This window comes from Vigna unguiculata, chromosome 7, assembly GCF_004118075.2.
Source record: "Vigna unguiculata cultivar IT97K-499-35 chromosome 7, ASM411807v1, whole genome shotgun sequence".
NCBI lineage: Eukaryota > Viridiplantae > Streptophyta > Magnoliopsida > Fabales > Fabaceae > Vigna > Vigna unguiculata.
Genome location: NC_040285.1, coordinates 34,610,875 through 34,681,613, shown reverse-complemented (window position 1 = coordinate 34,681,613; position 70,739 = coordinate 34,610,875). Strand labels below are relative to the sequence as shown.

At 30.4% G+C, this 70,739-nt stretch overlaps 8 protein-coding genes across 12 annotated transcripts in view; 6 read left to right on the top strand and 2 right to left on the bottom strand.

The window, feature by feature from the left end:
- The window catches only part of LOC114192204 (signal peptide peptidase-like 1), a 4,085-nt gene extending 3,220 nt beyond the window's left edge, over positions 1 to 865 (top strand). The window contains exon 4 of the mRNA XM_028081847.1: positions 640 to 865. Within this exon, the coding sequence (XP_027937648.1) occupies positions 640 to 756 (117 nt within the window). The 3' untranslated portion in view covers positions 757 to 865. The remainder of the gene's footprint in view (positions 1 to 639) is intronic.
- Positions 866 to 23,331: 22,466 nt separating this feature from the next.
- Positions 23,332 to 27,790, top strand: LOC114190990 (protein NLP6-like). Of its 2 annotated transcripts, none has more exons than XM_028080098.1 (5): positions 23,332 to 23,756; positions 24,478 to 25,049; positions 25,152 to 25,199; positions 25,307 to 26,243; positions 26,458 to 27,790. In XM_028080098.1, the coding sequence occupies exons 1-5, from the start codon at positions 23,495 to 23,497 to the stop codon at positions 27,564 to 27,566; spliced, it is 2,928 nt and encodes a 975-aa protein (XP_027935899.1). In that variant the 5' UTR covers positions 23,332 to 23,494; the 3' UTR covers positions 27,567 to 27,790. The 2 variants fall into 2 exon arrangements, with proteins under 2 accessions (XP_027935899.1, XP_027935900.1); XM_028080099.1 differs by having other exon boundaries at positions 23,652 to 23,756; positions 24,440 to 25,049.
- Positions 27,791 to 28,523: 733 nt separating this feature from the next.
- LOC114189501 lies at positions 28,524 to 33,623 on the top strand. Of its 2 annotated transcripts, none has more exons than XM_028078079.1 (10): positions 28,524 to 28,976; positions 29,946 to 30,032; positions 30,151 to 31,163; positions 31,361 to 31,449; positions 31,564 to 31,667; positions 31,769 to 31,868; positions 32,063 to 32,138; positions 32,246 to 32,360; positions 32,486 to 33,017; positions 33,099 to 33,623. In XM_028078079.1, the coding sequence occupies exons 1-10, from the start codon at positions 28,742 to 28,744 to the stop codon at positions 33,562 to 33,564; spliced, it is 2,817 nt and encodes a 938-aa protein (XP_027933880.1). In that variant the 5' UTR covers positions 28,524 to 28,741; the 3' UTR covers positions 33,565 to 33,623. The 2 variants fall into 2 exon arrangements, with proteins under 2 accessions (XP_027933880.1, XP_027933881.1); XM_028078080.1 differs by having other exon boundaries at positions 28,862 to 28,976; positions 29,935 to 30,032.
- A 973-nt stretch (positions 33,624 to 34,596) lies between these two features.
- On the bottom strand, positions 34,597 to 36,293 carry LOC114189863 (60S ribosomal protein L36-3-like). The gene is made up of 4 exons (XM_028078580.1): positions 36,166 to 36,293; positions 35,930 to 36,035; positions 34,985 to 35,184; positions 34,597 to 34,860 (listed from the first exon to the last, which is right to left on the bottom strand). Exons 1-4 carry the CDS (start codon positions 36,255 to 36,257, stop codon positions 34,830 to 34,832), a joined length of 429 nt encoding a protein of 142 aa, XP_027934381.1. The 5' UTR covers positions 36,258 to 36,293; the 3' UTR covers positions 34,597 to 34,829.
- A 1,161-nt stretch (positions 36,294 to 37,454) lies between these two features.
- On the bottom strand, positions 37,455 to 39,747 carry LOC114190610 (uncharacterized protein At3g49055). Its single transcript, XM_028079563.1, has 5 exons — positions 39,020 to 39,747; positions 38,596 to 38,672; positions 38,170 to 38,281; positions 37,960 to 38,076; positions 37,455 to 37,869 (listed from the first exon to the last, which is right to left on the bottom strand). Exons 1-5 carry the CDS (start codon positions 39,623 to 39,625, stop codon positions 37,528 to 37,530), a joined length of 1,254 nt encoding a protein of 417 aa, XP_027935364.1. The 5' UTR covers positions 39,626 to 39,747; the 3' UTR covers positions 37,455 to 37,527.
- A 10,029-nt stretch (positions 39,748 to 49,776) lies between these two features.
- Positions 49,777 to 58,128, top strand: LOC114190731 (U-box domain-containing protein 32). Of its 2 annotated transcripts, none has more exons than XM_028079723.1 (9): positions 49,777 to 50,329; positions 51,797 to 51,915; positions 52,518 to 52,639; positions 53,140 to 53,244; positions 54,067 to 54,179; positions 54,310 to 54,425; positions 55,346 to 55,873; positions 56,464 to 57,210; positions 57,578 to 58,128. In XM_028079723.1, exons 1-9 carry the CDS (start codon positions 50,164 to 50,166, stop codon positions 57,755 to 57,757), a joined length of 2,196 nt encoding a protein of 731 aa, XP_027935524.1. In that variant the 5' UTR covers positions 49,777 to 50,163; the 3' UTR covers positions 57,758 to 58,128. The 2 variants fall into 2 exon arrangements, with proteins under 2 accessions (XP_027935524.1, XP_027935523.1); XM_028079722.1 differs by having other exon boundaries at positions 49,778 to 50,329; positions 51,785 to 51,915.
- Positions 58,129 to 60,505: 2,377 nt separating this feature from the next.
- On the top strand, positions 60,506 to 66,802 carry LOC114191605. Of its 2 annotated transcripts, none has more exons than XM_028080887.1 (10): positions 60,506 to 60,708; positions 61,297 to 61,477; positions 61,777 to 61,913; positions 62,069 to 62,113; positions 62,196 to 62,249; positions 62,848 to 62,949; positions 63,055 to 63,258; positions 64,128 to 64,213; positions 65,084 to 66,060; positions 66,281 to 66,802. In XM_028080887.1, the coding sequence occupies exons 2-10, from the start codon at positions 61,297 to 61,299 to the stop codon at positions 66,487 to 66,489; spliced, it is 1,995 nt and encodes a 664-aa protein (XP_027936688.1). In that variant the 5' UTR covers positions 60,506 to 60,708; the 3' UTR covers positions 66,490 to 66,802. The 2 variants fall into 2 exon arrangements, with proteins under 2 accessions (XP_027936688.1, XP_027936686.1); XM_028080885.1 differs by having other exon boundaries at positions 61,246 to 61,477.
- A 1,646-nt stretch (positions 66,803 to 68,448) lies between these two features.
- LOC114190189 lies at positions 68,449 to 69,541 on the top strand. The gene has a single exon (XM_028078987.1). It carries the CDS (start codon positions 68,600 to 68,602, stop codon positions 69,329 to 69,331), a length of 732 nt encoding a protein of 243 aa, XP_027934788.1. The 5' UTR covers positions 68,449 to 68,599; the 3' UTR covers positions 69,332 to 69,541.
- The last annotated feature ends 1,198 nt before the right edge of the window (positions 69,542 to 70,739 follow it).

Below are 70,739 nucleotides of genomic sequence, written 5' to 3'. Positions count from 1 at the left end.
ACGGTTGCTAGATTTGTGCCGCAGTTGTTTGTAAACTGAAATTGTTGAGCATTTTTTCACAACGTATATATTTGGTTTGTAAATTGCAATGTTAGTAACGGGCTGTTTGTTTGTCATTTTGTCATCTGTTTTCTAGGATCAAAGTCTAAGTGCATAATGACTACTTCCCATTGGCCCAGTGCATAAGTTGCACTGTACATCCGATCATTGTTTATTATTTTTCGAAATTAATTTGCTTGGTAGAATTTCAAACAATGCGATACCTGATCCATAGTTCTTATTCTCATGATTGTCAATGGTGCTCCATTCTTAAGAGCATACAAACTCGTATCTGTTGGAATCATCCTAAATGAATAATAATATTTAAACAGGAACCTGTCTCATTTTCATTCTTGTTTCCTGTGATCATAAATGGAATAAACATTAGTATCTTTTCACCATAATATAGAAGGAGATCCTTAGGTCTGGTACATGCCGAAAATGAAAAGTAAGCTTAACCTAAGATAATCTTGAGCTTTTACATATTAATGTTAAATTTTACAATAATTGCGTTAACCTTGGTGCAGCTGATTTCATGTTTTGGTGATTTTATGATGTGTTTGGTTTCGCTTCTAATGTTCCTTTTGTTGGTTTTTGTAGGTGCCTTCTACTTTGGGACCTGTGATTGTGATCTCTTGGATGAAAAGAGAATTACTTGAGCTGTGGGAAGGAAACATACCGAATCTCAATGATAAGGATCGCGAAATAGAAGTTTAGTCTAGTAACCCCGCTGGATTATAATAGCTAAACACAAAGTTGTAAATTTACTGAGAACCTTTAATCGTCAGACTCCTCAACAAAATTTATAATCTTCATCTTGCTTTGTCTTGATGTTTCTATTGATACACCATACATAAATTGAGCCAAACAAGTTTATAAGAACTCCTCTGTGCTAAACAAGAAAGCATAAGACTTGCCTTAAATCTCTAGTAGTCAGGGATAATGATAATACCAAAAGATACATTTTCTAATAATAAAAGTACAACAATAATGTTAATGATTTTATTATTAACAAAAATAAAAAACTATCTGCAATGTTTTTATTATCGTGCAAAAACATTGCTTCCGAGATCATATAACTGCCCTGGAAGGATGAATTTTGGCTCTCATTATTACTACTGATGAATCTATTGAGATAAATTGAATGTCCAACTCTTCCAGCAATGACGAAGCAGTTCTCCCGACAGAAGGTTATGTGACATGTCGAAAAAGCTAAGATCATTCTCTTCAACATTTGTATGCCATTAGGTGGCATCAAGGATCTGGATAAACATAATAAGAAACAGGACAATGTCATGTGTTGAAAAAACAAAGCAAAGCAATCATATCTTGACCCATAACTCTTTTTATAGGACCCATCGATGAAAAAATTCCAACTAAGAGATTTGAGATTGTTTGTAAAAAATTTATTGTGCTCCATGTAGCGTCACTGTTTAAGACATTGTGGGTTGTTTGGTCTGTCTTAGCTAGAGAAAGGTGCATATATTGGTAACTGATATAACTGCTGGAATTTTCTTGCAATAATTTCAAATTGTTGTAACTTTCTTTCCAATCACTCTCCAAAGGAGGGATATAATTGTCTCTTCCATTTTAGGAAGATGAGCAGTGGTCATCATCAATGAAAAACATTCTCCATATTTCTATCATCTTGTATTTTATATTCCTTTCCAGTACATATATTATAAATTAAGCGCATATATATATATATATATATATATATATATATATATATAAAGAATAATTAAAATCAGTAGGCTAAGAATAATTTTTTAATGAAGAGGAAACACATACTTTTATTTTCTTCCAACCAAATAATTGATGTGATGAATAAAAAATTGAGTTAAAAGCGAGATTGTAGGAGAAACTGTACTTACGACCCTATTGCTTTTTGTCCCTTCTGCATCTCACATATATTTTGGAAGCCTCTTCTGGGGAGAAAAAATTCCTATGCTAGATTTGTTCTAGGGTTTATACGACCTTTTCTTAACTTTCCACAATTATAAGCATCTCAAATGTCTAACAGCTAGTTGATTCTATAAATCAAAATATAATCACAATTGGTATAAAACTATTAGTATGAAAGGGAAACAAGGATCGCATGTATAAACACTTTTCACTCAACAAGTTGTACACGTAATTATAAAAAAAGGGTTTTATCTCCTGAACCAATTACATTGCTTTGCCATGATAGATGAGCACTTCAATGAGAATAAAGTAATTTTAAGAAAGTATAATGAAGTAATGCTATGCTAATTGAGAATGGTGAATGAATCGTATACATCTCATTCACGAATCACGATCTCGTTGCGCTGAATTTCGCATATTAATATTTGTAATGATTAAGTACCTTTCACACCATATTAATAAAACAAAGCAAAATCTTGATTTAGTCAACATTGTAATGACAAATAATGCAGGTCCGTTCTGGAATGTACAGCTGGAAGCATATCCACTCTACTACAAGATATATCCGGTGCAGGTACTATCACTCACTTTTTCTTTATCTTAAAAAGTAAGTGGATAAATATATTTTTAATTTTCTAAATTTTAATATAATTCTCTATCAAAAGTTTAACTTAACTTTAAGATTGAATTGATACAATTCTCTTAATCAACTTCGATTAAATTTTTTTAAGGTGTCAAATGTGTTTTAGGACGATGTTTGAGTTGTTTACACCATCTTGACACGATTTAGTTTAAATATTAGTCTAAAACATCATTTAATAAACAAAAAAAAAATATACATTGTTATATTAAAATAATTATATTCATTCATTTATAAAGTTTGGAAATCAAAATATATCAAGTTTATAATTTTTAGATAAGGACGAATTTCAATTTCATATCCAAGTATATAAACTAAAAATATATTTAATCATAAACTAAATATAGTATTGGGTTAAATATATTTTTACATTCTAAACTTTGATGCGAAATTGAAATTAAAATTAAAACTAGACTTTATCCTAACTTTTATATAATTAGTTTTAATTTTAAAAATGAATAGACATAATCCTTCTAACTAAAATATATTAAATTTTTTTGACATCTCAAATAAATTTTTAAGTTTTCGTTTGAACTGTATACAATGTTTAACACGTTCTTGATGTTAAACACATAAATATTAATATTGAAACATAAATTATAATCTCATGTTCAATTTTAGGCGTTCTAAACATGTTTAACTCTATATTATTTTGATAAATATGACTAAAATCAATAAAAAAAATTATAATAACATTTAACGTTACATTTGTTTTAAATACAGTTTGACATGATTCCATTTTAGGTTGAATGTTATTCTTTCCTTTCCAACATCTTTGTTGGTGGTCAAAGAGTATGGACGAAGGATTATATACTTAACTAATAAACATACATAAATGTAACAAAACATATAATAATTAAATACAGTCGTAGAGGGAATAGAATACGGAACAATTTTGACCCACCTCAACTTAGAAATTTTCTTTTGCTTCACTTCAGATTCCAATTACTATTCTTAATTGAAAATATATTAAAATAATAAAATTATTTTGGACATCGATAACTTTCATGTTATCATCGATGCCAATTAAAAGATTGTGGTCAATACTACTATTATGTAAATGATAAATAAAAATTATTTAAGTAAATTAAAGTAATAAAAATTATTATTTATCGTTTTACATTAATTATAATATCATTTTATATTAATCACAAAAATCATACATCTAATACATTTAATATATGGACACAAGTAAATAAACAAGATAACATAAGGTAACAAACGTATAACCTGATTAAAAATAAATATGGAAATTTGAATATTGAATAAATAATTTTTTAATAAAAAATTTAATTAAAAATTATCGAATTTGTCCTTTACATACGTACATACGTATATATATATATATATATATATATATATATATATATATATATATATATATATATATATATATATATATATATATATATATATATATATAAATGAAGGAAATTGTCTCGAACTTTCTTAAAGTGAAACTTATGTCATGTTTGCATTCATCCACAGAAATATACAAGTGTGCAATACAACGAAGTGTTTAAAATTAAAAAAACACAAAGTGACATGCATATATAACTTCATACACGTTCTAATAAAACACCATTCCCCAATCCACCTTCCCCACTCAAAAGACATTGAGTTGAACACACTAATTTTTTTTTTTTTTATTTCATTCCACCAAGATATCATAAAATATAAAAATAATTTAGATTATATATTTGTTTCATTTGTTTTTGGAAAAATTTACAATTTATGATGCATCAATACTTCAATTTGGATCATGTATCCGTGTCTGACACGTACTTGTATTTGATACTTTATGATATTTTATCGACACTTAACAATGAACTATATAATTTATAAAGCAGTAATATTTTTATAATGACAATAATTTATAATTTTTTATGTTAAGAATTTTAATATTTTAATTTAGATTCGCACAATAACAATCATATATTTACTATATTTTTATGAATTATTATATATTTTTTAATATACATATATCACATATTATATTTTATTATTTTCAAAATTAATATATCAAATATTTGTCGTATTCGTAATCATGCGTCATAGTTTACACTAAACAAGTGGAAGTTTGATCTCATAGGTTAAGTTTATGAAATTTGAGTTAAATCTGAAATTATATTTTAAGATAACTTAGACATTAGAAGACACTGAGGTAGTTAAAACAATGCTGCTGCGTAAGAAATTGTGCATGTCTTCTTTTTGTGGTGTTACGTCATTCTTAAAATTAAGTTCTGTGGTTTAATATGTATATACATACAAGTTCCTAAGGTCACCTTTTGTTTTGACTTCATTCATTCGTGACTCTTTTTGTAGTTTCTCTACCTACCACTACTTTCTTTCCCACCTTTTCCTACACTGTGCTTACATCATTCTTTGTTTCTTTCAGCCCTCTTTTTACACAGCTTCATAAATCATTATCTTTTCATTTCAAATAAAACATCTTTTTATTTATGTAAAAGTTATTATTGGATAAATAGTTCTTTAGGTATCTAACTCTATAAACATCTCACAATTTAGTTTGCTTATAGTCTTTAAATTTTGGTGATCCCAAATCTTTATTAGAAAAAAGTAACAAATGAAATTAAGAAAAACAAAATACTCTAATGAAAAGTGAAGAATACACGAGAGATATACCAAAAAAATGTTGTATAACCACTTTGGAATTTCTTTAAAAGATTAAAAAAAAAATTCATCGTGTGACTGCGTTCATAAAAGTTTATTTATTAAAATCAAAGCATATTACAATTATTTATTTATTTATCCTTTGATGCCATTATTCACTACCTAAGTGGGATCCGTCGTGCATTCTATAAGAAATAATAAATATTCGAATCTATGACCTTCATTCTAAGTTTGCTTTAATAAAGATGAAAATCTAATTAAAATAATAATGAAACGTGTAAAAGCAGAATTGGCCGGTGGAAAATAAGACACTACCATGTTTTTCTAAGTGTTGCCTTTATAATCAATTTACTCAATGTTAATATAATATGATATTTCGTAAAATTTATCTATAATGTGACACATTATTTTAAGATAAATATGTTAAAGTGAAGTATGAGTTTTAATTTAAATGTGACCATCATCACTAATGTTGGGCACTATTAAGAAGACTAATGAATTTGTATTGTATAACTAATACATCTCAGAAAAATTAACGAATTGAAATAAAAAATACAAAAACTGAAAAATTAAGAGTTAAGAAAAATCACACACATTTCTATACTAGTTTGAGTATACTTGAATTTATAACGCGAAAACCTCAAAAACCAAAGTCATTGAAAACTTAAGAAAAAAGAATACCATCTTTGGTGACGGTACTATAAATAAAATAAAATAATATAGGTTAAAATATATACGTAGATAGTCCTCGATAAATTTAAAATTTTTTCAGGTAGATCCCTGATAAACTTAAAAGTTTTGCAGGCAAGACCTTATTCAGCTAGGTCTCTAATAAATTAAAAAAAAACGAATAGGTCTATGATAAATTTAAAAAGTTTGTGGACAAGTCCTTGGTATAAAACCTTGTAAGTATGTCCCTGATGAGATTAAAAACTTTGTAAGTTGGTGCCTTATAAATTTTAAAACTTTAGAGTTAAGTTCCTCATATGATAAATCTAAAAGTTTTGCATTTAGATCTATAATAAATTTAGAAACTTTGCAGGTACAACCCTCATAAATTTTAAAACATTGTATGTGCGTTCTTGATAAATTTAAAATTTTTGCAATAAGGTCCTTGATAAACTTAAAAACTTTACATGTAAGTCTTTGATAAATTTACAAATTTTGCAGATAGGTTCCTGATGAATTTAAAAACTTTACAAGTAGGTTCCTAATAAATTTTGAAACTTTGCAGGTAGGTCCCTGATAAATTTTAAAATTTTGCAGGTACATTCTTATAAATTTAAAAAATTTGCAGGAAGGTCCCTAATACACTCAAAAACTTTGCATGTAAGTCCATGAAAAATTTACAAACTTTGCAGGTAGGTCCTTGATGAATTTAAAAACTTTGCAAGTAGGTCCTTAATAAATTTAGAAACTTTGCAGGTAGGTCCCTAGTAAATTTAAAAACTTTGCAGGTAGGTCCCTGAGAAATTTAAAAGTTTTGCAGGTAGGTCCCTGATAAATTTACAAACTTTGCAGGTAGGTCCCTCATAAATTTTAAAATTTTGCAGTTTTACCCAGATAAATTTAAAAAATTTGTAGGTAGATCCTTGATAAATTTAAAAGCTATGTATGTAAGTCTTTGATAAATTTAAAAATTTTGGAAGTAGGTCCTGATAAGTTTAAAAACTTTGTAGGTTGGTCCTTGAAAATTTTAAAAACTTTGGAGTTACGTTCTTGATATGATAACTTTAAACAAGAAGTGCATTTAGGTCTATACTAAATTTAGAAACTTTGCAGATAGGTCCCTGATAAATTTAAAAACTTTGCAGGTACGTCTTGATAAATTTCAAAATTTTGCAAGTAGGTCCCTGAAAATTTAAAAACTTTGCATGTAAGTTCTTGATAAATTTAAAAATCTTTCAGGTACATCCCTGATATTTTAAAAACTTTGCAGGTAGGTCCCTAAAAAATTTGAAAACTTTATTGTTAGGTCCTTGATAAGTTAAAAAACTTTGTAGGTAGGTCACTGATAAATTTAAAAACTTTGTAGGTACGTCCTAAATAAATTTAAAAACTTTTCAGATACTTGATAAACTTAAAAGCTTTGCAGGAGAGACCTTGACAAATTTAACAACTTTTCAGCTAGGTCCCTAATAAATTTAAAACAAAAAAAAACTGAATAGGTCCATGATAAATTTAAAAAGTTTGTGGACAGGTCCCTGATAAATTTAAAAACCTTGCAGATATGTCCCTGATAAATTTAAAAACTTCGTAAATTGGTGCCTTATAAATTTAAAACTTTTGGAGTTATTTTCCTGTTATGATAAATCTAAAAGTTTTGCATTTAGATTCCTGATAAATTTAGAAACTTTGCAGGTAGACCCCTCATAAATTTTAAAACATTGTATGTGCGTCCTTGATAATTTTAAAATTTTTGCGGGTAGGTCCTTGATAAACTTAAAAACTTTACATGTAAGTCCTTGATAAATTTACAAACTTTGCAGGTAGGTCCTTAATGAATTTAAAAACTTTGCAAGTAGGTCCCTAATAAGTTTTGAAACTTTGACGATAGGTCCCTGATAAATTTAAAAACTTTGTTTGTAGGTCCCTGAGATATTTAGAAATTTTGCAGGTAGGTCCCTGAGAAATTGTAAAACTTTGCAGGTACGTCCTTATATATTTAAAAATTTTGCAGGAAGGTCCCTAATACACTCAAAAACTTTGCATGGAAGTCCATGATAAATTTACAAACTTTGCATGTAGGTCCCTGATGAATTTAAAAACTTTGCAGGTAGGTCCCTAATAAATTTAGAAACTTTGCAGGTACGTCCCTGAGAAATTTAAAAGTTTTGCAGGTAGGTCCTTGATAAATTTACAAACTTTGCAGGTAGGTCTCTCATAAATTTTAAACTTTTGCAGTTTGTCCCGGATAAATTTAAAAATTTTACAGGTAGATCCCTGATAAATTTAAAAGCTATGTATGTAAGTCTTTGATAAATTTAAAATCTTTGCAGGTTGGTCCCTAATAAGTTTAAAAACTTTGTAGGTTGGTCCTTCATAATTTAAAAAAATTTGCACTTACGTTCCTTATATGATAACTTTAAAAAAGCTCTACATTTAGGTCTCTAATAAATTTAGAAACTTTGCAGGTAGGTCCCTGATAAATTTAAAATTTTTTGCAGGTACGTCTTGATAAATTTTAAGATTTTCCAAGTAGGTCCCTACAAACTTAAAAACTTTGCATCAAGTTCTTGATAAATTTAAAATTTTTTCAGGTAAATCCTTGATATTTTAAAAACTTTACAGGTAGGTCCCTGCAAAATTTAAAAACTTTGTTGTTACGTACCTGATAAGTTAAAAAACTTTGTAGGTAGGTCACTGATAAATTTAAAAACTTTGTATGTACGTCTTGATAAATTTTAAAACTCTTTAGGTAGGTCCCTGATAAATTTAAAAGCTTTGCAGGTATGTCCATGATAAATTTAAAAAACTTAGTAAATTGGGGCCTTATAGATTTAAAACCTTTGGAGTTAATTTTCTTGATATGATAAATTTAAAAGCTTTGCATTTAGATCCCTGATAAATTTAGAAATTTGTAGGAAGACCCCTCATAAATTTTAGAACATTGTATGTGTGTTCTTGATAAATTTACAATTTTTACAGGAAGGTCCTTGATAAACTTAAAAACTATACATGTAAGTCCTTGATAAATTTACAAACTTTGTCGGTAGGTTCCTGATGAATTTAAAAACTTTGCAAGTAGGTCCCTAATAAATTTAGAAACTTTGCAGGTATGTCCCTGGTAAATTTAAAAATTTTGCAGGTAGGTCCCTGAGAAATTTAAAAGTTTTGTAGGTAGGTCCCTGATAAATTTTAAAACTTTGCAGGTACGTCCTTATAAATTTGAAAATTTTGCAGGAATATCCCTAATACACTCAAAAACTTTGCATGTAAGTCCATGATAAATTTAAAAACTTTGGAGGTAGATCCCTGGTAAAGTTAAGATTTTTTCAGGTAGGTCCCTCATAAATTTAAAAACTTTGAAGATAGTTCCATGATAAATTTAAAATTTTTAATTAGTTCATGATAAATTTAAAAAATTTCAATTAGGTCTTGTTCTTGTCGACACCGATTAGCAAGTTTTTGCTCTTGCTAGACACCTAATCAGTTTGAAATCGAACCGACGTTGGCAAGAACAGGCCCCAAAGAAATTTAGAAACTTTGTAGTTATGTCCCTAATAAATTTATAAATTTTGCACTTAGATCCCTGATGAATTTAAAAACTTTACGAGTATGTCCTTGATAAATTTAAAAGCTTTATTTATATCCTTGATAAATTTAAAAACTTTGTAGTTAGGTCCCTCATAAATTTTAAAATTTTGCAGTTTGTCTCGGATAAATTTAAAAATTTTGCAAGTAGATCCCCAATAAATTTAAAAGCTATGTATGTAAGTCTTTGATAAATTTAAAAACTTTGCAGGTATGTCTCTGATAAGTTTAAAAACTTCATAGGTTGGTCCTTGATAATCTTAAAAACTTTGCAGGTAGGTCCCTCATAAGTTTAAAAACTTCGTAGGTTGGTCCTTGATAATCTTAAAAACTTTGTAGTTACGCTCTTGATATGATAACTTTAAAAAAGCTATGCATTTAGGTCTCTAATAAATTTAGAAACTTTGCAGATAGGTCTCTGTTAAATTTAAAAACTTTGCAGGTACGTCCCTCTGATAAATTTTAAAATTTTCCCATTAGGTCCCTGAAAACTTAAAAACTTTGCATGTAAGTCTTTGATAAATTTAAAAAAATTTCAGGTAGATCCCTGATATTTTAAAAACTTTGCAAGTAGGTCCCTTAAAAATTTAAAATTTTTTTTGGTTAGATCCCTGATACATTGAAAAACTTTGTAGGTTGGTCCTGGGTAACTTTAAAAGTTCTGCATTTAGGTCACTACTAAATTTAGAAACTTTTTAAGTAAGTCCCTGATAAATTTAAAAACTTTACAGGTACGTCCGTGATAAATTTTAAAATTTTGCAGGTAGGTCCTTGAAAACTTAAAAACTTTGCATGTAAGTCCTTTATAAATTTAAAAATTTGTAGATAGGTCCCTTATAAATTTAAAAACTTTGCAAGTAGGTCCTTGAAAGATTTAAAAACTTTACAAGTAGGTCCTTGATAAATTTAAAAATTTTCAATTAGTAAATGATAATTTTAAGAATTGTCAACTAGGTTCCTGATAAATTTAGAAACTTTGTAATTAGGTCCCTAATAAATTTAGAAACGTTTCAGTTGGGTCCTTGATATCTTTCAAAACTTTGTAGTTAGGTTCATAATAAATATAAAAAACTTTCTAGTAGGTCCATAATAAATTTAAAATTTTGCACGTAGGTTCCTGATAAATTTAAAAACTTTATATGTAAGTCCATGATACATTTTCAATTAGATCCTTGCTAAATTTTGAAACACTGTATTGAGGACTCTTATAAATTTAAAAACTTTGCACTTAGGTCCTTCATAAATTAAAAAAAATTATAGAGTCAGGTCCTGATCAATTTAAAAACATTTCAAGTAGGTCCTTGAAAAATTTAAAATCTTTGTTTATATACTTCATAAATTTAAAAATTTGGCCGGTAGATCCTGATAAATTTTAAAATTTTACGGGTACGTCCCTGATAAATTTAAAAAACTTTGCAGTTAGGTCCTGAAAACTTAAAAACTTTATAGGTAGGTCCTGATAAATTTAAAAACTTTACCGCAAGACCCTAATAGATTTAAAAGCTTTGTAGATAGATCACAGATAAATTTAAAAACTTTGCAGGGGTAAATGCCTTATAAATTTTAAAACTTTGTAAGTATGTGATTGATAAATTTAAAATCTTTGCAGGTAGGTCCTTGAAAAATTTAAAATCTTTGTTTATATACTTCATAAATTTAAAAATTTGGCCGGTAGATCCTGATAAATTTTAAAATTTTACGGGTACGTCCCTGATAAATTTAAAAAACTTTGCAGTTAGGTCCTGAAAACTTAAAAACTTTATAGGTAGGTCCTGATAAATTTAAAAACTTTACCGCAAGACCCTAATAGATTTAAAAGCTTTGTAGATAGATCACAGATAAATTTAAAAACTTTGCAGGGGTAAATGCCTTATAAATTTTAAAACTTTGTAAGTATGTGATTGATAAATTTAAAATCTTTGCAGGTAGGTCCTTCATAAATTTAAAGACTTTACATGTATGTCCCTCATAAATTAAAAACTTTGCAGGTAGGTCCCTGATAAATTTCAAAATTTTTAATTAGTTCGTGATAAATTTAAAAATTTTTAATTAGGTCCTTGTTAAGTTTAGAAACTTTATAGTTAGGTTATTGATAAATTTAGAAACTTTCCAGTTAGATCCTTGATAAATTTAAACACTTTGAAGGTAAGTCCCTAATAAACTTAAAAACTTTCTTTATATCCTTGATAAATTTAAAAACTTTGCAGGTAGGTCCCTACTAAATGTAAAATTTAGTAGTTAGGTTCGTGATAAATTTAAAAACTTTGCAGGTTGGTCTCTGATAAATTTAACAGCTTTGCAGGTAAGACCATGCTAAATTTAACAACTTTGCATTTAGGTTCTAGATAACTTTAAAAACTTTTTCGGGTAGGTCCTTGATAAATTTAAAAAGTTTGTTGGTAGGTCCTTGCTATTGCAAGTAGGTCCTTAATAAGTTTAAAATTTTGTAGGTTGGTCCCTGATAAATTAAAAAACTTTTGCAGTTAGGTTCCTAATATGATAAATTAAAAAACTTTTCAATTAGGTGTCTGATAAATTTAAAAACTTTGTAGGTAGATCCCTGATAAATTTTAAAACTTTGCAGATGTGTCCTTGATAAATTTAAAATTGTCCAGGTCCTTGATAAACTTAAAAATCTTGCATGTAGGTCCTTGATAAATTTATAAATTTTGCATATGCGTTCCTGATAAATTTTAAAAGTTTGCAGGTAGGTCCTTGATAAATTTAACAACTTTACAGATTTAACAACTCTGCATGAAAGACCATGATAAATTTAACAACTTTACAATTAGGTCCCTAATAAATTTCAAAAAATTCCGGGTAGGTCCTTGATAAATTTAAAAAGTTTTCGGGTAGGTCCATGATAAATTTAAAAACCTTGCAAGTATGTTCCTGATAAGTTTAAAAACTTTGTAAGTTAGTCTCTGATAAATTAAAAAACTTTGCATGTTCTTGATATGATCAATTTAAAAATTTTACAGGTAGGTCCTAATAAATTTAAAAACTTTGTAGGATGTACCCTGATAAATTTAGAAAACTGTGCATGTAAGTCTCTAATAAATTTATAAAATTTCAATTAGATCCATGATAAATTTTGAAACTTTGTAATGAGCTTTGCACTTAGATCCTCGATAAATTCAAAAACTTTGTTGTTAGGTCCTTGCAAAATTTAAAATTGTTGTAGCTAGGTCCTTAATAAATTTAAAAACTTTACAGGTAGGTCCCTAATAAATTTAAAAACTTTGTAGGTAGGTCATTGAGAAATTTAAAATCTTTGTAGGTAGGTCCCTGATAAATTTAAAAGATTTCAATTAGATCCTTATAAATTTAGAAACTTTATAGAGAGGTTCCTTATTAATTTAAAAACTTTACATATAGGTCTCCGATAAATTTAAAAACTTTGCGGTTAGGTCCCTAATATTTGTACAAACTTTGCAGTTACGTCCATTTATAAACTTTGCATGTAGGTCGAAGTTTGATAAATTTAAAAACTTTGTTTGTAAATCCATGATAAATTAAAAAAAATTCAATTAAATCATTGATAAATTTAGAAACTTTGTTATGAAGTCCCTTATAAATTTATAAACTTTGCACTTAGGTCCCTGATACATTTACAAATTTTGCAATTAGATCATGATGAATTTAAAAACTTTGTAGCTTGGTCCTTAATAAATTTAAAAACTTTGCAGGTAGGTCCCTAATAAATTTAAAAATTTTGCACGTAAGTTTGTGAGAAATTTAAAAACTTTGCAAGTAGGTTCCTGATAAATTTAAAAACTTTGCAGGTATGTCCGTGATAAATTTCAAAACTTTGTAGGTAGGTCCCTCATAAATTTAAAGACTTTGCAAGTAAGTCCCTCATAAAATGAAAAACTTCACATGTAGGTCCCTGCTAAATTTACAAACTTCACATGTAGGTCCTTTGATAAATTTAAGAACTTTGTCGGGTAGGTCCCTGATAAATTTAAAAGCCTTGCAAGTCCTTGATAAGTTTAAAACTTTGTAGGTTGGTCCCTGGTAAATGTAAAAATTTTGCAATTAGGTTCCTTATGTGATAAATTTAAAAGCTTTGCATTTAGGTTCATGATCAATTTAGAAACTTTGCAAGCAAGTCCGTGATAAATTTTCTTCGTGATTTTCTAATTTTTTTAAATTTTGTTTCTTTTTTTTAATGTCCACGTGTCAACCCAACAGCGTGTCATGTGTTAGAGTCAATGTTTCATATTCAATTTGGTCCCTATATTCGTTATTTTTGTTCAATCTAGTTTCAGTTTTTGTTAACATGAACCAATTTTGTCTCTCTCCAAATTGAGACCAAATTTAATTTTTATATTAAAATTCACATTTTATTATTAAATATAGTAAAATTCACATTATTATAACATTTATATAAAATTTAAATTTGGTCTCATCTTCGAGAGGGACAAAATTGTTCCATTTTAAACCAAATTGAGACTAAATTGAACAAAAATAACAAATATAAAGACTAAATTGAATATAAAATATTGACTCTAACATTTATCTATAAATTATAGATATATAAATATTTAAAACAAAATTTCAATAAATTTCAATGCAAAATATACATTTAAATAAACTTAATGATGTTAAAAATATCAATTATAATAAAAATATCATTGTAAAATTTATATAAAAGTTAAATTTGGTATACAGATTAAATTGATCCAGTTCTTTAAAAAATGAGATCAAATTGAAAAAAAATAACAAATATCGGGACTACATTGAGACTTTTCACATCCAATAATGACACATGGCAATGTCACTGCCACATCACACTGTCTCTGCCACGTGGTACAACGTCAGCTTGACACGTGACAATTTTTATATTTATCTTTAAAAAAGTTATCAAAAGTAAAAATTTTTAAAAATCACATGTTGACACGTGGCACATAGTTAACACCGTTAATATATTACTAACGCAAAGGACCTAATTGCAACGAATTTTCCAAAATAGAAACCTAATTTAGACACAAAAAAATAAGGAGACCTACTTGAGATTTCCCCGTATCGATGAAATGATTTAACCTTTATTTTTTTTATTTTTTTAGTACATCATTTTGTAATTATTAGCTAAAATGAGTTGTTTACTAACAAAATAATTACTAACAAAATAAGATAAACTAAAGCATGATAAGTCAAATTTATATGGAAATGTTATGTATTATTTTAGAGTTATTAGGTTCAATCTGGTTCTTCTCGTTAAGTAAATGTTAACGTCGTGATCATACATGCCTTGTGTCATTTTGTGAAATTTTTAATTTTTTAATTGTTTTTACTTTTTTTTTGTAGAAAAAAAAAACATAAACTGCCACGTGTCAGACTGTGGTCTCGTCACATGTCAATTCATGAATTTTTTATTATTTTTTATTTTTTTAACGTTTTTTATTTATTTTTAAAATACAAAATTGTAACGTGTGAGGTCATGGTTGTGCCACGTCTCAGGATAACTATGATTGTTTTCAATTTAGTCCCTCTATTTACAATTTGGATTCACCTTAGTCCTTTTTTTATATTTTTTACATTGTACAAAATTTCAAGTGAAAAAAATGTAAGAAATAAAATGATAATATGAGTATTTAGGAAGTTAGTTGATGTATAAATGATAAAAAATTATTTTAATCTAATATATATATATATATATATATATATATATATATATATATATATATATATATGTGTGTGTGTGTGTGTTTTAATTAAGTTTAATTACTAATTTAGTCTCAAATTGGAGACCACAAAATTATATTATTTAAGAAAATAAGAAGACTAAATTAAATCAAAATTGAAAATAGAGAGACTATATTGAAAACAATCACTTTGATTCTGACATGTGGTACAACCATGACCTGCCACGTGGCAAGACCATGACCTGACACGTGGCATGACCATTGTCTGACACATGGCAGAACCATGACCTAACACGTGGCATGACCATGGTCTGACACGTGGCAGAACCATGATCTTACACGTGGCAATTTATCTTTCTTTTTTTTTAGAATTAAAAGATAAAAGAAATTAAAATTTCACAAAATGACACATGACAATATAATCAAGATGTTAACATCTACTTAACGGAAAATTGAATTTTTTTAAAAAGTTAGAAACCAAATTAAACCTATGGATAATAAGAAGAACAAAATGAATCAAATCAATCCATTAAAGACTAGATCACGAATTAAGTTTTAATTATATAAAAAATATATATTTGAAATTAATGACAACTTCTTAAAAGAAAAAAAAAAACTAATTTTAGATATTCTTTTTGAGTTGTTAACATTTAATGATTAATTTGAAATCGTCTTATATTTTTAAATTATCAAATCCAGTCATCCAGGTTTACATGTACGACACCGTATCATATTTTTTTAATAATTCAAACTTATCAATTATTGTTTAGTTTATTTATTTTGTAATAATTATAGTTTATATTTAAATTCTTGTATTCTAATGCCACATTCAGCTTGGACCTAGGTTATCCCTCTGTCGACAACATGGCACATATCGATGGGGACATTAATTTTACAATAATCTCCCCTCAATCATTCATTCTGTTTCCAATAACACATTTTTATATCTAATGTTTAGTCGACGTATTTTTCGACCTTTACCTACTATTTATATTTTGACCGAATTACATTAAGAAATTATGAAGTCGAAAAAAAGGTAATGCTTGAATACTTTTTATTTTTCAAGTATTTAATCAATATATTTTATCATATTATATTGACTTAGTTTTCTTTTTCGCAACAAATTTGATGCAACTAGATTAAATGAATTGCATTAATTATTAGATTAATGAGATTTTATTTAGTAATAACTAGAGATGGCAAATAAACTCGTCCCCGTGGGTATTGTCCGAACCCGTCCCCGTTTTGACGGGGAATCCCCGCATTGACTGGGTATGAGTATGGATATGGGGAATCCCCGACTTTTTCAGTTGGGTATGGGGATGGGTATGGAGATGTACATATACCCGCCATAATACCCGTCCCCGCCATATCTCCATTCTCGTTTAAGTTATTAAAATATTCACAATAATCAAGTAACCCCTATATATATATATATTTTTTTTCTATTTTTTATTTCTTTTAATTATTTCATTTGTCATGAAACTCATTCTCATCTCCAATATATTTTTTATCTTATCATAACCTTTATGTAATTATGTTAAAATGATGTATGTTAATTAAAAAAAATTATGCCTCACATTTGAATATTTATATTATTTTTTAATATTTTTATTTATTATAAATTTTTCTTTCACATGAGAATGTTTATACTCTCAATTTAAGATAATATAAAAAAATTCTTTACTTATTATTATTATTAATTTTTGTTTAATTTGAAGAACTCTTTTGTTTCATTAAAATAATTTTCGTTATTTTTCAACCATTAATTATATGTTAATATTTGAAAAGTTTTCTTAATTCTCTAAGATATTTTTCGTCTTATCATACCTTAGTTATACATTTGATTTCCTTTGTGTGATTTTTTTCGATAGTCTCTCAAATTATTTCTAAAACACACATTTGTTAGTTTTTTAATATTTTTATTTATTTTTTTTATTTTCATCATGTAGAATAATATTTCGATATATTCTATCTAATTATTTTTTATTTTATAACTCATTATTAATCATAATGTAATTTTTTCACTTTAAATTCTGTTTGAAGTGGTTAAAATTTTATATATATATATATATATATATATATATAATGATATTTAGGAATAGTATATGATAATTCACTACAAGAAAAACATGAAATGGTGACTGATTTAGTCAGTAACCCATATCAGTCACTATTGTTCGTCATTGGTGGTAGTAGTTGATTTATTGTCTGAATCAATGACTAAATTAGTGACCGATTCAATGATCGAATCTGTACTTGATTTAGTGACCAATTTAATTACTAATTTATATGTAATTTAATGACAAATTTTTTTGTCACTAATGATATTTCTATTTAATTTTAACCACTTCAAACATAATTTAATAATTAGTTCTGTAAGGTATTTTTCATTTTATCATACCTTAATTATACATTTGATTTCCTTTGTGCGATTTCTTTCGATAGTCTCTCAAATTATTTCTAAAACACATATTTGTTAGTCTTTTAATATTTTTATTTATTGTTTATTTTCATCATGTAGAATAATATTTCGATATATTCTATCTAATTATTTGTTATTTTATAACTCACTATTAATCATACTGTAATTTTTTCCACTTTAATTGTATAAATAACTTTTATTTACTACAATATAAAAATTTAATGTAATTGCTATGAATATTTTTTTGTCACTATCCAACATATATTGAAGTTCAAAAGATACAAAATCTATGTCAAAATTTTATTATTATGTTTATTATTTGTTCTTTGTGTCATTTTGATCAAGTGATGTATTATAACTTTTATTAGTGTATAGAAAAGAGATTCATTATAATTTAAAAAATTGAAGTAAACAAACATTTAAAATATATTTTAATTTGAATATTTGTTTTCCTTTTATTATTATGTTTATTATTTATTCTTTGTGTCATTTTGATCAAGTGATATATTATAACTTTCATTAGTGTATAAAAAAGATATTCATTAGAATTTAAAAAATTGAAGTAAACAAACATTTAAAATATATTTTAATTTAAATATTTGTTTTCCTTTTATATTTTTTTGAAATATTTTTTAATTTTATCAACTAAGTTCATCAATGTTGTAGTTTGCAAATTTAACAAATGTTTTGGTTCACATGAAATTTTATTTGGTATTCTAATATAAAATGTAAACAATTATAATTTATTTTAAGGTATTTGGCATCGAAGAAAATCCTCCTAATATTGAATATTTCATAATATTATGTTTTCTTTACCGTAATTTTTTTCTTTTATAAAAATTAATATTGAAGTAGTTAGAACACGGGTACGGGTATGGGTACGAGATTATACCCGTTACCCGGTGGGGATGGGGATGGGAAAAAAGTTTGATACCCGTTGGGTTTGGGTATGGGGATGGGGATGAATTTTTTATGCGGGGATGGGTATGGGATAGCGAAACCCGTCCCCGCCCCGCCCAGTTGTCATCCCTAGTAATAACGAGTTTTAAAAACATATATTTAACTGTGTATGAATTATAAAATAAAACGAATTTCTTTATTACAAAGTAAGATAAATTTTTAATAAAGTAATTTGTAAACGTTTTATCATATGAGTTATGAATTTCTTTTACATTTCACCTTTCTAAAAATGTTCATAAATATTTTTTTCAAACACAATCTAAATTTGATTGAAAAAAAACAATAAAATAAAATAAAAATTACATAACTTCTAAATTTGCACACACAATTTAAATTCGTCTACGTCTCAATCTTTTATTCAATTTCATCATCAAATTTAAAACTATTTGATATAGTTTTTTTAATCCAATTACATAAAAGTTTGTTGACTTGTTAAATTATGTTTGAGTCTTTTGTTTATATTATTTGTTATTTTATAATATTATTTAATACAAAAGAAGTTGATGTTGTATTAAAATAATTATATTTATTACTTTTTAAGTTTAGGATCAAATGTATGAAATTTTAAGTATCACTTAGTTTTATATTTAAGTTTAACGATTAAAAATATATTTAATCTATAAAAATAAATTAGAATAAATTAATAAATTAATTTAAGTATGGTTACAAAATTATTTATTATTAAAACATATAATTTCGAAAAATATTAGTTTTTTTATATTTTCCAATTTTCGTATGTCTGTATGTTAGTAGAAAACAAAATATGTGGTCTCATTGAGTTAAAAAAAAAAACATTTCTCTATATTATAAAAATTAATTTTTTCTCACATCCACGTAATAATTTCATTTTAAATTTCACCCTTCATATAATCAGACCCATAGTATATGATTAAATCAACAATAAGTTATTTGTGGGATGGAGAATTACGTGACCTAAATGTCCATATCGCTAATGAGTGGTTGATCCATTAATTAAAAAGGAATTTATTTTGAATAATCTTCAGCTATTCAATTATATATCTCAATCATTTTCCTCTCTCATTTCTTTCGTTTCATTATTTCTATCTTTTTTTTTTCTTGCTTTGTTTGAGTAGGCAAAACGTCAAATAATGATTTATTGTTCTGTGGCAACTCGCAAGCAAACATTATCCATCACCAAACAAAAATTAGTGTTTTATTTGATCCTTGTTGCACATTGACCTTACATACATATTTTAAAGTCTACTATTTATTTACTATGATTTTCTTGGTCCACTTCCACTAATTTGGTCTATGTTCTTTTGATTAGTAAATTCGAAAAATAGTTCTGAGCCACAAGTGGGAAATTTATAATGCTTTTCCTTTGGCCTCTGTGTGAGTGTCCTTGTGAGAAAAGGTTCAAAACTAAATGCACAGATCAGAGAACCCACCAGAGATTAAACACCATAATTATTGTTGTTAAAGTTAATTAATTAAGATCTCTTTAATATACTATTTTATCTCCTACAATAATTTAATAATAAAGAAAACATGAGATTTCAAAAAGAATTCTATCGATAATTAGTGTGATATAATTTTTAATGCTCTTACTTGAAATTCTAAGAGTTATATCGAGTCATTCAATTTTAAACGTTGTAGTTAAAATTATAAGAATGATAGGAAAACACTTTTTGGCTCTATTCACTCTAATAACACTACTCTTGTGAACTTAAAAAAAAAAGTATTTCCGTTCATTAAAAACAAAATAAAATAAAATTAGAGTTTAGAACACAAACAGATCTACATGTTAGTCCTTAAGCGCAGGAATGAACCAATACACAACATGATGAGTATATGTTTTTACACAATTAAAAATGATAATAAAAAAATGTTTTTAATAGCTAAAAATACACTAGAATTATAAACAGTAAAATTTAATCTATAATGCATTTCGACTGAGAGATAAAATGTTTACCTAGTTTATAAAATATAGACCGTAAAATTTGTTGACTACTAAATTTTGACAACTTTCTCTTACAATATAATGTGACATCTTCTAAATATTTTTTTTTCTTCAATTTTTCATTCTTAATATTCCAAAATCACTTAAAAGATGTTGTCTCATGTTGTAAAAAAAATTGTCAAAATTTAATAGTTAAAATATCATTATTCTATTTTAAAATAAGAAAATGATACTATAATTTCTATTTTTTTATTCTCATTATTTATTTCTGACATGACTAAACATAATTATATATATATATATAAATGAATGATTCATACTAAATTAGGTGAAAAAATAAAATATATAAAAGATATAAGTCAAATGAGAATCATAATATATTTTTGTTTAAAAGTAAGAATAAAATGAAGTGGATCTCAATTTATAATATAAAATATATGAATGCAATAAAGTTAGCTAATAAACGAAACGACCTTAAAATAAGATAAGAGTGTCGTTTTGTTCTTCTGTTCCAGCACCGAAGACGGTTACTTAAGAAGGGAAGTGGAGTTGATAAGTATTACGTCACCTCCTGCACTTCACTTCTCATTGGAACCACACTTTCTCCAACTATCATTCTCCACAATAATGTCACTGTTCCATTACATATTCAACACAAATTCTAAACCCTAAATTTCAGGGACCATTATTTCTTATTTAATGTCTCTAATAGGTACATATATTATGATATGCTAAAGTTAATTAATTTAATATATTATGTAAGTAAAGTATATGTATAACCTTAATGGAGTCTTACATTATTTGATGCAACTACATAATCAATATACAATGATAAAATAATAGTAACTATAGTAATTTTATTATTAAAAGCAATTCAATAGTATATCATACAAATATTGTGAAGTTTTTTTGAAAACACTTTAATGATAATGGATTGATGACTAATAACTCTAATATTATGAAGTTTTTTGAGAAAAAAAAATATCGAAAAGATTCAACATGTAGTTATATATTATTATTATTTTACTTATTATAACCGTGTATGAGTCAAACTTTAATTTATTTTATTATTTTTATGTTTTATGGCAGATATGTTTGAATAACCATCACTTTCTAAACTTGGTTAGGATACACCTACACAAAGGCATTGTATTGTTCTCTTGCTAACTTTTCGCTCCATAAATCAATAAATTGCAGGAAAAATTGTAGCATTTTATTTTTCAATATTAATCTGTGTTGAAGGAATTGCGACCACTCCTAGCATAGGATGAGATATGAAGATGATGGGAAGAAAATTTGTAGCTTTCAATTGGAGAGATTTTAAGAGTATCACTCAACGCTCACCACGCATCTTCTGAACGACAGAGAAATGGAACTTCTTTCATGACGCAAAAAAACAAGTACCGATGCTGTTATCGCCACACAACATACTTTTCATTTTGCTTTCCATATCTTTCTCACCAATCGTAGACAACTTCTCCTTTGCTTTCAATTCCTAAAATTTATCATTTTATCACATATATCTACTCTCATGTTCACACTATAAATCAGTATTGTATAGATTCGTTACATCGAACACTTATCACTTAACTAGAAGTTAATTGGTATTAAGGTCAAGATCACGACTTTGATTATTGGTGAACAATTATTAAGAAAGAGATTGTTGCGGGTTACACAAATTGACCAAGTTACAACTCAAAAGTAAAATTTCCAGTAAAACAATTGATGAGGAAAAAATTGTTACGGACTAATGACTATAACTTTTGATTTAGTGATAAGCGCTCAATCTTAACAAGAAGTTTCATATTTAACTAAAAATAAATAAAACTAATATATAAATAATTTAAATTTTTATTTTTTCATAGTAAAATTTTTCAAGAATAATGTAATAAAAACACTTAAATAAGGTTTAGAAAAAAATATATCTTAAAATATAAATTTCACTTATATTATAATAATTGTTGTATTCTTCTATTCCAGAGAATTGATTGTTTTTAAATAATAGGATTAAAGTTTGGGAGAGGAGTAATTTTTATATGACTGAGTCTTCATCATGACTTATCAAATGTCACATATTATATTGTTTTTTTTTTTGTTTGATACCAAACACACAACACCACCAAATTCGTGTATATATTTATTTCCAGTAATTTTAGTGGACTAATCCACCTCAACCAATAGTGTATTAGGGCTGGATCAACATTTTTAATCTATTTTCTTAAACAATTCCAATCGTTGTGTTTTTTTTGTGAATTAGCATAAATTAACTCAAATTGGCCTATTTTATTATTTGTTCACGTTTTTTTAAGAAGATATTTTACATAAGATATATATAGACTACGTTCACTTTATAATCACATATTATTGTTGAAACTGTATTTAGGAATTTAAAATCAAATAGGAAAGTGAAACCACGTGCTACTTCCTTCATCTTGTTTTATTTGATATTTTGAAAAAAGAAAAAAGGCTTTGCGTGATTTTTTATTAGATTCTCAATCTTTTATTGTAAACAGAGAAAAATCAATAAAAATGTAATTAATATGAAAGGAAAATGAATATACTGAATGTTGGAGAAACATTGCTGTAAGATTTAAAATATGAGTTATATTTTTGAATTATCATGTCAAAACTTAAATACAAAACAAAATGTGATGAGGAGACCAGTTAATAAATTTGCAAACAGTGAAAGTTACAATGCAAGCCAATGAAAAGAAAACATAATGAAAATTGTCAAGAACTACATTATTATTTTTTGTGTATGGGAACTTTGAAAATCTTCAAATGAATAAAAAGAGAAAAGACAGGGACAGGTGCAAGTGCCCTTCTTTTGGTAGTTGGTGCCACAACAAGAATTTTTTTCTCCCTTTAATTTCATTTTATTGAATAATTAATTGACACTTTGTCGCAACTTGCAAGTGGAAGGGAGTTGTAAAATTTTTCACATGGAATCACAGACTCTATGCATTCACCTGAAGTTTACCCATCATCATCTATTCTACGCTGCCCTTAAACTTCTCTTCACAAAGTTCCAATCTTCACCGCAAACTCTTTAGCACTCCGAGAAGAAAATGTCAGAATCTGAGGAAGAAAATACAGACTGTGTTCCAAGGTCAAAGCCAGCAGAGGAAGGTGGCTGCACCATGGACTTCGATCTGGACTTGGAAACTTCATGGCCTTTGGATCACATGGCCTTTGTCTCCAATCCCATGTCACCTTTTCTGTTCTCCTCCAACTCTGACCAGCCTTACTCTCCTCTGTGGGCTTTCTCTGATGGAGAAGACCCCAAGTTTCCAGCTTCTGCCTTCTCTGATTGCCACAAGATCTTCCCTTGTATGCTTTCAGATTGGCTTTCTTTGAACTTCAGTTTTGGGATTTGCATCCTTCTTTTTGTACTTGCTGATACCCTTTGGAATGTAACTTGAATAGATGCAGCTGAATTTGATTTTTTAGATTTGCAAATGTAATATGGGGTGGAATTAGTTTCTGTGGTGTGTGTTCTTTTGGTGTTAGTAGTTTCCTTTTGCCCATTTTTAGCTTGAAGTTTATGCGAATTGGAAAAAAAAGAAAAAAAAATTTTGAGAACAACCATTTTAATAGCCAATTACTGTAGTTGAAGCCCTTTTTGATTGCTGAGGAACTTGGTTATTAGGTACAGGTAATATATGGATGGAACTTATGGGATTGAAGTTGAATTTCTTTTATCACGTATTCTAAACGCAACAGCTGAAATTTCATGGCTTGACATGGTTGTACTCCTTTGAGTGTAGTTTGTTCAAGCAAGCTAATGTTTGCAGCCCAGAGTTTTGTCTGTAATGTGCTTCCCTTGGATTTTACCTTTGCCAATGTATGCTACATTTTTTATATGATTCTTGGAGTATTTATGAGGTTTGGAGGTTGTAGATATGTTGTGATGTTAAGTTCAGAGGTGTTATTACCACCATAACTGTTAATCTTTCATTGCCTACTACTCCTGTGTCCTTTGGTGCTAAACATGAATTTTCTTGTTTCTTCAGGGATCTGCAATTATTCTAACCGAAGCAACTGTTTTCAGGTGATTCAAATTCAATAGCTGAAAAGCCAGAGGAGAATGATGAGAGCAAGAAGCTTTTGCCACCACTTGCGCCTATGCCACTACCGGAAAATGTGGGCGGGTACTGTGTAATTAAGGAAAGGATGACACAAGCGCTTCGATACTTCAAAGAGTTGACTGAATTGAATGTTCTGGCTCAAGTTTGGGCACCTGTGCGGAATGGTAATAGGTATGTGCTTACAACTTCAGGACAACCATTTGTTCTTGATCCACACAGTAATGGTCTCCATCAGTATAGAACGGTCTCTCTGATGTACGTGTTCGCTGTGGATGGTGAGGATGATGGAAGTTTGGGACTCCCTGGTCGGGTTTTTCAGCAGAAATTACCAGAATGGACTCCCAATGTTCTGTATTATTCTAGTAAAGAGTATCCACGCCGAGATCATGCTCTACATTACAATGTTCGTGGATCTTTGGCTTTGCCCGTGTTTGAGCCGGCATTGCAGTCATGTGTTGGTGTACTGGAGTTGATAATGACCTCACAGAAGATTAACTATGCTCCCGAGGTTGATAAAATCTGCAAAGCCCTTGAGGTTGGGTTTCTTCTAACTTGGCTAATCATGCCCATAATTTGCTCATGTTTGACGAATATCATGCGGTGATTACATGTTTGATAAAAGTATGTTTCCTTGCAGACAGTAAATTTGAGGAGTTCGGAAATTTTGGACCATCCATACACTCAGGTGATTTAACCATCAGACATGATGCATCCCCATCTGTTATATTGCTGTTGTTCTTTATCTTAACCCTTTGTTCCCACAGATATAACTTGGCAATGCTTTTAAACCAGATATGTAATGAAGGCCGTCAGAATGCTTTATCAGAGATCTTGGAGATACTGACAGTGGTTTGTGAAAATCATAATTTACCTCTGGCGCAAACATGGATTCCCTGTAAGCATCGGAGTGTGTTGGCCCAAGGTGGTGGTGTGAAGAAAATTTGTTCTAGTTTTGATGGTAGCTGCATGGGGAAAGTTTGCATGTCTACAACTGACGTAGCATTCTATATTATAGATGCTCATTTATGGGGTTTCCGTGAGGCCTGTGTTGAGCATCACTTACAACAAAGTCAAGGGGTTGCTGGGAGGGCCTTTCTGTCCCACAGCATGTGCTTCTGTTCAAACATTACCCAGTTCTGCAAAACTGATTATCCCTTAGTTCATTATGCTCTCATGTTTGGATTAACAAGCTGTTTTGCAATATGTTTACGAAGCTCTCATACAGGAACTGATGATTATGTATTGGAGTTTTTTCTGCCTCCTAGGGTCACAGACTTTCACGAACAAAAGACTTTGTTGGCGTCCATATTGGCAACAATGAAACAGCATTTCCAGAGTCTTAAGATTGCTTCTGGTGTTGAACTTGAGGATGGTTCAATTGAAATTATTGAAGCAACAATTGAAAGAATTCACACGAGGCTTGAATCCATTCCAATTGCCCCATCTATTAGATCACCACATAGACCTGGTACTTCACCAAATATGGAGGAGGAAGTTCCACGTGATCCATCAGAGAAACACATATTGAAGTACTGCAATGGTATCAATCATGAAGCGAATCTCAGTGATAAAGCAGGTGGAAAAATTGATCATATGACTACTTTAGAGACTAAAACCTCAAAGAAACCCTTAGAGAGGAAGCGTGGCAAAACTGAGAAATCAATCAGTCTTGAAGTCTTGCAACGATATTTTGCTGGGAGTCTAAAAGATGCTGCAAAGAGCCTTGGTGGTATGTTCACACTCCTAATACATATAGATAAGAAATAGTTTTGATTTTTATCTTCACAATATACATCTAGCAGGAATCGTACATTATATTTATCTATGAATACAAATTTTTGCTCCACCACAATGAATTTTATCTCTACCTTTTATCTATAGAAGTAAAAGGAAGTGAGCATTGGCCAAACATGTTGTTCTAAGATATTTTTCTTGGTATACAGTTTGTCCAACCACAATGAAGCGCATATGTAGGCAGCATGGGATATCACGTTGGCCATCTCGAAAGATCAACAAGGTTAATCGTTCCCTGTCCAAGCTGAAGCGTGTTATTGAATCTGTGCAGGGTGCTGAAGGAGCATTTGGTTTGAATTCTCTCAGCACAAGTCCACTTCCCATTGCTGTTGGTTCCCTTCCTGAACCATCTACTCCAAACAAGTTCACTCAGCCAGTCTCAATGAGCATTAGACCATCAGAGCCTCAGATGAAAGTGAATGAATCCAAAGAATTAGAAACAAACAGAGAAGCAGGAATGGAAGATCAATTGGTAGGAAGAATACATAATCTTGAGAGAGTTACAAATGATAAAGGAGGTTCTGAGGTTGGGAAAGAACCAAAAAGGACTAGAACTGGAAGTGGCTCAAGTGAGGATAGCACAAACCCTACTTCTCACGGTTCATGGCATGACAGTCCCCCAAATGAAAGTTCACCTGTAAAAGATATATTCATTACTTCCAACCATGACCAATGTGCTGTGCTAAGGAGATCACCAGAATCAACACCGAACAAGCCCACTCCTTTCCCCGTGCCTGAATTTATGGCTGCAGAACTTCAAGAGCCATTTGGGGGGATGCTAATAGAGGATGCTGGTAGTTCTAAAGACTTAAGAAATTTGTGTCCTTCAGTAGCTGAGGCAATTTTGGAGGACCTTGTTCCTGAAGCTTGTGGGACTAATCCTCCAGCCCTAGATTTATCTCCCAAGCAAAGCATGGGTACTCCTAATAAAGCAGTGACACCTTTTGCAGCTACAAAAGAAATGAAGACTGTGACAATCAAGGCAACATACAGAGAAGATATCATAAGATTCCGGGTCTCATTAACATGTGGCATTGTGGAACTGAAAGAAGAAGTTGCTAAAAGATTGAAACTTGAGGTGGGTACATTTGATATCAAGTACCTTGATGATGATCATGAATGGGTTTTGATAGCCTGTGATGCAGACCTGCAGGAGTGCATGGATGTATCAAGATCATCAGGTAGCAACATAATTAGGGTTTTGGTGCATGATATAACGTCCAATCTTGGAAGCTCATGTGAGAGCTCGGGGGAGTGAGAAGGGTGTGTACATAGGTTTAATTATGTAGGTTCTTTTGTGGTGTTTAGGATGACAGGGAAACAAAATAGGTTTTGGTTATGATCTTCACAAATTGTAAGAAATTTGAGATAAGATAAAAGGAGTTGAATCTTTGTTGTTTCTAAGAAAGTAAGTTACCGATTCATCATGAGGAAAAACGAGGATTTTTTGGTGACGCATAATTTGGCCAGCATTTGAATAAATCATCAAGTTTATTGTGTATTTTTAAATTAAAATATATTTGTAGGTCATGTAAGTATAAACCCGTAGGTTATTTTATCCCTTTTAACAAGTTTTATAATTCTAAATCCTTGACATTTTTTAATTTCATGAAAACATTTTAAACAAAATTTAATGCTAATTAACTATTGATCAAATTTAGTCCATAATCATGAAAATGGTTTAAACAAAAGTTTATAAAACCAATACCAGCATGACAAACAAGGGTTGGGTGCACAATTGCATGGTGACATGTGGGCAAAAGGTAAAATCACTTTATGGGAAAGAACTTGGCAGAATCACTTCATATGCTGAAAAATGATTAGTATCATATTCCCAAAAGTGTAGCCATACAAAGCCTCTAAAGTTTTTCAAGAATAACATTATAATTATTTTTAAGAAAAATACATATTTTTCTCTCCCAATTGTAGGAGGATAAATTCCATTTCGGGTATAGACCTATAATCAAACCAACAATTTCCATAAAAAGAAATACTAAAATTAGAGTGTAATAATTTATTTAAAATTCATCAAATCTAATATTTGTAGAAGTATTATTGTCGATAAATGCAACAATATTTGAAATTGCATCTTACATTAAATTTATTTTTAACTTTTTAGAGTATAATAATTATACAGAAATTAGAATCTTCTAACTGTTTATGAATCTTAACGAAGTACTATTTTTATTAATGCACAGTTTTCATACTAACATAATGATACACGAAACTTAAACTCGTACAAAAAACAAATTTTACTACGCAAACCAACCTATAAATTAGATGCAATCGAAAAAAAGTTTGTTAGTGGATTCAGTGAGTGACTCTTGAGAGTGTGTGAATGTGAGTTTTAACTCTGATTCTTGATCTTGGTGTGTGTTTGGCTTGATAATCTTGGTGTGAGTGAGTGCAGTTCAGAGGTGATTGAATTCTTAGATGGCATCGATCACTACTCCAAATTCTCTTCAAATTCGATTAGCTTTCACTCCTTTCAATTCCACGAAAATAAACCCAATTCTTTTCCACACGCGCTTCACCAACGTCGATCATCGTCGTCGCGTTCGCCTTCTCTGCATTGCAAATCAAGGGAACGGGTCGTGTTCTGTTCCTATTCGGGCCGGGTCGGATAACCGTTCCGTTTCGGAGTTTAAGAAGAACGAATCATATGGAGGTGAGCGAAGTGTTTTAAATTCCAGATATATTATTCTCTCCTTTGGATTTAGGTCAAAGATTCTAAGAGAACGCTGTTGATTATAAAACTGATTGTCCCGTTTCTTATTTTTATTAATTAGCGAGTAGTTATTGGCCGTGGTAATTATTTAAATTTTGAAAAATTGTTGCGCTTGTTGATGTATGAAATGTTTGGTTGCGTTATAGCTCGTAGTGGGATTCGTTTTCCATTCATTTGTTTTTCTTTGTTTGCTTCTTGGATTTTAGTCAATGTTTGGATAAAGTTCTCAATGAACACTAATAATTAGGATAAATAAACAAAAAGGTTAAAGTGAATTGAGTTTGTCCTATAAGTTAAAATCGTCACTCAGAGAAGGTAAACAAGGGAGTTTTTTTAAACTAATTTATATATAAGTTTATTATTCTTTCTTATTTAATTTTTGGGTAAAGACATATTTTAGCATTAATGTTTGGGTAAATATTTCTTATTCCAAAAACTTTTAGTTTAGTTGATTTTATTTTCACATATTTGGTTTTTAGTAATTGTTACTTTTATTGTATTGATTAAGGTTAATATTGATTAATTTTGAAAGAATCATTAAGAATTTTAAATTTACAAATCAAAGATAAATTCGTTTGCCTATTAATTTTGTAATAAATATATGTGATCATTACTAAAGATCATTAAGCATTACCAGAGATGAAACAAAACTAACATAATTAAAGTTGTTGAACTAAAATAATAAAAATTATGTCAATAGTTTATATACTAAACTGTCTATTCATCCTTGATTCTTTTAGCCATGCTTGATGAAATATGTGTCCAAATAAAGCCTCTGTGTTGATATGTTACAGATAGTCTGTGAGGTTGCTGGTTTCACATGCAATTTTAGAGAGTTACCGGAAAAGATATTAACATTTTTTTTGTTGCTGTTAGTAATTCTCACTGCTTGAAGTAGTTTGTTTTCAGGAGTTGTGGGAGTGGGTGTGGCTGGAATCTTTCTTCTTTCAGGGATTGCTTTTGCTGCCCTCCTTGTAAGCAGGCGAAACGGTGCCAGTAAGTAAACTTTTTTTGCTTCTGCTTTTGCCATGCATGAACCATCAACTCGTCTTGGGGGGAAAGTTATCTGCTTTGAGTGAAGCAATTTAACTTATGCATGCTTGACTACGTGCAGGACAAGTGAAGCCCCTGACTACATATCAGGTAGTGCTTTTATCTTCTGATGATTGTAATGACAAAACAGAACATGTAAACGCTGACAACACGGTGGAGCAAGGAGATATTAATGTAGAAGGTCAGATAGATATATCCCGGAGTTGTTCATCTCCTGAGTCTGATAAGATTCCCAGTTGCCATAGAATTGTTAATGATTCTGACATAGAGTCCCAGTTGGTTCATGACGACAATGCTGATGCCATCGTATACATATCCGTTCAAGAAGAATTACAGCATGGGTCAGTTGTTGATGATGGGTATGTTGTTCCCAGGGAGAGTACAGTGGCACTTAATGATCCTGAATCTGAAACTCCTATTGATTCTTTGGATATGTATAGATTTAAAGATTTTGATAGCAGCTGTGCTTCAGATACAGATAACTCTACTACTAAGCTTAAGGAGAACCCATCCTTCATTGAACCAAGAAACATGTCCAACATTGATGATGAGCCCCTACCTGTTATATGTGAGCAGCAGGATGAAATTATCGGTTCAAGTGGCAATAGAAGTTCTGCTATTTTTAATACTTTATGTATTTTAGCTGATGATGAAAGTGTACTTGTCAATATTGATGTCAATACTCAGTCAAATAAGACAACTTCAGATCCTGAGGTTTTTCTTGAAGAGGACGATCCATCAGTTTCAACTAAAGGAAATCTTGATCTGAACAACATGCCGCAGGTCTCAGACAAATCATCCTTTGAGGAGCAGAACTTTTCACAAAATGACCTGTTGACAAAATCATTTGTCTCATCAACTAATACATTTGTAGATGGACTGGTCAAAAATGATGATAATGAAGTTAATAAATGTAGATCTGAATCTTCAAATGGAGCCTTTTACTCTGCTCCTGGTATTCCTGCTCCATCAGTAGTTTCTCCAGCTGTACAGGTGTTTCCTGGAAAGCTTTTAGTTCCTGCAGTTGTCGACCAAGGTCAGGGACAAGCATTAGCTGCTTTGCAAGCTCTGAAGGTATGTCTTTGTTCTTATTTGCAGTTTTAAACGGATAGTAGGTCAGACGTTATTTTTAAGGACTACGTATTTAAGAACTTGCGAAAGAAGGACTTGATAGATTTTTCATAAACACATTTTAGATGTAGTTTGGATTTTGTTACAGCAAAGTATTCCAATTGTTCTGATCATTAATGAAAAGTTTTCTGCATAATCAGGTGATTGAGACTGATATTGAACCCAGTGATTTATGCACACGCCGTGAGTATGCTCGATGGTTAGTGTCTGCTACCAGTGCTCTGTCAAGGTAGTTATTTATTTCTTCTTTCAATCACTGTTATGTGAAATAATAATTACAAACAAGCTATTTGTATTATTGTAATATGTGGCTGTATGTGTGCCCTTCTAATTATTTTTTCAGGAATACAATCTCAAAGGTATTTCCTGCCATGTACATAGAAAATGTTACTGAGCTTGCATTTGATGATATCACCCCTGAGGACCCAGATTTTTCTTCCATTCAAGGTCAGAGTAGGATATTTGAATGTCGTGTTTTAATACAACAGCTGGTCAGTATGTATGACTTTTTCCTAGCTTATCACGTCTAAAGAATATGGACACTTCAGGCTTGGCAGAAGCTGGACTTATTGAAAGCAGGCTTTCAAGATGTAATAGACAGTTGGATACAGATGAACACAATGGCCCATTTTACTTCTCTCCTGAAAGGTATGCTTTACTAAAATTGGTATTTGATATCTATTTTGTGGTTACCTTCATTCTACTGGGGCAACATAGTTAATATTCATCATTGGAGTTCACAATTATTCACAATTTTACACGGTTTCCTTTTTTCTTTTAAACTTTGTATAGCATTGGCTGTGATTGTGATTCCCCTTCTCTCCTATATGCATTTCTCGCAGCCCTTTATCACGTCAAGATCTTGTTAGTTGGAAGATGGTCCTAGAGAAAAGACAGCTTCCAGAAGCAGATGGAAAGGTTTCTTGACGTTGTTCTGTTGTGCTTATGTTATTTTTGTTTTTCTAGTTGCAGTTGGACTGCAAACTAATCAATTGTTTGCTTCAAATATGATCTGGCATGGGCAGATGCTGTACCAGCTTTCTGGTTTTATAGATGCTGATAAGATACATTCCGATGCATTCCCTGCACTTGTTGCAGATGTATCTGCTGGGGAGCATGGAATAATAGCTCTTGCATTTGGTAAGTCATATTCTCTTTTGAAGTATTTGAAAAAATTCCGTTTGTCTTACATGTCTTATTTGCATTTGATTTTAAATTTTTCTTCTTTTTTTATTTGGTGTGTGTGTGTGTGTGGTGGTGGTTAGGTAATACACGATTGTTCCAGCCACATAAACCTGTGACAAAGGCCCAAGCAGCTGTAGCTCTTGCTACCGGAGACGCTTTTGACAGAGTTAACGGAGAGCTTGCACGTGTTGACGCAGAATCTTTGGCCGATAACGCTGTTGCTTCACATAGTGTTTTAGTAGCTCAAGTTGAGAAGGATATCATTGCAAGTTTTGAACAGAAGCTTTCCATAGAGAGGGAAAAGATCAATGTTGTTGAAAAAATGGCCAAAGAGGCAACATGCGAGTTGGAAAGGTTAAGGGCCAAGAGAGAAGAAGATAGAATTTCCTTGATAAAAGAACGAGCTGCTATTGAATCAGAAAGGGTTGTTTTTTCTAGGTTAAGGCATGAGACGGAAGATCATCTACAAAACCTTATGAGTGAGAAGGATGAAATAGCTCATGAAAAAGAGAGGATTAGTAAGCTTCGGGAGGTGGCAGAAAATGAAGAGAAAGAAATTAAGCGAGTGCAGTATGAGCTAGAGGTTGAACGGAAAGCTTTGTCAATGGCCAGGTAAAATTATGAAAACTCATGAAGCAACTAAATTGCTTTGATCATCTTTAAGTCGTGTCATATAATTGTGTTCGGTTTCAGGGCATGGGCAGAGGATGAGGCAAAACGAGTAAATGCATATGCAGTGGGGTTGGAGAAGGCTAGAGATGGTTGGGAGAGGAATGGAATAAAAGCAGTGGATGATGACTTCCTTGAGGACTCTATTGGAGTTACAGTGGTGAATCCTGAGCAGCAGTTATCTGTTCAAGATACGGTTGACCGGGGTCAAAACTTACTGGACACGCTAAAGAAAATGGCAGCGGATGTGGGAGGAAGAGCTCGAGATATGATTGACGAGATTATCCTAATAATTTCTCAATTTATATCAAGATTGAAAGAATGGACAAGGAAATCTGGAAAACAAGCTCAAGAATTGAGACAAACTGTCATCGCAAAGGCAGGGAATTCAGCTCATGAATTTGGTTTTACTATAAAAAATGGGGCAAAGCGAGTTGCAGGTGATTGTATAGAAGGAGTTGAGAAGCTCACTCAAAAGTTCAGGACTTGATGCCAATCATGTCATCTTTGTATAAATGAAATTAATAAGAATTTTGATGGAGTGAGTAACCACTTGTAATTCAACATGTTATTTTCGTCACTCTCCTGTTTTAAAGAAATAAACCAGGGAACAAGATTTTGCCTTCTTTTCAGCGTCCGTTCAAGTATTCAATTATCAGCGTAGTTCACGATACACGTTCGAGAATCTAGGTTTCAATTATAAAATAATTAAAATAAAATAAATAAATAAACTGCAAGCATTAACCAGCCTCCCCCTTTTAAAAATTATTGTTCTCAATCCTAAACATTATTAAAGCTCGTTACTCCTTAACATGACAAATGGAAATGGTAACTAAATACATTTTTAATACTATATTTATAAATATAGCAATGTTAGAATCGCGTAGCAAAATATTTTATTGGACAAAAACAAAGAAAAGGTGAATTGAATTATTAATATAAATTGTGTTTTAAAAAAATTTCCTTTAAATATGAAAGTTAAATTAAAATGTTTTTCTTTATGGATAAATCTCATTTTGTAAAGAGCGTCAAATGATTTATATCATAAAATAAGCTTTTTTAAGTAAATCTTGATTTATTAAATGCATTAAAGAATCGGTACATTACGTACTAGGCTTTTAATAACTGAGGATTTGAAGCTTCTCCATGGCTTTATAGCAATGTAGACAAACAATAAATTCTAACATAAATTTACCTATTCTTCATTTATAATTGGTTCAAGCTATTACGTAAATCTTATTTTATTAAATGCGCAAAAATATTGGTTTAAGCTGTTACTATACCACGCCGATAACTTCTTAACCCAAGATTTTCAAGGCAGGAAGAACAAATCTTATCGACGGCTCTACTTAAACATTTAAATTTTAGTTGACAATTAAATTCTATCAAATTGCAGTCCTATCTCTACTACATTCTATAAACGAGGAACTTCGAAATAACAGTTATCGTATTAAAAGGAGACTATTTCTTGCCAGGGAACAATAAAAAATTACCTATGCAGCATGCAATATAACCCTCGGAGTAAACATAAATAACAAAAGATCAGACTGCTCAAACAGAAAATAGACCAATAGTAATTTTGCCCACAGATCATGTCCCATTTAAAAAAACACATTTCTAAGAGTAAGATCATGAAGTAACATAATTAAAACAAAGCAAAATTAAGACACCTTAAACGTCAATACACAAAAATCCATCTAGTGAAACTAAAACAAAGGATTCCACTGTCCTCGAAACAAAAATCAAAGGCATGATTTATTTCTTCTTGTCTCCAGCTCCACCAGCCCTGCACACAAGAAAATAGCATAAGCATTTAGATAAGGACTACCGAGAAAAGCCAATAAGATTGATAAATAGTATAATAGGATTAATGTATGCATAATATATATCATAAAAAAACATAGAATAACCTCATTTTTCGGAGAACGTTGGACATCTCCTCACGCTTCTTCTTGGCACGTTTGTGAGTTCCAAGCTTTCTCTTGGCAACCTTAAGTGCCCTCTTATCCTTCCCAACCTTAAGCAACTCAGTTATACGCTTTTCATATGGAGCAAAACCAGCAACCTCTCTTATGAGATTCCTCACAAAGTGCACCCTTTTGCTTGTTTTCTGTGTTTAATTATACATTTACAGAACCCCAAAGATAATAAGCAAACCAAGAATAGGAAGTAAACTAATGGATGAATTATCCATCGAGGTTATCCTCTTATACCCATACATCCGTCAAACAGCACAACATAAAACAGTAAAAAAAGATCTATCACATGATACACTTTAAACATATCAACATTAATTTGGTCCTTGTGTCTATAGATTGCACAGCATAATTAGTCAAATATACAAACAATAAATGCAGTTTATCAAGGTGTGGAAGTATGATTAAAAGTATTAGGTTATCGGTCTCCAAAGGTAGAGGTCAGATTGCTTAAAAATTGACACAAATAAGGGTTCTAAGTCTGAGTGCTCCCTACTAACAAAAAACACATGTAAAGAGCTGAAAGTAACCAAATTATCAATTAATTTTCTCTACCGTACAGATTATTAGTTGCGGCAGAAAAATCATGTTTTTCGTAATACAAGAAACTGCTGCACAATCTGAAACCATATAAATACAATAGAAGAGGCAGAAAAATTAAAAACACAAAAAGCTTTTAATTATGCAGAAAAACAAAAATGACAAACTGAAAAACAACTGTTATACAATATCAATTAGACAGACAACTACCTATGCTAAATATATAGTGACTGCTTTGAATAATAAATTGATCTAAATAAAAGCATCTCAATTTAACAAGGTGCAACTAATAAGTCTAAAACAGTGAACAACAATTGAAAAACCAATGATAAAACTTACCCCCTTGCGATCTGAGGGGCGTGCAGGCAATTCCTTCTTGGTGACGATGTGACCCTTGTTCAGTCCAACGAAAAGGCCCGTACTGGGCGGTTTGGGAGCCATATCTCTGTCAGAAAGCAAACACGAATCAAAATCGTTAATGGACGGTGTAATGATAAACTAATGCGAAAGAATGAAAAGGAAACGAAAGTTTGAGTTAAGAAAAATATGAGAGACCAAAAGCCAGAAGCCATTACCTGGCGCTGATTGACGGAGAAACCCTAACACCAGAAAGTGCAGTGAAAGAGAGTGAAGAGGATCTAGGGTTTTTGAAGGAGTTGCTATGCATTTTATCATAGAGACTCAAGTCAAGTCGGGGCGTGGATCCACCTTCAAGTTAATAACTGGGTCGGCCCATATTGGAAAAAAAATAGACTAATTCTACTTGTAGACCCTGTTTTTCTCAATGTACCCCCTTTATAATTTTTCATGGTATGATTTTTTTTTTTAAATTGAATTGAATACTTTAGTGACATTTTGAATAAGTTAGTTAATAAGGAAAATGATGGTTAGATGGGTTATTAAATTTAATGAAAAAAAAGCTATTCTAGTTTGTTATTAAAATTAATTAATTTTCTTGCAATTAAAAGTTTTTGCGCTGTGCTATATTATGTATTTCTTAATTTAACAAATTTAACATTTGATCTAAAAAAAAAAATTAAGTGGCCCTTATTAAATAAAATAATTGGCTAAACTTATTCAAGAACACATTTAGAGAGAACAAATATGGAAATCATAAATTAAAATCAGCTAACTTCTCTGCATTCTTTATTTTCACTTTGTTCATGAATTAATTTTAATTTATGGAAGCTTATTTACTTTTTATCTTCTTTTCAATTGAAATGCTTTTGAAGATGTTTTTTTCAAAGCACGCGTTAAGTATTGTCTTGTTAAGTTATTGTAATATTTTATGAATGATCACATTGATAATCTACAATGACATTTTACTAATATGAAAAACAAAAATCGTTTAACCAACATTTTGAATGAGGAACCGTATTCAACAAGGTTAGGTATTAGGGTTAATAATCTAATGTCCCACCAGATCTAAAGCATAAGGTTAAATGGGAAATTTTCAAATATTTAACCTAAATTTTGATATAAAAACCTATTATCTAATGTGATTATTGGATGCACTTTATATTTTCTTTTAATATTTGTAATTTTTCATCCTATTACCGCTAATCAAGTTTGATAAATTTTATATAATTTAATTTATAATTGCTGTGAATTACAATTATAAATATTTTCACACCGTGAACTAAAACAATGATTATAAAATGTAAGAAGACAGTATTGTTTTTCTTAAACAACAAATACTTGTGTGTTTAAAACAATTTTTCTCTAATCCACAAGATGCTTTTATTTTGAAATTTGTATAGCAGAACTTTAGATATGTCAGTTCTGAAAGTTTTAGTGCTTGTGCTTGTTATGTCCAAACAGCAACAATAAAGTATACCACATTTACATCAATAAGGGTGAATTGTTACGGGAAAATGAAGTTTAAGATGAATCAACGCACTGTTTTAGAAAATTATGTAAGTATACATATAAGTTAATTAAATCATGGCTTGCATTTCTGGTAGCATCCTTTTGGCATTTCCAAGTCTAGTGTTTGGTACATTGCCAGAGGTCAATTTGAAAACTTGCCATGGCCAACATATGCGTCTCACTTTATGAATATTGCTTTCACATTTCTCTGTTTCTTCTAGTTGTCTGGTTAGTTCTTCAACTCTCCCACGAAGTTCAACTGTTCTAGCATCAGCCAGTTTCAAAGACCTTTCTGCTGCTTCTTGTGCAGCTATTGCAGTCATTGCAAGTTCCTCTTTCAGTCTTACTTTTCCATTGGATATCTCCAAAGCAGTCTTTGTTTTATGCAATTCTTGTTTCAAAACAGCCACCTGGTGAAACAATGACATTCTTAAAAGACAAGTAATTATAAACTAATTTAGCATCCAATCACTCTACAACATTTTCCAATGAATCTTTACCATTTTGTCACGCTCTTCAATCTCTACCTTTCCAGCTTCAACTTCCAACTCACAAGCTTCCTTCCATCTACCAACTTCTTCTTCTGCTGCTTTCATTTCCCTCAAAAACTCCTCTACCTTTTGACAAGTTAGACAGAAACCAAGGTAAGTAAGAAAAATAGGTGTTGTTAGGGAAAAGTTATTTCATGTGTTGATGAAGCAGGTGATTACATTCTGAGCCAAGATTCTCTCTCTATCTTCTAACTCCTTAATGTAGAGTTTGTTTTCTACAATTTCTTTGGTTTGTTTTTCTGTGAGACACTGGAGGCGCTCTGTGTCTGACCTGGCATGAGGTTCATGATAAATAATCCAAAACCAGAATATGAACTCCAATACATACTTATAAATTATTATAAGTTGCAGCAGCAGCAAGCCACAAACAAAAATAACCTCAAATAGCTTAATCGATATATAAGCCAAGAGGGAGAAAATTACTCCTTTTTTTTATGAAGCACAGCCAAAAAAAATTAGGAGGCATCAATGAAAAGGCTTTTAATTTCACTAATATTTTCTTGCAAATCATGCAGCACCAGCAGAAACTCCTTATCACTATGACAAAAGAGTATGAATTCAATATAATATCAGATGGCAAAGTACCTAGACTCTTCCAAAGATCTCCTCAATTGAGTGATTTCAAAACGTAGATTCTTCATCATCCTTTCCACAGTTGAAGCCTTGGAAAATGACCATAAAATTCAGAACAGGCTACAACTGTCATCTATAACAAATGTCACCCATTTTTTTTCACACAACACATAAATATGTGAGAAAAATAAATAAATTTATGATACTGATAACATGAGATAGAAAAAAAAGAGTGACCAGCCAATTTGTAGCAGAAAAAAATATGCAAATCTTGACCCTATTACATATCACCGGTTTGTAACAGTACAGTGTCTAGTGTAACTATCTTTAAGAAAGAATATAGTTCCATCTTCTCACCCTTTTGTTAAACATCAACTATGCAAGAAAGAATTGATTGTTCCAGATACTAAGAATTAAAAGGGTAATAAGACCTTACCACACTAACAACTTCCTCTTCACACTCACTGCTATCTGATTTAGCCCCAGAACTCTCTGTTGATTGTTCAGTGTTTCCACTCCCCATCATGAACCAACCAAACTGCAAAAGGGGCATCTTTTTATGGTCATGCCCCTTTATTCTCTTCTCCAATGCTTCTTTCTCCAACAGGGCAATCCTAAGCAAGTTATTCACATCCCTATTCTCCTCAGTCAAACTTATCAAACTGCTCTCCAATTCCTTCTTCTCCTTCCTCCTCGCCTCCTTCCACCTATCCACCCTTTTCTCCACCTCAACAGCAAGCCCTGAGATCAACCTCGACTCTTCCAACAACATCATTGGTTCCACACCAGAACAGTCCCTCTTACCATCTTCCTCTGAAGCTTCGTTCTTTTCTCCCTCTAACCCCTCTATGACTCTAGACAAGCTATACTTCGTTGAAGTGAGAGACTCCAAAACCTTAAACATCACCCCATTTCCCTCTTTCCTCTCAACCCTTTCTTTGAAAAAATCCAGTTCTTTTCCCTCCAACCCATCTTTTTCTTTTTCTTTCAGAACCTCTTCGGAGTAAGGGACCCTGTCGGAATGATGAGAGAGTTGTTCCATGCTGCATATAATAGTGAATGCTTGAGGATCTTCATGAAGACAGAAGCAAAATAGAGTTAGAGGAGGTGAAGAAATAATAGTTTCAAAACTACCAGTCAGAAGGGAAGGTTAGTTAAAGGATGATTTTCAACTTTTGGCACCACTAAGACTTCGTTTTGTAAAAGGGAAAGTAAATACAGAAAAATTGTTAGATAATTTTATATATGTTATGAAATAAAGCGAATAACATAGAGAATGACGACAGATAATAGAGAAGAGAAGAAACAAGAGAGACTATAGAATGAGAGAATAGGGAGCAACTCATCTGTGTATTATTATTGATAGGAAGAGTCCTATTTATAGATACAATATGTAATCCATAAAGGAAACAAATCAACTTAGTTAATACAAATATTTACCATAAAGAGTAATGAATCATATCAGTAAATGTATCAAATCAATGGACAATCATTAATTCATAACACTCCCTCTTGAGTGTCCATTGATAAAGAATGTGCCTCGTTAAAACCTTACTAGGAAAAACCCTTTGGGATAAAAAAACCTAGTGAAGGAAAAAGAGTACAACATTCTGTATTCTTTAATACAATATTGTTCATCACATATTCTATTTCTCCCCCTCATGTAAACCTACATCATTAAGGTGAGTCCGAATTTGTGAGTCATTTGCTCAAAAGTTTTTCTTGGCAAAAACTTTACAAATAGACTTGTCATATTTTCAGATGAACGAATTTTTGGATATCTATATCATCCTGTCAATTGAACAATACACTATTGTCTTCATATATGGTTGTTGATTCCATCTTTCTCGAGGATAGTCACAAGTTTCTTGCACATGTTGAATTATAAACCTTAACCAAACATATTCACAACTTTCCTCGTAATTTGTATGATTAGACGATGTTGCTACTATGGTTTGTTTCATATACCTTCATGAAACTATTGTGCTACCACATGTGAACAAACATCTTGTTTGTGATCAACCATTGTGACATTGTAAGAATATGTAAAATAACATGCATATCCATAACCCATTGGTCTGAATCTGAATCATTTGGATGGAATAAGCTCATATTCGTAGTACCCTTAAAGTAACGAAGTATATGTTTTACTCCAAACCATTTTCTTCTTGTAGTTGAAGAACTATATCTTGCTTAACAAATTTATAGCAAATGCAATATTAGATCGAGTATAATTCGCAAGATACATTAGTGTTTCTATGACACTAAGATATGGTGCTTCTAGACCAAGAAGATTTTCATCATTTTCTTGAGGTCTAAGAAGAGTCTTTATCAACATCTAACGACCTCACAACTATTAGAGTGCATAATGGACATGACTTGTCCATTTAGAACATTTTAAGCACCTTAATTATATAAGCTTCTTGACGTATAAAAACACCTTTATTTGAATACTCAATTTCTAATTTCAAATAAGACTTTGCCCTTCAAAGATCATTCATCTCAAATTATTTCTTTGAGTAATCAATTGCCTTTGTGAGCTTATTAGGAATTCCAACGATGTTTATGTCATCTACATAAACAATAATTATGGCAAATTCATTATTTGGATCTTTTCATATAAATACAAGAACAAATAGGATCATTTTTATATCCTTCTTTTAATAAGTATTCAATAAGACGGTTATGCCACACACGTCTTGATTTCTTTAATCAATAAAAGAGCATGTTCAATTTTATTGAATAACCCTCTTTAGAGTTTGTCTTGTTGGACAAATAAAATCCTTCAGGGATTTTCAAATAAATATGATTCTCAAAAGAACCGTACGAATAGGTTGTAACATCATCCATTAGATGTAAATGCAAACCTTGTTGTGCAACTAGGATAATCGAATATTGTAATGTTGTTGCATCCAATACTAGTGAACATGTTTTTTCACTAATCAATACAAGGTTTTGTGAACAACCTTGAGCAACCAATTATGCTTTGTAGCTAACAATTTCATCTTTTTTAATTTGATTTTTGCGCAAAAATCCATATGTACCCAACAAGTTTCACAACTTCAGGTGTGCGAACTATACGTCCAAAAACCTTTCGTTCAGTAAGCAAATACAATTGTGCTTCTTTGCATATTTTCATTTGGCCAATCTTTTCTTCGCCGATAATCTTCAATGATCATTGTTTATTGATCCTCATTGTCATTCATAGCATTTATCGCTATGTTATAAGTAAAAGTTTCGTCAATGTTAACTTCATTTTGGTTCCATATTATATGATTCATGACATAATTTATTGAGATCTCATCATTTTCAACCATGTCAGGTACCTGAGGTTCTTCTGGAACCGAACTATTAATTATGTCAAATGAATCTTTTGAGATTTCAACCTTTTCGATTAGGTTATTTTGCATATTAGCCCCCTTTCTCATTCAAGAGTTTTTTATCTTTGGAACCAATAGGTCTACCACGCTTCAAACGTGTTCACATGAGTTTTTCAACCCTTTTTTTTCTTTTTCGCATCATAATAACTAATCATGTCAAACAAGACAATCATTTTGATTTGTAAACTTCTAGTTTACCATGACATGCATTTAAATTGTACTAATAAACTTGTAGTACAAACTATAAGAGAATGTTGATAATTTCTCCAATGCACTTTCTTTTTCAACTCAATCATAAAGATATAAAGATATTTCATATCTTTTTCATTGTTTGTCTCAATATAATATCCATTTAGACAAATATCATTGAAACTTAATAAGTTTCTATTCAACTTCTTGGTAGAAGTATAATAGCTCTTTTAGAGTCTTCAAATATATTTGTAGTACTATAAATAATACTAACATCGATGTCTCACATTATCAAACAAGAGAAAAATTTATTACTCTTGAGAATTGTATAAGTTGTTGCACAATCAATAAGACACATATCTTTTGGTACTAGTGCAAACATTCATTTTTCATATAAACGTAAATATCAATATGAGATTTTTTTTAACACTCTCATAATCAATGAGGTGATCAATGCTTCCATTTGCTTTAACAAAGAAAATAACAATATCAACATGATTAGCATCCATATGGCCATAATCAGAATCACCATCTTCATAAGCAAAATGTGTTTCTATGTTCTTCTCATTATTTGTAAGATGTTTTGGTGTACAATAAGTACAACTCAAATGGTCTTTACCACAGTAATGATAATATATACTTTCATCTTTTTGTCAATATTTTCACATTTTCCTTTTCCTTTTTTTCACATTATTGTGCCACTTCTGGTGACAAAATGTGTCTTTGAAATTTTCTTTATAACCATGTCCAAAATCATGATCATGATCACGATCATAAAAATATAAATCAAATGTTGCTGCATTCACTTCTGGGAATGGAGCAGAACCAATTTGGACATGTTTCATGATTTTCTTGAGGTCAAAAGCTCATTGCTTTGTTTAGCCATACAAAGGCATGAAATAAATTCATAATATTTATTGCTGCATTCACTTCTGGGAATGGAGCAGATTAGGCGGATCTCATGATTTTTCATCAAAAGCTTTATTGCTTTGTCCAGCCAGCCATACATAGGCATGAAATAAATTCATAATATTTGTGAAATCTCTTTTCATAATATTTTTGTCGCATGAGCAAATTAATATCTTAGATGCTTTATTTCTTTATTCAATGGTATCCCAATATCAATTGCATATAAATGTATTTCAACATTTAAAATTCCAATATAAGAAATTCTTCCTTGTAATATCAAGAGTCACAAATCCAAATTTTGCAACTTTTCGCGTGTTTAGAACTATCATATAACATAATAATATTAATAATAATAATAATCACCGTCATAATAAAAATAAAAATAATAAGACGAAGATGAAAATTGATAAAGTTAAATAATTCTTATCACAAGAGGAAGAATATAAGGTAAAATTATAATTTGAAAAAGGATTAGAAAGAGCCTGGATTGAGAGACGCATAACACTGTCGTTATAGAGAAAAAGCTTCCACTAGTCCTCAATTGATTGGAGCATCGTGCTGATAACGTGTTATGAAATAAAGCGAATAACATAGAGAATGACGACAGATAATAGAGAAGAGAAGAAACAAGAGAGACTATAGAATGAGAGAATAGGGAGCAACTCATCTGTGTATTATTATTGATAGGAAGAGTCCTATTTATAGATACAATATGTAATCCATAAAGGAAACAAATCAACTTAGTTAATACAAATATTTACCATAAAGAGTAATGAATCATATCAGTAAATGTATCAAATCAATGGACAATCATTAATTCATAACAATATATATATATATATATGTGTGTGTGTGTGTGAATTTTTACTCTATATTCTATTTTTATATTTATGTATTTATAATTTTGTTTTGTTACTGTTTGAACTAATATTATAATTTTCTTTTGTGTTTTCGTATTTGATATTTAAGATTAGGTTTGTAATTGAGAAAGTCCAGTGGAGCAATATAATGGGATTCGGAATCCTTGTTTGCAATCTGATATACATTGTAAATTTTTCTGTTATCCCAGATCTATCTTAACCTGTTGTATTGTTTCGTGTTTGTTGATTTTGGTCGATTAGGTTGTGTGAAATAATTGGAAAGAGGGAGAGAGGAATAGATAAAAAGGATCAAGGTGTTATTTTTTTTAAAAGGTCTGAAGATGATTTTAGAATAAATAAAATAACAAAATTTGTAAAAATTTATTATTAAATTAATTGATGTGATATATTAAAAAATTAATAAATAAAAAATTTATATTATTAAAATGTTTTTATTGTTATATATTATATAAAATTATATATAAATGATTTATAATTATTTTTTTAAATTTTATTCAATTATTAAAATTATAAAAAAATAATAATAAAACATATTTTACATGAAAATAAATTTAATATGTAAATTAAAAAAATAAGTAAATATTAAAAAAGTAGTATGAAAAAAAATATATAAAGAGAATAAATTAATTATTCAACACCTTTTAACTTCTCATCTCATAAAAATTAGAAATTAGATAGATGACATTTAATAGGAATCCTAATAATTTTCACTTGCTATAGTATTTCATTGTTCAAAAAGAACGATTATTAATTTGATTTTTATCAACAGCATCTTTTTTTGTTATTATGTTGTCAGATTAGACATCTGCATTTGTATTCTTAAATAAACAAAATTATGTAAGAACAATACATTTCACGCAATGTGAATCACTAAATTTATTAATTAAATAATTAAACTTAATTTTACTATAGTTTTCAAGTGAGCATGTAGCTCGTGATTTTTATGTAAATTATATTTGTTCTATTTTTTTTTTTCTTTTTATCCTGCAATTCTTAGACTTACACAAAATTTGAATTATTGTTGATGAAAAAGTTAAGTGTATGTCTAAGTATAACATAATATTGTCCGCCCTATTGAAATTGAGTTACGATTTTATTTTTGAAAAATATCTCGAAAGATAAAAAAAAATAATATTTAAATTGTATTTGACATTTATTTTTAAATTACGTAAAACTTATTGAGTTTATCGGATAATTTTGGAAAAAAAATTTAGAACGAAATTAAATAAAAGATAAATGAGTATGGACTAAATTTATTCAGAAAGACATGTATAAATGTTAAATTGAAATTAAGATAATCATGACACCAACAATGTTATGTACCTTACGTAGTAACCAAAATTTTTGAAAAAAATTTTATAAAAAAGCTCAGATATTGACATATGATATAATATTAACGTTGTTAGAATTTTTATTTTATATTTTTTGAAAAAAATCTAATTGATGTACTTTTTAAAGAGTTGAAATTTAATTGAATAGAAAACCAAAATTAATACACTCTTATCTAAATAGATACCGTGCCTAATATTAATAATATATGCGTGTAAAATAATATTACTTTTAACCTGGTATCTTCTGGTAATAAATTTGTGAATTTTCATCTTTGATTATCAATTTTCTCATTAAACTCGCTTTAATTTCTTAAATACGAGTCTCTATTTAGAGCATATAATTGACGGGTTTATAACAATTTCATCAACCAAAATCCGTTTTATTCGTATCTCAGATTTTACTGTTTCTCATGTATGATTTCTAGTATTTAGGATTATCGTGTGAACTTGTAATAAAGATTTTCCATACATCAAAGATATTTGGGAAGGAATTGAAAATCTCTTACCTGAAGGAAGTACACTTTAAATGAAAAATAAAATCTAAATTAAACTATTTTCCTTGTTATTAATTAATATTAAGACCGTAATAGTCAATAATCATAAAAGTGACTGTGATAATTACAAAAATATTTGTTAATGCTTTCATGAGAGTTTTTTAAAGTAATATGAGAGAGATAAAAAAAATGAATAATTTCTTTATATATTAAAAATATAGAATAAAATCACCTCTTTTGTTTAAAAAATGAAGAAAGAAATTTTGAAATAAAAATAAAAATTAAATTTTGAGTATAATTTGTTTTAAATTTAGTTTAAAAATTAATGTAACCATTCCGAATATGTATTAATGAACAATATTACATGTCGTTAACCCTAGTCAACAAATTTTAATGATAAAAAAAGTAAAATTGTCAAAATATATTGAAATTTGCAAGGTAATCTGGTCTACCATGAGTTTTGATCAGGTTGAATTGAAATTTTTTTACAAATTTTAATACATGTTAATATTTGATTCAATCAACCTAGAACTCGACTTATTCCGGTTGAATCCATGGTGAGCCGAGTTGACTCACCAACCCACAAATAAATGATTACATAAATATTTTTTATTATTTGGATTGTACATTTTGGTATGATTATGTTGTTTTTTAGCCAACACATTGATATTTTTGTAATTTTAGTTTGTAATTAGAGTTTAATATCTTTTGGACTGCATTTGGATTTTATCGAAGTTTATTTAAATTTTAATCAAAATTATAGTTTACCTTTTTAACTTGTTTAACCCACCAACCCGTGATGGTCCAGATCAGATTCAAATTTTGTTGACTCACTAATAAGTGAGTCGAATTAAATTGACTCATTATGTAATCAACCCAAGATAGATCGAGGACCCGACTAAATTACCTATTTTTGTGGTTATATAAAAAAGTGTCATCAAACTGATTTTACTATTTCGTGTATGAAAATAAATCTAAAATACAAATTTATTTATTTAAATGTATATAAATTATCTTTACTACACAAATCTGTAGGTTACCAAATTTCAATTTCCAATATTTCCGCATCTAATAATACTTGATCCAAGTAAATAATAGGTATTTTGATGAAAATTATGTTTTTCCAAAAAAAAGTTGATTTTTTAAGTAACAAATCAGAGAAGCAATTATTAGGTTTACTATTTTTACTTAAAAAAAATAATGGATAAAAGTATATTCTCAAATATTATGTGATGTAATTATAAATTATTTAAACGAAAAAAGAATAGAAAGAAGGCTACTCTATTCAAAAAAACCACATCTGTAAACAAATATCTGGGTGATTATACAAATTTATGATGAATTAAAATAACTAAGTGAAAAAATTGAAATAAATAATTCTCAAATTAATATTAGAAAAGGCAAACACGTATTTAAAGGCTTAAAACAATTACTTTATTTTTTTTCAAAAATAAGTGTATTCACCGTTTTTTTTTATAAAATTAAAAAGTCATCATTTTTTTCTTTTCATAGTTTCAAATCAATAAATAAAAAAAAATAGATATATACTTTTAGTTAGGGCTGGGCAAAATATACCGAACTGCACTACACTATCAATAACTGCACTAAACTAAAAAATAGTTTGTCTGAACTGCACTGAACTGGAAAATAGTTCAGACAAACTGTACTGCACTAATAATTTTTCTAATAATCTGAATTGTACTGAACTGCACTGCATTTTAATATGAACTGAACTGAACTGTTATAAACTGAATTGTTTTATGAACTGCACTATGTTTGAACTATTTTTGAACTGAACTGCACTATTTTTTAATTGGATTACACCACTTTTGAACTTAACTACATTGTTTTTGAATTGAATTACACTGATTTTGGATCAACTGGGCTACTTTTGAACCGAAATGTAATCGAATTGTCTTAATTTTGAATTGAATTGCACTGTTTTATAATTTAAAAGTACTTAGGAAATAATACTTGAAATATATATCATATTTCAATACACTAAAATCAAAATATTAATACATCTTCCATCATCTAAATTAATTATACTTGAAGGTCTCACTTCGTCATAAGAGGTTATATCTACAAAAAAAAAAAAATTCATCATTTTTAAAAACTTAAAATAAATTTAAAAATATCAACTAAAAAGTATATAAAGTTTTCATATAAAATTATATAAAGTATATAAAATAAAAAATAACTATTTTATTTAAATGAAAGTATTACATATCAGTGCTCTCGTATCATAGTTGTTGTTATTAAGAACCATTTCAGGATTAAAATCACTTAAAATATTAATGACATTATAAGACAAGTTAAATACGCAGTCATTTTATTTTATTAAGAGTTATATATTATAATTACTTAATTAATAAGCTCTGATAAATTATTTATAGTTAAAAAATATGAACAAACCAATGTATAGTTTGATAATTTATATGATACATATGCTTGCACAACGTCATGACATCGTAAATTCAAAAATGGAGAAAGCGAAACAAAAGATAAAAATGGATTTGAGTTCAGTTTTTAATTAACTGGTCAAAGTATAATTTCTTCAAACTGAATTGTTTTACAGTTCAAATCAATTATTAGTATAATTAGTTCAATTACTTTTAATTTTTAATAGTTCAGTTAACTGTAGTTTAGTAAAGTTAAACTAACTTTGCCCAGCGCTACTTTTAGTTATACAAATTATCATAATTGCAAACCGATAATTTAGAAAGAGAATCATAGCACCCTCACAGGAGAAGTGACTTGGTGGATCAGAGATAGTGCAGCTTCTATTCTATTCTACTCCTTTCGTTTCTTTAACCCTTACAAAACTTGTTCTGGCTGTGTAGTTTTTTCAGGATTTTCTTTTTAAAAACAAAATCTTATATTTTTATATTATTTTTCAAATAAACCCTCCCTTGACAACTTATTTTAATAATAATATAGTAATGCATATCGATGGTTTAATTAAAAAAATGTAAATAAACTATTTACATAGTTAATTATGAAATGATTATTTATTTATTATAGGTTGTCAGAGTGTATGGTTGTTTTGTAATATACAGATAGTACAATTGGGATAAAATAAAGCTACTTGTATGCACACAACTGATACTCTATTACATGTTGTTCTATACTGTTGACTTCTACATAATAATGTAAAAAGCATCTCTTCTTATTTTAGACTTTCTATAAATAAAAAATAAAAAACAGTAAGACATAATCTAAAAGATTGTTGGTGTTTTAACTACAAGAGAATCTTTAAAAACAAAATTTCACCGATAAAAGTGTTATCTTAAAATAGATCATATAAATATAAGTTTTTTAAAATTAAAAAAATCATCATAGAAGTTTTTTTTTTTCAAATTCAAACAATTTTTTGGAGAAAAAAATCATATTAAAATAGTAGTTTTATTGAAGATAAACTGTAATAAGATATTCAGTTTAGAGATGCAGTAAAACGTCTGTTGGGTATGAAACAAATAAATGAAAACAAAACGATAAAAAAAAACATCGTTATGTGCTCCTAAATACAAATCAATAGTTTAAACTTTTGCATCCCAATTTTTGTTTTCTGCTTTCTCAGTTGCTGAGATGTTTGAACTTTGTACAATTATTTTTAATTTTTAATTTTCATGAATTATTCTGGAATCTGTTAGAGATGAATGAGACATGCATGGAACCTTCTTAGAGCCTCTTCATCATTATACTATCCAATAGTTATTTTAAATGAGAATTTGTCTTTTCATTTGTCTTGAAAGCTTGCTCTATTAAAAGTGTCACTACATTATTATTAGTCCCCCACAAGTTTCTATTAATGTTTTTTTATATTAAGTTGCTTAACTCACACACTATATCCATACGCGTTATGCTCATTCAGAGTTTTTTTTTATTATTCTCAAAGAATTGAAAAATTAAAAGTGTTAAAGTTAATTTATAAAGGTTTCTTTATATACATTTTTAAAATTGATACTTTGAACTTGAATATAGGTTTTAACTTACAAAAAGAGTGAATTATTTTTTCTCTAGGCATACTGCAGAAAATAGTTCTAATCCAAACAATTTGTAACCTTTCTCCTGAGCTAATCTTCATATCCGATGTGGTACTCCTTCACCATTGCGGTTCACCAACGTTTCTCCCACGGGGCCCACTCATAGAAGAAGAAACAACTTTTTTGAAGCTCTGATGCCATAAAAATCAATTCCTTCTACTTCACTTCAGTTTTCACAGTCCTCAAAAAGTCCTTCCCAATTCCTGTTGTTGATTCTTCCTTCTCCCTCTCTTCTATTTTCGCTACCTTCTTCCTCTGATTTGTGAATCGCTGGGTCTCTGTAACTCAGAAAGATTCTGCCGAGCGCCGTTCTTGCACCGATTCGCCGCAATTTGGTTGGTTCGGATCCGATGGGTAGCATCGTGGTGGAGGACGCCGACACTGACACAGTGTATGTGGCGGTGGGAAAGAACGCGGAGAAGACGCAGCAACTGTTGCATTGGACGGTTAAGAATTTCTCGGGCAAGAATGTTTGTCTTCTTCATATTCACCGACCTTACTCCCTCGATTCATTCTGTGAGTTTCTCTTTAATTATGCCTTTTGAGTAGAAAACGTAAATTCTCTTCTTTTTTTTTATACATAAAAATAAATAAATAAAGGTACGTCCTGTGGTTGTTTTCTTTTCATCAAACGTTTTGACGAATGTGTGGAGTTTTAGTGGAAAATTGGTTGCTGGGTTGGTTAATTGTTGGTTTAATTTGGTTGTTGGGTTTGAATGGTTGCTTTGTTTGGATTGACTTTTTGGGTTGGCTATTATGTCTGCAATATATCAATTGAAGAAAAGCTCGAGGTCGAGGACCTTTCAGAAGAAGGAAGGAAGACTGACAATGCTGTTTTAAACTCTTGAATTTGAGGGTGAAGATGAAAAGACAAATATTGGATTATGTCGTTTTGCATTTACTGCTAGTGATTGATGAAATGAATGATTAAGCTATAAATGGTGAAACTGCTTATTAATTTGGTGTGATTGGGGTGATATTTGATTTGTGGCAAGTGTATCAAGGTTTTAAAAGAATAAGGGTAAGAAGAGCGTAATTGAGTCTAGAGTGAGTCAGCTGATGACTTGAAGCTTAGGTTTGACTTGCAAATATAAAGATGAACCTTAAGCTTTTTTCATTGGTTCAAATTAGCCAAATTTAAGGTTTGGGCTTGGTTTGTTTAAAAATTTGGAGATTGGTCTGCTGTTCAACTCATTTATAACTTTTTAGTTTTTATTTTTTTTCCTTTGCGGGACTTTATCTCGAAGGATTTTTGAATTACATTGTGGGCATTTTAATGATAGACGATGAAGTAAACATAGGATGAGATAGAAAAAAAAATGTGACAATGCATGTCATTATAATTCTAAATAAAATTACTACTTACTAAGTGATACAAATATGTAAATTATTATTATCTTGAAACCCTCTTTCTTATCTAATTTTTTTTTTGGTGACTCACACACTTACATAGTTTAATATTAAGCTTATAAAACTTGAGATTTGACTCATTTATATGACTAAATTGAACTTATAGCCAATCTTTTGTGTTGCTTATTATTGTAAAAAGAGCTTGATCAACCATTCTGTTTCGGATAATTAATGAATAACTAAACTCATTTGCCATCTAGAACAAGTTTTTTGTTTGATAAAAACTTCTGTGAAAAACACACATATGACAAATAATGAATTTTTTTGCAGTTATTGCTTAAGGATTAAGGACGCATTGAATCTTAGAGACTTGTTTTTTGTCATCAAATAAGCTGTGATGTTAACTTTAGTGGAGCATAAAATTAAAACTGTGAGAAAAAATGAGAAATTTATGTGGTCTATTTTGGTACTGACTTTTATTTTTGATATATAACCTCTCTCGTAAATACTGATCTTATTCTGGCTATATTCATACTAGGCAGTGTTGGTCTTATCTGTTAGTTTGGTAATATTTAACAAACTATGAACGTTTTTTTTCTTCTTTTTTTTTCTGTTTATAAGCATGTGCAACAGACAGGAATCTCTCTGGGTATGAACCAAAAGACCTTCCAATCCAGGCATTCCAGGATCAGGGAAATCAATCAGTGCACGAACTCCTAGACCAATACATTCTTGATCTGGTTCCTGCAGGGGTATTATCTTTTTCGTATTTTTTCGTTTCTGTAGATAAATTTTTGACACTGAATATGTAATCTACTTGTATTTATTTTAGTAAATAAGAAATTCAATTCAAATGTGAATTTGGTCCTCCGTTTAACTTAAAAATGAGCAATGCGGTAAACATTTTAAAGTGCACGATTTGTCACTCCATAACTTTCGATCAATCATCACTTCATAAGGTCATGCTCACATTTTTTTACCAAAATTTTCAATGGGAAAGTTCAAAATCTACCTTGGGTTCAACTGCTCTTTGGTCCTTAAAAAATATCTCAGTCTCTCTTAATTTGTAGGGATTGTGTTGCATGTTTTGAAATATCGAGAATCAAAATATACATGACACAACTTGAAGTTGTAAATTGATCTTTTACCTTTATTTTAAGAGCAACTAGATAAGTGTCTACCTGAAGGGTCTTTCAAAAGGGAACGCTACCTTCTCTAAAGTATACTGTGAACTTTTGATTTTAATTATATTTAAACAGTTCAAAATAATAGTAATGGAAGATCATTGTTATGTTTATAGCTATTTCATGAAGAAATCCAGATTTTGTTTACATTATGGCGTATGTGTGCATAGGTACGGGCCTGTAAATTGTTGATTGAGATGGATGATATTGAGAAAGGGATCACAGAAGCTATTGCTCAACACAGTATTAGATGGCTTGTAGTGGGAGCAGCAGCAGATGGATATAACATGGGGTATCAATTCCAAACCTCTGTGGCTCTTAATTTTAAGCAATGATGCACAAACACAATATGTGTATAAGATACAATACACATCTGATATGACGATATTATTAATCTAAATATATATAAGACATGTAAGATACATATCTAGTTATGTATAGAAGTTCATAAAACATGAGGAATATATAATTTTAATTTTCAAAATTCAAATTGAGAAAAGTTTCTACCTTAATACTGCCATACTACATTGGTGTTCATGTTGGGTCACCGGTATTAAAAAGAGTTGGGACTAGAAAGTACCACTTGGGTTGAGGATATTGACAAGAGATCTGAAGTGAAACTTCCCTAGTGTCCAACAAAGTTTATAATATAAGTACTATGTAAAAGAGTGATGCAGAGAACAATATCCAAATAAAAGGCCAATTTCTATGAGTTTGCTTTCAAGTCTAAGTTAGAGCTGTTTTAATTTGCATCTTTTATTCATTACTAAACTATAGTGGTTGGAGTTGCAGCAAACTGGCAAAGCAAGATTCGGAGAAGGCTATTTTTATACGCGAACAAGCATTGCTATCATGTAATATTTGGTTCATTTGCAAGGGCAACCTCATATGTACTAGGTAAAAATGTAAATGAAAATGATAACTGTACTGCCTGCAATGAAATGATTCTAATGTCTTATGTCAATATTAGATGGGCTGCACAAGCCTTGTCAATATCTTTAGAGCAGTTTATGATATGGATGGATGGGCTGTTTAGAAACAGTATATTTATTCAATTTGGTTTGGCTTCAATTCTTTATTGATGAATGGTTTTATGATTTGGACTGTTACAAAAAGGAAACCCCTTGAAAAGAGATTTTTCTCATTTTTTGTTGGTAATTAAGTGAACAGCACTATTGAGTAATCTTTTTCCTCGTCTATCTGTTTTTTTTCAAATACTTTACTGAAAAGTCAGAATATGAGGAGTGAATCATGATCATTGAGCATTCCATAACTATCAAATTTGAAAAATCACTTAAATGGCATTGTTGTGTAATCTATATATTGAAAAAAGTGATCTTATGTTCTGGAATTGTTGAAGAACATGGTATAAAATAAGTTATTACCCTTGTGGTAGGAGGTTAGAGAGTGACACGTGATGCTTTGGTGGACAGAAATAGCTAAAGAAAACATTAGTTTTATTTTGTTGACAATTTACAAAATGAATTGTGAATCACATTCGGAGTGTGGATGAGTAGAAAGGCAAACTCATGGTTTTGTAAAGCAGAAGGGACCTTAATACTCCCACTAATCATGATGTGTTCACTTAAATGACCTTATTACAAGTTTTGATCTTTCACTTAATTTTTTTTTTATCATATTCTGTAATGTTGGCAGCAACTCATAGCTGATAATGTGTTCTATATCTTCCACTTTTATGAAATGCACAAATTAAATCAGGGTATATAGTAAGCATACTTCTGACATAGAAGGTGGGCCTGCATTGTTGGTGCTCAATTCAAACACAGAAAGATCTACATCAAAATCGACTCCTGATGCATTGAAATATTTAGGTATTCTTTTTAGATCTTTCTTTTCTATGTTTGTTGTCAATTTAGAATGACACAGCTATTCTTCAGATCAGGCCATTTATCATTTTCTATAAGGACTGTCAGGGGAATAACTTGTGACAGGTTTCTGCAGATTCTGGTGATATGAAAGAAATCCAAAGTATCAGTTTCAACCGTTCCTTAAATACAAAACGGTCCTTTAATAAGGTCGCGGACAGGTCAAAGTTGGCAGATTTGATGTTTCATGAGGTGAGAGGTGATTTTTCTGCTTTAACCTTTGAGTAAAAGTTTCTTTTTTTATAGGTGTGCTACTACTCTTTAATGGTAGGACTGTAAGAGAATTTTTGTTCCTAGGTCCACACTTGAAAGTTATGATTTCTTGTGAATAAGATCAGAGCGTGTATCAGGGGGGGTTTTCAAGTTTGGTATTGTCTCTTATTCTAAAAATATATTTGTTTCAATCCCTAGTCTGGCATCTTTGGTCTGGTTTAATTTTCTTTTACTGGTGGGATTAGAAGAAAGGGAACAAGCAAGCAAAATAAATGGTACACCACCACAGATGCCAAGAGCATGAAACCAAAAAGGGTATATGGAGTGACATTAAAGGCTCTGATCAATAAAAAAAATGTGACATTAAAGAGATGGAAAATAGAAAATAGTACTATCAAGATTTATGACAAACAATGTTCATTGCTTAAATATAAAAACTGATATATTTTTTCTTCTAATGGTCTCTCTGGTTTGGTTTCTCAAATTTTGTTCGATGGTTACTATTTGGAGTATAAGTATTATTGCTTAAAAATAAGAAAAAAGATAATTACGCCACTGTTTCCCGTTCTTTTTCTATATCTTTATACTTGATTTTCAATGGAGAAAGATCTTTTGGACTATTTACTCTTTAATTAAGTCAGACTGTTAGGCAGACTACCTTCACCTGAATCCCTTATCATCGTTACTTTATGTATAGGGTACTACTGGGTTAACGTGAAAGCCCAAATATCAGATAAATAGAATAGTCAGCTTAATGCAGCCAATTGATAAACTTGTTCGTATGGATAGATCATAGATGTGTATAATATATGTTTGAATGAATTGCTGTCTGATTATTGATGAACTAAAATGATTACCAGATTTCTTCTGAAACTAGTTTCAAATTGCATTTTTGACAGGATGAGGCATTTGAAAGCCGCTGTGCTCAGGAAATAAGAAGAAGAAAAGAAGTTGAAGAACAATTGGCGAGGTCAAAGCAAGAAGTACAGAAAATGAAGAATCAGCAGGATGAAATACTTGAAGAATTGCAAATGGTCAAAGACCAAAATTCTGCACTTATGAACCAAATTTCTGAGTCCCAGTGTACGGTAACAGAGTTTGAGGAGAAGATCATATCAGCTGTGGACCTTTTGATAAGTTTCAGGGAAAAAAGAGATAGGCTTAGAATAGAGCATGCAAATGCAGTTAGGGAAGTCCAAGTGCTTAGAAAATTTGGTGAAGCGGATACTTCCTTCTCTTATCAGGTAGAATTCCCTGCATTTTCTTTTGTAGAGATCAATGAGGCAACTCATGATTTCGACCCATCTTGGAAGATTGGAGAGGGAAGGTATGGAAGTGTTTACAAGGGACTGCTTGGCAACATGCATGTTGCCATAAAAATGTTACCCTCTTATGGTCACGAGAGTCTATCAAAATTCCAACGTCAGGTAAATTTCATGTTATCTGTTAATAGTGTCAACTTGAAAGTCTGAAATTAGACTACAAAATATGCTCATTACGCACCTCCATCCAAAATTATTCAGAAGAGTTTTGGGCTTTACATGATTAATACCTGTCATCTCTACCATTTTGGAACAGTTGCACATATATTTATAATACAACATAAACACTTCATGGATTATCCTACCTGATTCGATATCTGAAGATTTTTGGATAATTTGATATATTTTTGAGCGAAAGGAATTATTGACATGGTGCATCTATGACTCTTTTCCTTCTCTTCTCATATAAATAAGTTAGAAGTCTCAATAGCCAGAGTTCTATTTTATTTTCACTTTAGTTTGGTCCAATTGGTTCCCGTCATCAGATTAATGTGTATAAATGTAGTATATATGTGCGCACGCACACATACACACACTATAATTCCAAGCTTCTGATCTTCCAGTATGTTTGAAATTAAATTATGTTATGCAATTGATCCAAAATGGCTTGACTGAATACTTCTGTCATGGGTTGTGTCCATGAGGAACTCAATTTTTTATCGTTTTGGCTGGCTATATTATTTGTTGAATTTCAGGTAGAGGTCTTGAGTAGGGTAAGACATCCAAATTTGTTAACACTAATTGGAAGCTGTGCGGAGTCTAGGTCACTTGTGTATGAGTACCTAAACAATGGCAGCCTTGAAAGCCACCTTGCCCGCAAAGAAAAGAATCCACTTCCATGGCAAATTCGAATGTCCACTGCTACAGATATATGTTCTGCTCTAATCTTCATTCACTCCAGCAACCCTTGTATTATCCATGGGAATTTGAAACCTAGTAAGGTTCTCCTCGATGCTAACCTTGTTGCCAAACTGAGTGACTTGGGCATTCCTAGTTTAGTCCAGCAAAGTTTGGATTCAGCTGATGCAAACACAATATATAATAACCCAAATGAACATTTGGCGTATGTGGATCCAGAGTATTTACTTACTGGCAAGTTTACACCCGAATCAGATGTATATTCATTTGGAGTCATATTGTTACAACTTCTAACTGGAAGACCACTTTTGGGATTAGTAAGGGATGTGAAGTGTGCATTGGAGAAGGAAAACCTTAAAGCAGTTTTGGATTTTTCAGCTGGTGAATGGCCACTTTATCAAACTGAACTGCTGGCATATTTAGCACTGAGGTGTTGTGAAAAGAGTCGGTTGAACAGGCCAGACCTTGTGTCAGAAATTTGGACTGTTCTTGAACCATTCAAAGCTACTCGCATTGACAAACCATATTTGATTTCTAAGAAGCTTCGCCGTGTTCCTTCACATTTTGTCTGCCCCATTGTCCAGGTGAACATCATCAAATGCACTTTTTGTTTTGAAAAATGCTTGCCTTTGAAGTTCAGGATGGATTAGCGACCCTTACAACTTCATCTTATCCAATAACTGCCCCCAAATTTAGTTGAATTCTATAAAAATTCTGACACAGTTTTATTCTGCAGCTTTAACACTAAGTTTTTATAAGCAATTAAGGGGTCTGGTTATTCTTTTCTCCTCCACCTCCTCATCTTACTAATCAACCGCTGTTATAGCATATGCGAATTATTGCAATCACAAGTTAAAACATTGGGTTTCCGCGCGATTGCTTTCCTGTTTGTGATAATCATAACGTTTATCTGCTTGTGATAATCATGACGTTTACCTTTTGGTTTTGCAGGAAGTAATGGAAGATCCATACATAGCTGCAGATGGCTTTACGTATGAAGAAGAGGCAATAAGAGGGTGGTTGAATAGTGGCCACGACACTTCCCCCATGACAAACCTTAAGCTTGATCACACGGATTTGGTACCTAACTATGCTCTACATAATGCAATTCTGGAGTGGCAACAACAGTAAACCTTCACTGTCCACTATACATGCACATATTACACCGGTATAAATCACACTTATCACGTAAAAATTAAGTCTAAGGTGAGCCAGTAAGGGTGTATTTACACTTGAATTTTAGTGAGTTAAAATCATAATGCCTTTTAAAACCCAAATACACTCTTGCTTGCTCATTTTAGAAACTTCACTTTATAAAGATTCATGATATCTTGGCAAGGAATTTTTTAATTAAACCTTTCCCTGGTTGAGAGCTTTCTGAAACGAGGGATGACTATGTAAATAAACCTTGTTTTTTTTTATTAATAACAATCTAGAGTTTTCCAAAAGACTGATTTGTAAATTAGTCGAATCAAACATAATATTTGACTTTACCCCTTTCATTCATGTGGTCTAATTATTAAAGTAAATTTTAATTGAAAGAATTTATTTTTAAATACATGATATGTGATTGATTATTTCTCTAAGTATTTAATAAAATACAACAGTTTTTATTTAACATTGTTATACTATACAATGTCTCTACTATTTGACATTGATCAATTCAATCTTAATCGAATATTTCTAACTACATTCTATACTAAGTAAATCCAATCTTCTCTTCTTCGATGAGTCAAGCTTGTGAATTGACTATAAAAGTAATGCACGAATTGACATTAGGATACAATTGACAAGTCTTACCATTAATCTCTATATTGAGATTCGGTTAATACTAATAATAATATATTTTATATATAAAAAATAATATAATATATGAGATATTTATTTAAAATTATAATAATTAATTAAAATAGTGAATAATAAAAAATTATGGTTGATTTGTTTATAATTTATAGATTATTTTTAGATATTGTTATTTAATATAAAGAAATATATTTAAATTTAGAATAAAATGAATAATAAAATATGTGTGTCAAAAAGTATTTAAAATATAAATAAATAATTGCAATAATTAAATGATATTATTTATTATTATTTTTAATTTATGTTTTCAACAAAAAAAGAAATAAATCAATTTAAATTGTCATCAAATCAATAAATAAATAGACATCATTATGAAGTTGTTATTGACATTTATAATTTAAAATCTTTCTACTTAATGAATTTAGTTTCATTGAGTCAATTAGAATCATTTAAAATATTGTGAAATGATTTGTATATTATTTTTTTTTGTGTAGAAACATCTTTAATATATGACCATGTATATAAATCATGGATATAAGTTCAACATTTAGAAGTGATTTTTTGAAATAAATAGGTTTTTAGTTCCTCAACTTTCTTTACACATTGAAATTACTCATTTTTTAATATCATGACTCAATTTAGTTTTTCAATCATAGAATTAATGCATTGATTTAGTCCTTTGACTAAATTGATTTAACGTTTTAAACATAATTGTTAGTTAACACTGAAGAAAATATGTAAAACGTTATAAATAACTTAAATGTTATAAAACATGTTTAAAATGTCAAATAAATTTAGCAAACTTTGATTAGAAATATTAGATCCACATTTGACTAAATTGAACAAATTTTTAAAGAGAGACTAAATATAAATAGTATAAAGTTATAAATAATTGTACAGTTAACTTCATTCATGTTAACATTTTGCAACATTTTATAAGGTTATATGTTATCTATATTTAATCTTAAAAAACGTAACACATATGCCACCATAATTGCAAATTGACTTTAATAAAATTTAATTATACAAAATTTAATCATAGTGTACAAAATTTATTCCTACCAATACAAATTTTAATCTATTATATATATATATATATATATATATATATATATATGAATATTTTGATAGATTTAATATTAACTGATACATATATTCACGAGTATAATGTACTAAGATACCTGTTTTGTTATAAAAAGATAATCAATATCACGGTATTAATTTATAATATCGATTTTTTTTATCTATTATGAATAGCTTGTACAATTTTTTTACATCTTACTCAAATTATGTACATATTTTATTTTATTATTATTTTATCTTGCCATTGTACATTATAAAAATTATATAAAATAACATTCGAAATATTTTTTAGAGAATAGAGTTTTATTATTAATTATAATATAACAATTTTGACAAAATTAATATATGATTTAATTTTTAAAAAATAATTTGAAGTTAAAAAAATATATATTTAACTTTTTTTTCTTTCTTAACTCGTACGAAAAATCTTGTTTAAAATTCTAAAAAATTATGATGTAATGAAAAAACTTACCCGTACTAAAAGATTCTATAATTAATTATCAATAAATTTTGTAATACAATTGATGGAATACACTTAATTTTTATTTCATTTCTTTAAATAGTAGTTAGGAAATAATAATATTAATTTGCAATATCATATTGATCTTCATGTTATTTTTATGATTTTCATTTTGAAGTTACAGCAAGGTAGAAATAGTAATACCTTGGAGTGGACAAGGTCAAACAGGAATTATTTCTAAGTTTTCTGATTAATTCCATCCTGAAATGACGAAAAGGACACTCTTTACATATAAACCCACGTGCAGTCTGAAAACAGGCACGTGCGATCACTCACTCCATCTTCGGAATGTAAGTGGTTGGTTTGTTACCAAACCACAATTCCATACCATATTTTTTCACGCGTTATAAGAGAGTGTGGGTAGAAATCTTAGCGGTGAAAACAAAAAATAGAAGAGTAATTAATTCAATGTATTTTATTATTTGCTTTTATTATTTTACTTTTTTATGTTTTTGAAGTTGTTTCTTGTTAGAAACGTTTTTTCTTTTTCCTTACTACAACTGCAGCCTGCAGGAATGCCAGAGAGTTCTCTCTCATAGGCTATTTTTTCGCTTTTCCTCTCGCGATCTTCTTTCCATCCAAATCCAAACACTCTCAATTCCTTTGCAGCCGTTTCGCTCCCACTTCGGATCGTCACAACAGAATCCGTTCATCTCCCAGCGATCTCTTCTACCTGGTACGTGATCTGTCACTCCACTTAATTTTTTCACTCCCGATGTTAGATCATGTTCTCCTACTCCATTGTATTATGTTTTTGTTGGAAGTAAATTCGGGGTCTTTCCCGTCTCCTTCGTCGAGGATGAAAATGAATAAAGGTTGAATGTTTATGATAGATCGTGTGTTTATGATAAATTGTGTTAGGTTTAATGAATCGTAATTTTATTTTTAAAACTATGGTGGTCGAGTGCTTACCTATTGAGAATGCAAGAATATTAGTTTCTTTAATAATGGAGTCACCGAATAAGTTGTAGTGTAGATTCTACATCGATCTATTGTGCTCTGGTTGGAAATGTTTGTTGTATTTTTCACTGATCTAATGTGTTCTGTTTTATATGATATGACGATTCTTATCACTCTGGTGGCATGGGTCTGGCAATATGTTATTGTGTTGACATTTTTTATTAGTTTCTTTGACATTGAATTTGAATCAATCATTTTTTCATTTCTTCATTTCTCTTTGAATTTAAATTTATTCCCATTGTTACATGTATAGTTGTGCAGTGCAATCTAGCAAAATTTCCTGGTAAGATTTTTGTCTGAATAGATGCCAGTTGCAAAACTCCCGGCCTCAGGCACAACCGGTTTCACAAAAACAGATGATGGAAATGATTCTTTAGATACAATATTCAGACAAGCAATTGGAAAAGAACCTTTGCTTTCCTTTCCTAGGGCCGGTGACAGCCCAGTACAGTGGATTCAATTACTTCATGCTTTAGATCAGCAAGGTATTTGCAATTATTTAAAGAATTAAGGGTTCATTTTAAAGGCACTTATATGCTGCCTGTGGTTATATGCAATTCACATGATATGCAGCCTTCCTTCAACAGCTTAATATAAAAGTCCATAAAAAGAGGAAACATAGAATTGAAATTTTAAAATTGCTAGACTGGTATTGCCTTTGTTGTGACCTATCGCAGGCTTGCTGACTAGTGTGTAAAAGTACCATACGTAGATTTTGAGCTTGTTTCTGATGCCATTGATTTAAACCTTGACATTATGATAAAACCTTTCATCCATTTTACAGAACTTCCAGGGTGGCCTTTGCTCTCTCCTGTGAAGGTTCAGTTACAAAAGTGCAACAAGTGTTCTCGAGAATTTTGCTCTCCCATTAACTATAGAAGGCACATACGTGTGCAGCACCGGTTGAAAAAGCTTGATAAGGTTATCTTTGTATTTATAATGAGCAGAAGCAATTATCTAACAACACATTGATGCTTGTTATTCATGCTTTTGCCCCCTTGAGATTATTTTCTGTTTTTTTATCTTTCTTTTCCAAATCTTCCTCACTTTTTCCTATTGCTTCTTACACATTGTAGGATTCTAAAAAGAATAGGGAACTTTTAGGGGCATATTGGGATAAGGTAACCTTTGGTCGTTGTGAATTTCAGTTATATGTTGAATACATCTTGTTTTATGCATGCTGATATTCAATAACATGTGTAGCTCTCCATAGAAGAGGCAAAGGAAGTTGTTTCATTCAAGAATGTGATGCTGGAGGTAATATCTTTTTGCCTATTGACTAATTTATGTTTATATGATGTTATTTTAATGGGTTTTGCCTTCTCGTGTACTGGTTATGTTAAGCTACGATTGGTAGAAATGAAAGTGTGGGCGGTTGAGTGACAGGGGCTTCTCCATCTATTTCCCATTTTCACCTCAATTTACATAAAATCTTGTTGGTTTGCCATATTATAAGATTTTCTATACATGAAATCCTTTCAGAAATTTACTCTTCCACTTAGACTATTGTTCAGTGTGCTGCATTTTTCGGACTGATAAAAGCTCTTTTGATTGCCATATTAGTTAGGAAACTTTCCGGTGATTGTTGAAGGTTCTAGGTGCCTTTTCAAATGTGAATGTAGTTTTTAAGCCTTTTCTCTGTTCTTGTTTGGAAATATCATTGTCTTTTTTATATTGACAATTGATTGCAGACAACACTATTTTTTGTAGGCTAAATGGATAAGAAGCATAGCTACAAATACAATGACACTAGTCTCTTATGCTGTCTTCTTTTCAGCTCTTGTTTTTATTTTAACCTGAATTAGTCAAAGTATCTTTTATTCTTTTTTGGTTTCCATTTTAAAATGCTTTCCAGGAAGTTCCAGGGTCTTCAATTTTAGAAGCTTTGACAACTCTTAGAAAACAAGGATTTTCTTCTCTTCCACAGTATTATCTGAGGGCTGGTTCTGCCCTTTTGGTAAGATACATTACATGATCTTGCTTATCAATTATTCACCCAGTCTACTTTTTTGCTGGTACATTCCTTTGATATATTAACACAGTCTATCTAAATTTTTTGCAGAATATTGTTCAATCCAGGCCATCTAGTTTTCCTATATCTTCCCAAGAGTTGTTCAGTATCCTAGATGATTCTAGTGAAAAAACATTTTTGGTTGGATCGGCAGTGTCAATGCAAAGATATGTTTTTGATGGAGAGGCCGGAAAGATTGGTCTTGAACAAAAAAACCTAGTTGCTTGCACAAGTTTCTTGCTAGAGCAGAAACTGGTAATTTTTTACCAACTTAAGAATCTGTCTGTTTACCTCTAAACTTCTCTTCCTCCCTCTCATGTGTTTTTTGCTACATTTCCCTTTTTTTTTTTTGTAAAGATTAGTAGATGACACTGATGTGATTTTGTGGGTGTCTAGGCTTGTTTGTTGTTCGATTCATTCAATGTCATAGTATTGTATGTTTATGTTAATTATATAAAGCCGTGCAAGAGCCTTCTTTGCCAAATGGCTCAAGGTTTTAGGAGTGTTGGTTATTAACAAAACCTTAGTTTGTTCAAATGCATGCTTCACTTATATCAAAAGTTAACAATGAACAAATCCATAGTTATTCAATCAGATTTATGGTATAAAATCAATTCGTGGTTACTCTTCTATTTGGCTTTTTCCCAAGTAACACGATCCTGATTTTACTGGTGGAAAGGGTCTAAAAAATTGTTTAGAATTACACAATAGTTCATGCTTCTATCATTGTTGACAGTTTCCATATGTTGACATATACATAAGTGGAAGAGTTTACACGTAACACAACAGTCCATTTTTTCAGTTACACAAAGAGGCGATAGAAGGGTTTAAAAAGATAATTAATATAAAACAATATTTTGGCATCCTCTGATGCCATAAAATAAACAAAGTTCTAATTTGTTTCCTTAAGATTTGACTTGGCACATAGCTTGAGCTATAATGCTTTTGAAAACGCATTGCCAGTGAAACCAAAATTATGGCATATCCTGCATGTACATTCTCTTAAATCTAACGTGATTATATAATAACCTTTCTTTACTATTTCTTAGTTACAGTAATGATGAAATATGGTCATTTATTTCTTAGTTACAGTAGTGATGAAATATGAATTTCATTTCATATAGGTGAAGGCTTGGCTTGCTGACAAGGATGCTGAAGCATTGAGATGCCAAAAGCTACTTGTGGAAGAGGAAGAAGCTGCTCAGAAAAGGTACATTTAACCATTTTGTCCTTGAATCAATCTTTCTTGGTACGTTTTCCCCATTCATTCCCTTGTTCTAGTGCCTTTATTGATATCAGGTGTTGTTGGTCTGTGTCTTCCCTGAGCGGTTCTTTGATTTTTATTTCAATTTTTAGATTCTTAAGGAAAGGAAAATATTTCAAGTGTTTGGTTGAGTTTCATTTAAAAGCATGGTCTAATCTTCAATTTGTTTGCCTCCATTTAAAATTTTTATTGTCCTCCATTAGAGGGAAGTCACCTCAATTGGATGAAATTTAGTATTTAAAGTGGAGCCCGAGCATTACTCTTTTTTCAATAGCTGAAAGCAGGGAATTTATATAGTCATTGAATCAATGCATATGAAAAACAGTAGGAAAAGAAACCTAACTTGATTTTAGCTAGAGAAACAATTCCCAACAAGGACCAGGTTTTATGAAGGATACTGGTGTTTATTATGTTCACTCAGAACGAGTTATGCGTAGTTTTAGCGAAACTTTAATAGTCTCACTGCACTGACAGAACATCATAATGCAACAATTTTTTCTTAGTTTACCCATGGTCTACTATCTGGCTTTAAGAATACTTCTAGATACCATAATAGACTTAAAATAGACATGTATATGTAATGACTTATATTTCTCTTTCTTTAGCTGTCTGAATTTTGGAATGACTTCTGCAACTTCTAATGACCTATAATAATAAATAAACAAAATTACATTATTTTGATCATTTGGGTAGTTAATGCCTTGCTCTTTAAGTTGTTTATAGCGAAGCCAATAATAAGGTACTAGATATGTTATGTACTCTATTATAAACTAGTTATTGTAGGTTCTGTATTTATTTTTTTCTATCTATTCATAGAAAAGCTGAGATTTTAGAGAGGAAACGCCAGAAAAAGCTCAGACAGAAAGAACACAAGGCAAAGGAGCAAATTGAAGACGACACAGAAACTAAAGGGAACATAAGCAGCGCAGGAGAGGATGTATCACCAGGAGAAGCATCTTTGGGTACATGTGACTTCGATGCACATAATCCAGATATATTTGCGGATCATTCTCCTCCACCACATGTAACTTCTCACTGCCTAGACACTAATGAAGTTATAGAAGGGGATACGCCGTCAGGGTATGATGATTGTGACACTGATCAGTATATAGAGCGGCAGACATTACAAGGACATAATCGCCGGGGCACAATGCCTGCCAGATGGCAAGGGCTACCAAAATCCCAATGGGCAAGAGCCAATGGTTTGAATGCAGGCCAAAATTCTCAACTGTCGAAGCTTGGAGTTAATCAAAAGCATAGAACCAGCCATGATCTTAGGGTAGCTCCTATAATCAATGGCAGTAAGGTTTGGAGTCGAAAACCTAAAGCAGAATCTAATGCTGTGGTTCTAAAAAACAAAATGCTGAAAGAACCAGACAAAGTTAAAAATCATGAAGTTTTGATAGGATCTGTATCGGTTAGTCTGGGTAATTGCTGCCCTTCCGGAGGTAATTCTATGGCACCCCAGCGGGATTGCTCGGCAGGGAATCTGTCCAAGCTGAATACTGCTCAGGAGAAACCAGGAAGCAACGGTCGTTTAACAAAGTTTTGGAGGCCTGTTAGCCAGCATGGAACTAAAGAGTCATTTCCACTTCAAAATGGTGGGACAGAAGCTGATGTTATTAATGGGAAAATTGATGAAAATTCGTCTGGTCAAAGTAGTTTAAGGTTGTGTAGTGTAGAGGGTAATGATGATATTGATTTTGGGGACAATTTTTCCCATAATGTGGCAAAAGTAGATACAGACAGCTTACGTCTGTCCAGCCTTGCTGCAAAATCCTTTCTTGCCCAAAGTAATCCTTACCTCTTTCTTCATTATATTGTTCATTTACTGTAGTGGCAGTGTGATTATTAAGAACCTGTTTGTATATAAGCTAGAAGTGTTTTTGAGAGCTACTGAACTTTTTTGGAGTTGAGAATTTCTCAAAAACTCTTTTAGCTTTATATTCAAACAGACTCTAAGTGCTTGGCTTGGTCTTAAGTTTGCTTATTTAATTAAAAATTGTGATACAGGATGGAAAGAAGCTATCTCGTCAAACCATGTAAAATTGGTTTGCACACCTGATTCTGAGCCTCAGCCTCGTGGAGCACAGTCTGTCCAGGATTGTGATACAGAGAACCGGTTGCCTGCAACCTCTGGAGTAGCAAGATCTAAACCCAAAACGAAGCCTGAAAAAGGAATGAAGATAAAGTACATTCCCAAACAAAAAGCAGCAGTCTAGTTGTTGTGAGAGACAAAGAAGAAATTGGACTATTTAATTATGACAGATATGCATAGATTGACTTCTTGCCAATTAATTTATTAGCAGAGGTTCCAGTTTTATCGATGGTCTTCTGTCAAAAAGTTGGAGGTAGGTTTTTGCCTGAAGCTTTTTTTTTTTTTTTTTTTTTATATTCCGTCCTTTTCCTTCAAATGAAGGCATAATAGGGGATTGTGCATTAAGTTTATTTTTTTTCTTGTGGCATTTTTTACCAAAATTTTGTGTAATAAATTTGTCTGGTTATTATTATTATAAAAGTGCATCCTCTTGTTTTCATGGTTATCACTTAATACAACCTTGTCCCCCGGGCTAAAAATTGGCCAAGCAAGCGGCCTGTCTCGTGGGGTAGGTTTACTTGTTCACTGAAAGTGTCTCAATAGTTCTATTGCTCTGATATAATGCAGTAAATTTATATAGATTTAACAGTAAAGTAGATTTCATAAGTTTAATTGAAAAGAATATACATATATAAAATTGAATTTCAAACAATTTTTTAATGATTAATACCTTTTAATCTTTTGTTTTAAAAATAAGTAATTGTATTCATCCATTAATAAATGAGTAATTAAAATATGCTTAACACTAATACATTTTACTCACCAATAATTCACTTAATATTGATTTTCTTTTTCATCCCTAATTACACCTCAAACTTTTGTTCACTATTCGAATGATGTGCTTTGTGAAGCTAAACTTAAACCCTTCTCTATTAAAAAATAGTTTGCGTTGCTAGATTATTAAGTCGTCCATATATATTTAATTCAACTTCTCTTTAAGAAGATATTTTGGATGGAAAAAAAAATCGGATAAAAACTTCAGCTGCATATTGTCTAGTCACTAGAGCTGCTGACTTATCTTAAAACTGAATTGTTACTGAGAAAAAAAATGCAAAAATCAACTATTATAAAATTGAAGTAAAATTATAGAAGTTATTCTGAAGTTTATACTTATTTAAATAAATTAAATTAAATTTTACTTTAAGTAAATCAAATTAAATTATTTTGAACTTTTGTTTAATTATTTGAGCTATACCTAATGAATATTTTTTAAAATACATTTTTTAATTCATAATTCTTTGTTTTTTGATTCATTTTTTTCAAAATTTAGTTTTTTATGCCATTTAATTTAGTATCAGTATTTTTAACAACACTAGTTGCGAAGAAACGTAGGAAACTTGTAATCGGCTATTGGACTCATATTTTGATATTTATTGAATGTATTACCACTTTTGTAAACAATAAAATATTAATTTATTTTATTTTAGTTAATAATATGATAAGTTTAAATTTTATTTAAAGTACTATAAGATTGAGAATTTAAGTACACAGTAGTAGTATTTAATGAAGGAACAAAATAAACTATTTGACTCAAACTATATGGAGGTTTTAGGTTAATCCATGACTTCAAATAAACTAAAGTATTTTTCCAAATAATTTTTATTTTTTACGATCATTATTTGTTTCACATACACTTCTACATATTACCATTAAAACAAAATTCAATTGATATACAGAATAATTGCTGGTGGTGTGAAACTTGATGGAAAAAATACATTTCACTTTAAATGAACCAGATAAAAAGTTAATCTATTTTACAACATTTATTACTTCAAACCAAAACCCTGTTAATATCACATTGCACAAAAATTACATTTATTTTGTTTGGATCAGGGATTTCTCACGAAAAACTAAAGCAGAAAGAATCTTAACCGATAATTTTCAGTGAGTGCAGACATCAGATGTTCCTAGATATCCTTGTTCCTTAGAGTGCCACGTCCACAACTAATTAAGTACACGTGTCATCATTATAAACCTAAGCATGCCACGTATCAATTATCCTTATCATACTCACGTAAACCTCTTCTCTCCACCGCTAAGCATTCAACCTTATCTCGCCTTCTCTGTCATTTTCATATACTTCTCACCATATTTAGTTCATTTAGAATGGTAAAAATCTTGCACCTTTATCACTTATTCTAACCATTCCTTTCTTCATTCTCATTTCTCTGAAAACAGAACCAAATTGGCCTTTCTTTCCTTTCACACATTTTCTCAGTAGCTTCACAAACAAAATGTCTGGTGGTGTTGGTCCAACCGGTTCTGACATTAGATTACCAAGAGAGGAACAAGTTGATCACAAAGAAGAACATGGACTTCACAAAACCATCACCACACCAAGAAAACCAAGTTTCCCGTCTTTCCGCCATCTCAATTGCTTGGCCGTGGTCATTGTGCTGTCTGCAAGTGGCATGATTTGTCCTCAAGACTTTGCTTTTGTAGCATTCTCCATAGTCTACGTGTTGCTCCTGTCAAAAGTGGCTTTTCCATCTCTTCACCCATCAAAAGACACCCCAGTTTTCAACCCACAAAACAAAATGTTTGCCCTTTATATATTTGTAGCGGCCATCATTGGACTTTTTGCCCCAATTGCCTATATCTTAGACGGAATATTTGAGGGTGACAAAGAAGGGATCAAGGCAGCAGCACCCCATGTTTTTCTCTTGGCCAGCCAAGTTTTCATGGAAGGGGTGACATACTATGGCGGGTTCTCAATTCCGATTAGGGCTTTTGTGCCTATCTTCTACAATTCAAGGCGGATTTTCACGATTGTGGATTGGCTGAGGAGTGAGATCAACAAGGTTAACGAAGAACACAGTGGGTCTGCAAGGAGAATCTATGTGGGGAGAGTGCTTGCTGTGGCTAACATGGCCTTCTGGTGTTACAATTTGTTTGGATTTCTGTTGCCTGTTTATCTTCCTAGGGTTTTCAAGTTGTATTACTCTCCTCCTAAAGACAAGGACTGATCAAGGACAACACAACAAGGATGTTTGCATTTGTTTGTTAATGTTTATTATGTAATTTTAGTTTCTTCAACCTTAATTTCCTGTTGCTTAGTTTGTCATAGTATTTCCTTAATGAATGTACTTGTACATAACAAGTGTTGTTGTTTTTACTTCATAAACCAAACACTGATGATAAGTGACTGCTGTTAAATAAATGTTATAAGTCTTTTGTAGAGTAAAATAAAGATCATAGAGGGAAAGAAGAGAACTTGAGAAAGTATTAAGCCGCCGAACATGGCGGGTATGACAAGAAACATACCAAAGGTTTTTTTTTTTTTTTTTACAGAAAGGAAGATTATTATTGTTTTCCTTGATAACTTTACAATCTTTTTAAATTACAAAATGTAAAATTTAAAATAAAACATGTGATTGGGGTTAGGGAATTGTCAAATTTTGAAATAAAATAATATGGTTGTTGAGGGTGTTCATGGTGGTTGGGGGTGGAGAATTGGCGGGTTATATGTGATGGTTGAGAGTGAGTGCATAAAGTATGAGAGTTGACTTTGAATGATGGTATAAAATATGAGAATTGTTATTGAATGGTCATATAAAAGATGAGAAAATGTGTTTTAAACAAAGCTAAATTAACCCACAAATTGTTCTTTTAGCTACTTATAGTCTACTATGATTACTTTAGAACTCTCTTGTTTTATTTTTGTATTAATAGGTGTGAAAAAAATTCAAATTATCATATAATTATAAATATTTTAGATTATATAATACAAAATTTTATTGTACACGGTATAATTTATAATTTAGAAACATATTTTAATTTAGAATTTATTTCTAAATTATATACTTATAATTTAATATATTTCTAAATTTGTAAAACATGTTCTCAAATTCTAAAAGAAAAATAAAATTAAATATGTTAATTTTTTTAACACCAATAAACTATAGAGATGGAGGATAAAATAATGTATTTTTATTTTTATTAAATGAAAACCGGAAAGAATTCATTATGATGTAAAAAATTTGGTCGGGAGAGGTACCTTGACCTAAAATTCAAAATATGTTTTAGGATCATCCTTTTCACACCCCGATAATTTCAATATGCATAATAACCCGTTTACTATTATTTTCTTTATTTTAATTTCATTTCTCTTGTGACAATCACTTTCTTGAAAACAAATAAATATAAGGAGAGCGTTAAGAGAGAAACGTCTTTTGATGATTTCTTAAAAAAGTAGGACTTTGGGATGATCAATTTTGTCTATATTGATTCGTACTTATCGATATTTATGAAAAGTTGTTTAGAGTGCATTTATTATAGCTGAAGTGATACGAAATGAATGTGAATTAGTGAGGGTCTATCTGAAGAACACGATGTTGGACTTTATTTAGTTTGCAATTAAATTTTGGAGGATTG

Bases quoted from the DNA above. Each gene is read 5' to 3' on its own strand.
- LOC114190990 (XM_028080098.1), top strand. From the start codon at position 23,495: ATGTCAGAATCTGAGGAAGAAAATACAGACTGTGTTCCAAGGTCAAAG. The intron at 23,757-24,477 runs GTATGCTTTCAG...AACTGTTTTCAG, and splicing joins TTGCCACAAGATCTTCCCTT to GTGATTCAAATTCAATAGCT. The intron at 25,050-25,151 runs GTTGGGTTTCTT...GTTTCCTTGCAG, and splicing joins AAATCTGCAAAGCCCTTGAG to ACAGTAAATTTGAGGAGTTC.
- LOC114189501 (XM_028078079.1), top strand. From the start codon at position 28,742: ATGGCATCGATCACTACTCCAAATTCTCTTCAAATTCGATTAGCTTTC. The intron at 31,668-31,768 runs GTCAGAGTAGGA...TGGACACTTCAG, and splicing joins AGATTTTTCTTCCATTCAAG to GCTTGGCAGAAGCTGGACTT. The intron at 32,361-32,485 runs GTAAGTCATATT...GGTGGTGGTTAG, and splicing joins AATAATAGCTCTTGCATTTG to GTAATACACGATTGTTCCAG.
- LOC114189863 (XM_028078580.1), bottom strand. From the start codon at position 36,257: ATGCATAGCAACTCCTTCAAAAACCCTAGATCCTCTTCACTCTCTTTC. The intron at 36,036-36,165 runs GTAATGGCTTCT...GCTTTCTGACAG, and splicing joins TCTCCGTCAATCAGCGCCAG to AGATATGGCTCCCAAACCGC. The intron at 35,185-35,929 runs GTAAGTTTTATC...AATTAAACACAG, and splicing joins GCCCCTCAGATCGCAAGGGG to AAAACAAGCAAAAGGGTGCA.
- LOC114190610 (XM_028079563.1), bottom strand. From the start codon at position 39,625: ATGGAACAACTCTCTCATCATTCCGACAGGGTCCCTTACTCCGAAGAG. The intron at 38,077-38,169 runs GTAATCACCTGC...ACTTGTCAAAAG, and splicing joins AGAGAATCTTGGCTCAGAAT to GTAGAGGAGTTTTTGAGGGA. The intron at 37,870-37,959 runs GTAAAGATTCAT...TTGTTTCACCAG, and splicing joins TTGAAGAGCGTGACAAAATG to GTGGCTGTTTTGAAACAAGA.
- LOC114190731 (XM_028079722.1), top strand. From the start codon at position 50,164: ATGGGTAGCATCGTGGTGGAGGACGCCGACACTGACACAGTGTATGTG. The intron at 52,640-53,139 runs GTATCAATTCCA...TTGGAGTTGCAG, and splicing joins GCAGATGGATATAACATGGG to CAAACTGGCAAAGCAAGATT. The intron at 54,426-55,345 runs GTGAGAGGTGAT...CATTTTTGACAG, and splicing joins CAGATTTGATGTTTCATGAG to GATGAGGCATTTGAAAGCCG.
- LOC114191605 (XM_028080887.1), top strand. From the start codon at position 61,297: ATGCCAGTTGCAAAACTCCCGGCCTCAGGCACAACCGGTTTCACAAAA. The intron at 61,914-62,068 runs GTTATCTTTGTA...TACACATTGTAG, and splicing joins GGTTGAAAAAGCTTGATAAG to GATTCTAAAAAGAATAGGGA. The intron at 62,950-63,054 runs GTAAGATACATT...AATTTTTTGCAG, and splicing joins GGGCTGGTTCTGCCCTTTTG to AATATTGTTCAATCCAGGCC.
- LOC114190189 (XM_028078987.1), top strand. From the start codon at position 68,600: ATGTCTGGTGGTGTTGGTCCAACCGGTTCTGACATTAGATTACCAAGA.